Genomic DNA, 72089 nt, shown 5'->3' with positions numbered 1-72089 from the left:
GGCTCTCCACCTGCTCTCCATCCTCTTCTCTCGCTCTCTGCACACTCACTTACACAGTCACACCACCGTCTTGCTGTCCTTGAAAATGTCAAACATGCTTCTGCTTTAGACTCATTGTTACTGTTCTCTTGCTTTCAGCGTGTTTCCTTCAACATATTTGTGGCTTAGCTATCATTTCCTTCAGGTGTCTGTTCACTCTATCAGAAAAACTTCTGATCATCCATAAAAGAGCATGCCGCTATCTCAGTCATTCTTTAACAACCCCCTTACCCACCACACACACATTTTGTTTTCTTCATGGTACTTACCACCACCTGACATTTTAATGCATGCCTAGGTATTTGCACACACCCCCACACATACACATATGTATATACATGTTGGTTCCTGTCTCATCCCTTCAATGGAGTATGAGCTCCATGAGAACAGGGGCACGGTCATTTTGTTCACTATTGTATCTCTCGTCTCTCTAGAACAGTGATCGGCACATGGAAATAAGTGACTGAAAATGAAACCAGGACTTCAAACACTTATTAGGGCTCTCTGCTGATAATACGTTATCCATATTTTGGCTCCGCTTCCCTCTGTAGTTTGGTCCCATTCTTTCCTATTGAAGACAAGTTCTCAGCGGTTGGCTGCCAACTGTTTCATATTCACATTGTCCCATTTTAGGAACCCAAAGCCAAGGACCAGCGCTGATTTGAATAGAATCACTTGGAGAGATTTAATGATAGTTGCAAGAATGTGAAGGCAGTGTTTTGTCCCCCAGATGAATGTTCTCTCCTGTCTACAGCATGAAGGTATTTTTAGAATATTGACCACTTTTTTGCTTTTGTGTTCCCAGTTATCTTTAGGTTAGCCATAGTATGTGGTGTATGGATTCTTCAAGAAGACCTTAAGAAACTCTTTCTTGAAGAAACTCCTTCCTACATTTTTGTATTTTCAAAACAGCTTATCTCTTTTTTTATATATATATATTTGAAATACAGTTTGGCTATGTATGAAATCTTTGGATCATATTTTATTTTTTTTAATAATTTTGTAGTTATTGTTACATTATCTTCTGACATGTAATTTTGTTGTCAAGAAGTCTGACATCATCCTGATTTTCTTTTTCTTTATAAGTTCATGGATCTTTTTTTGCTTGGATGCCAAAAAGTTTATTTTTAAAGTCCAGTAAACAATATTCTTCAGGTTTGACCATTTTTTAATAACTTTTTTATAACTCATGATGTATCTTTGCAATATTTAGATCAAGCTTCTTTCGACATTAAAAATGTTTCCTTAAATATTTTTTCTGTTCCATACTTAGTTTTCATCTTTGATACTCATGATTATGTGTATCTAGATACTCTGTTGCCTATTTTCTAGATCTATTGTGGTCTCTATAATCCTTTTAAGCTTTTTTTTGGTTTTGCTTGGTTAAATTTGCCTCTTTTCTCATTTTTATCTTCTATGCCATTTATTGTGTTGTCTACAGTATCTCTTCTCTTTTAAGGTCCTTTCAATTTTGCATTTTTGTGTGTGATGATTTTATTTTTACTTTTGCTTTTTTTCTAAGCTTTGCCAGCTAATGTTTCATGTCCATAATCTCTCCTTCTCTTCCATGGATTTTTATATGTATGTTTTGTATCTCCATAAAGGCAATTACCTCATTACATATGTTTAAATTGATTATAAAATATTTGTTCACAATATTTATCTATTACATGGGAACTGTATTCTGATGAGTGTTCTTCATCTATTATTTTCGTTCCATTTCCATTTTGTAGATTCTCTGTATAGATTCTTTATTGAACCTTTTGAACTATTCATTATTAAAAGTTTTTGTTTGTTTGTTTGTTAGTTTTCTGAACCAACACTTTGAAGAAAGTTTATGAGAGAGGTAGAAGCAAATGCCTTATTCCATGCTATTTGGGATCTTTCTTATAATCTAGGGATTTATGAGAGAGTTTATGTAGCCATTACTATTTCCCCAAAAGTTAAAATAGTACTTTTTCCTTCACAATTCATATGTTATGTTCTTCCCTGCCTCCATAGAGAAACATTGGTTCCTGGAAACATGGCTTCTCTCTGTGACATTTCATTCAGCCATACTTGATCTGCTTCTCAAATCAAGTAAGGTTAGATGGAGTCTCCAGCTTCCATCTGTTGCTCACTCCTACATCCTTGCAAACAAGGGATATTGCTCTTGTACTATGTGTCCATAACAATTTTGCAAAAGTAATATATGCAGTTTCTCCTGATTTTTATAGTAACTGGATTCTATCATCAATTAGTTCTCACTTTGTTATCTCCCCCCAATTTCCTCCCTTGTGACATTGATTTTTCTTCACCTTGTTTCTTTTTGTTCTTTCTTTCTTTCTTTCTTTCTTAGAAGGCGGAAATGCTGATTTCATGTCAATACATTCAAATTTGAAATTCTTTGTACTTTAACTTTCTAGAAACTATATAAAATGGCTGTCTAATCAGGTGAGGATAAAAGCAGAGCATAGAGTTAATAGGCTTATTTGTCACATGGCAGTTTCTCTGCTAATACTGGAAATAAAACACTGAGCTAGACAGATACTGTTTTGTGGAGATTACATTCCAGTTATAGAAATTTTAAAAATTGATAGAACCTAAATAAAATAGTTGAAAGTTGTGGTAAGTGCACTGAAGAAAGGAGTATGCCAATTTGCCCCTTTGAATCTGACAGCCACTATCATCAAGCTCAGGTTAGATTCGTTTTGGTTTTTCTGCTTTGGAAATACTCCCACAGTGGTCTTTAAACTCCAGGCACTAGCTGTCTTTATTTGGCCAACTTGGAAATGTATGTTCCATCTATTTGCCAAGATTGACTTTGTGGCTGGCCAGAGATTCAAGACAGGGTTTGAGTAGCCCACAGTTTCTTTTCCATGGAGTACCACAAAGTTAATAAGTTATCTTTATCTTCATGGGAACTTATTTCTGACTTTAAAAAAATCAAAACATGTTTTTTTCTTATTGTGTGTATATATATATACATACATATATATACACACATATATATATACACACACACACACACACACACACACACACACATATTTGACTTGACCAAATAAAAGGAAAAGATAATAAACCTGAAAATCAAGAGCTAAACATGTCTATGATCTTAGCCAATATTAAATATATTCTCTTTTCCATGGTTGGACACTGATTTATTTTAGCTAGAGTTTATTTAATTTTAAGGCATTATGTCACTTCCTGATATAGATTAGAGCAATGATATTATATTGACCTATAGGTATGGTCAGTAGACTTATGTCAAAAGATATTTGGATATTAGGAAGAAATTTTAGAAAAATCAGTCAAAGACATTTGATGGATGGAAGTAATGTAAATGTACTAAAAATGCAAAGAGGCAAATTCTAAACTAGTTAAGAATCTGAGTATTTTCTTTTGTTCAATTAACTATTATGGAATTTTGTAAATTTATGTCTACCTGTATTAAGTTCTTTCACAAAAGCAAGTAGCAAAGGATATGTTACTTAGTATCTTTTACTATTTCTAGGAAAGAATTTATGGAATACTAGAATATCAATTCCCATCTACTTTCTATTAAAGTTTGTTTATTTTGGAAAGAAGAATATTATAGATAATAATACAAAACATCTTCCATACCTTGTGTGCCCTCTTTTAATAAAGCAAATATGTTTTCATTTCACTAGCACATGATGACATTGAAAGCCAGAGTTTTCCACCTAAGTTTAGCATCAGAGCATTGAATAGGAAACATTGTGGTATGTTAGCAAAACTAGTTAAGTTAAAGGATTACAAAGAAATTAGGCTATAATCAAATGCTTGTATTATTCTCTTTCCTTTTTTCCTGCAGACGTCTTCATTATGTACCCCTATGACTAACTAAAACACTTTTAACTTAGTTTCACATTGTTAACAGCCAATCATATCTTAACTTCTGATGTGTAACTTCACAAGGGATACCCCCTAAACTGAAAATATTAATGTGTTCTAACTAAACTCTGATGATCTTAAAACTTGATTTGTTTTTCTCTTATATACTTAAACAAATTTATTTTTCATTAGGTTAGGTAGCGTAAGGGATAAATCTTTCCTTTTCTAAATGATCTTACTTGTTTTCATTAATCTGTCTTAAATCTTTCTTGGCATTACGAAAATCCAATCTAGCATTTTTTCCCTAGAATATCTATTCTTCTTTCAACAACGTAACAAGCATGTGGTAATGCTTTTAATTCTGCTGTATTACATTCAAATCCTACCTCCCACATTAACACTGAAAACCAATAAATAGCTCTTGGAAAATGAAAAACAATGTGTTATAAAGTATTACTGGAACAGAGTCCTGTGGGCTTTGCTGGGCAAGGAAACAGAATGATTTTAATGTCATTAATTTTAGGGAATTTTGTAGTTTCAGTTGTTTTGCCTCTCAGGATTCTAATTAAATTGAATACAATGGGAAGTTCATATTATTTGAGATTTGTTTTAGTCAGCTCAGGCTGCCATAAAAAACTACTGTAGACTGGGTGGCTTACACAACGGGAATTTATTTCTAGAGTTATGGAAACTAGAAGTCCATGCTCCAGGTGCCAGCATCAGTGTCTAGTGAGAGCTCTCCTCTTGGGTTGAAGATGGCCACCTCCTTGTGACCTCACATGGCCTTTCCTCAGTGCATGCAAGTGGAGCGAAAGAGAAAGGAAGTAAGCTCTCCAGCGTTTCTTCTTATAAGGGCACTAATCCATTGTGAGGGCCCTACCTCCATGACCTCATCTAAACTAATTACCTCCCCATACCTGTATCTCTGAATACCATCACATCAGGATTAGGGCTTCAGCCTACGAATTTTAAGGGAACATAATTCAGCCCATAGCAAGATTTATGCAAATAATGGAGGAGTTGTAAGAATATGTAAATGCAATTTGTTTTTGGATATATGATAAATTATGTAACATTTTTCATTATAACCAATACAATTTAATCTGATTATAAAACCATCTAGAAGAGGTAAAAGGGAACTTTCACTCACGTGTGTCATGAAGATTTAAAAAATATATTCCTCGTCTCTTTCATATTTTCCATCTTTCAGTTCTGTTTGAGGAGCTAAGTTCTGAATTTGTTCCCTTGGAGAAAGGAACATGTGAGATAGAAAAAAAGTTTGGCTTTGCTTTGGTTTTCAAAAGCCAAAACCCTAACAAGAAAAAAAAGTAATTCTGGTATAGACAAAGGCAGAGAAATTGTAAAGGACGAAAGTATCATGCATTTAGGCCAGCTGGGTCCATCGTTTTCCCAGGGACTAACTCTGCATTCCAAAAGGTATTGTCAGGCCACAAAATGTTCTGTTACGATCTTTCCCTCAGAGCAATGGATCCCTGATTGCCTCATATTTACATAATTCTTTCCTGCACCGTGAACCCATATGCCCAAATGGACCACTGGACATTTTCAGTTGCATGTCTCAAAGGCAGCTAATATTCAATATATTCAAAATTGTACACCAGAGACTGGACATTAATGAATGCCAACTATAATTTTATGTGTATAATGTGATGGCTCGGTGTGAGGTCGGGATGGTGGTGGATGGGGGGAGGGGGGTTCACGGTGTGAGGGATGTAAAAATAAAATAAAATAAAACTATAAAAAAAAAAATTGTTTCACAATCTTCCCTCAAGCTCTTTTCAGTGTGCCCTGTCTCAGTGAGTGGAACCCTTTCTAACCACAGTATTAGCCAGTGCCCTGGTCCTTGACATTACCACCCACCTCCAATCTATCACTTCTCTCCATTGCAGCTGTGAACACTTGAGCCCATGCTACTGTCATCTCTCCCTCTACAGAAGTCTACTGCATTCACTCAGTGCCCCTTTTGTCATTCTCTCCACTGCACCTTAATGATTTTCAAAATGAAACTGATCATATTGTCTCCCAAAACTTACCTCCAACACCTCACACAGGTTCCATTGTGCCAATAATTAGTGACAAAGTTTGATGTGAGCTGGCTGATGTGTTTTTATACAACCTCATCTTAAACTATGCTCCTCTCATTTTTTGCAGCTCAGGCACACTGGTCCCCTTTCCCTCCTTTAAACCGTTCCCTACTGCCTCAGGGCCTTTGCATATCTGCTCTTTCAGCCTGGAATGCTGTTCTTTACATTTTCACTCACCAATTTCTGCTAATACCTCAGATCTTAGTTCCTTATCTCTAACCCTGCCAACCAGTTACATCTCCCATTCATGGTCTCAAAGTGCTAGATATCTCTCCTTCATAACAATAATCATAATTGAACTGTTTGTTTATTTTGTGGTTATTTATTACCCTCTGCTTTCCCCCTTAAGATGTCAGCTCAATGAGCAGTAAGAACAAATCTGTACCCTCATTTTATCCACAGTGACCCAGGCACATAGTAAACATTCAATAAATTATTGAATGACTTTAAAAGTCTCAGTGAGTCTTTACTACAATAACACTAGTTGGCACTCTTTAAATGCTTCCTCTATGCCAATGACCATTAGAAGCATTTGTTGTATTTGATGTAAATGCCACATAAACCTGAATTTCAATGAGATCCTGGGACAAAGTGTCAAGCTTTAACAAATCTCTGCTGAGCACTACAACCTGCCAATCTACCAGCCAATTGCACCGTAGTCACTTGGGAAGCTTTTTAAAGTAAACATTTCAAGCCCCTTGCTGTACTTTTGATTTAGGAAGTCTTTTCTGAAGCTCTGAACTCAGTGTTTTTAAAAGTTTTTCAAAGGTAACATTCCACCAGCTTTGGAAACTTCTTCATAACACCTTCACCCCTCACCACCTGAAGCTGTACACTTTTTTTTTTCTCATAGAAGAAAATAAGATTAGGTATAGCTCTTGAATTTGGAAGTGCATGGCTGAAGACAGAAAATATCTTCTGTTTTCCTAGTAGTCATGAGCTTTCATGACTAAGAGAAACATATAATTGCCAAGCTCAGAAACACCTGGAAGTAAAAGAGGTGGTTATTATAAAAATAAGCACCTGTAAGTAGTATTTATTTTATTGAAAAAATAATGGTTTAGAGGAAGAATCCAAACTATACTAAAATTAATTATTGTTCTGCGGGCCTTCTTAAAAGAGGGTTTCCAATGAAAGAAATCATTGTCACCATTCAGCTATGCACATGGCTTCCAGTGTGCTAACTGCTGCTCTTTTACCTGCATCACATGACAACCTGGATGATTCCTAATAGTTTACCCATCCAGGAATCCACAGAATGATGGTCTCCTTTAAGATGTTACTAGGTGGTCCAATAAGTCAATACGTATTTGTCACATAATTTTGAATACTGATATTTATTTTATCCCCTTTCGGAGTTTCACAATAAATGTTAGCATACGTAGTCAAGGCCCTGAATAATCCTGCAATTGAGCCCATTAATTTTGTTTATTCTATTTTCCCCCAAATTTATTTAACCACACTACTTTTTATATAAAATTCTTGGAAATGGTGCTCCAGGCTATACCGTGATAAGTTTTAATATTCTAGTGAGATCAAGAAAAAGAGTAAAATGCTGATCATGCATTGAACATGTAATGAGAAAGCCTTAGGATAATTTGGAACAACATTTGATGGTTAATCTTGATAATGCACAGTTTCTGGGTTAAGATAGAGTACCTAAGCCTATTTGTAATACAAATGACAATTCATCATAAATATTTTAGATATTTAAGTCAATCTACTAACTTCAAATATTCTAAAAATAGTCATCCCCTTAAAATTATCGGGCTAATTGAAAATATTCTTACCTATTCATTGAAGAAATTCCTAAGGACTTTTTCTTATTAATGTTGGTAGCATATATTCTCTTAAAATTATGAAAGTTAATGTCATTTAATGTCCAGCTTTCTTTTTTGGATGCATCTCTGCTGTTTCTGCCATGCTCTGGCTTACTACACGAGACTCCACAGCACTCTCAAATGTCTAACGAATTTTCAAAATTTCCACACATTGGCTCACACTGTCACCTTGGAATGTCCTCATCCCTCAAAGTTCCACTCAAATACACCTTTTCCACTGATGTTCCTCTCAAACCACTAACAGCCCTTATCACATGTAGTAAGCTTGTATAAATTCATGTTCTCCATTAAATTGTGAATTCCAAGAGAAAAATAACTAAGTCGTATTTACTTGAGTAACACATAACACATAGGGTCTTAATAAATTTTCTTTTGTAATTAAATACAGAGTATTCTATATTCATTCTTCTCCCTCATTAAAACTGACATCCTCCAGTGGTGTGAGTTAATGAGATTTGGTGGAAGGCATCTGACAAAAGTTTAATCCTCACAACAGTCCTTCACCTAAGGTTAGAGGTCATTTAGAAATCTAATTTATAATACTTTCTTGAAGGCTGGCCATAAAACCTTGAGGAGACTCAATATGTAAATCCTTTAGACACAATAGAATTGATTAGGGATGCAGAGGTTTCAGTCCAGAAACAGCACTTTTTGTCCTTGATGCACAAACTAAAATTTGACTGCAATTTAAATGACAGTGATAACACAGTAGCCAAGCACTGTTTTAAGGACTTCACGTGTATTTACTCAAATAATCCTCAAAACTCTTCCATGAGATTATCACTATTATTATCCTTCCCGTTTAAAGGAGAGGAAACTGAGGCACAGAGAAGTTTAGTAGGCTGTCCAATGTTACACATCTTATGAGTGGTGGAATCAGAATTCATCTTCTAGATTGATCTTGATGGTCAAAATGGAGCCAGTAAATGCCATGGTGTGGGGTTTTGGGAACTAGACTACCTGTGCCCAATTCTAATAGCTTCATATCTGAGTGAGATATTATCTTCTTTCTATCCACGTTCTCATCTCTAAAGATATCTTGTAGCTGTTCTAAAGTAAAACAAGTTGTTTGCTGAGTGGATCTGGCTGCCTGAGATTCTACCTGCTAGGATGAGTTCCTTTGTCTGGTCTTTCAGGGTCGTTTCTGAGACTAGAGAAGGATTTTTCTGTGGGAGGGCCATTCTACCATAACAGTCCATGTCCTATTGGTTCCTGGACGTTGAGAAATGCAAGGCTGGAGGTTTTTTGCAATATATCTACCTTAAAACTGCAGTCAGCTACTGCTTGCTTATCTTGTTTTCAGGACACATGCCAATGACAGAAAGGTTTACCATCCTTACTCTTTGAAGCTCTCATACTCAGGCTCTGTCTTTTCTTCTAGCTTTGAGCTTTATAGAATTCACCTCAGGATTCTGTGACAGGCGGGAAGGGTGGTGGTGAAATGGGGCTGATCTCTCTTGGAGTGATGTGCCCATCCTCCAGCTGTATTTCCGCCCACATGCTGGTCAATGAGAAGCAGAGTGTTTTGACTGGCAGTGGATTTGCAGGAGAGGGTTTTTTGAAGAAGGATTGGTGCTTCCTGATTCTTCTAGCTTCTTCCAAGTATCTCCATTTCAAATGCCAGAAAATCCCTCCTTTCTTCAACAAGCACTTACTTTTTTGTAGGTCTCAGAGAATTTGGCAGTTGCTATCCAGCAAGGCTCTGATCATCTCAAGCTTCACAGCCTCTGATAGCTCAGTGCAGAAGGAATGGCTTTGCACAAGACACTTATCTTGATGTCCTGCGTCTGATTTCCAATGGCACCTGAAGGGAGCTTTCTTTGTAGCCACTACTAAAGACTACATTTCCTAGTTTCAAAACACATGAGTATCCTGCTAAGCTGCCACCAGACCTCATTGCTCCAGCTTCAGTGGGCTCTCAGTCTGAGTCCCAAGAGATAGAAAGACATGGTTTAGCTGCCTGCGGTGCCTACAGTTTCCCTTCCTAGCATGAGGGATGCCGAATTCTCAGTTCTCACGCGAACTCATCAAGCTTCACATGTTCGTGTCTGTCTTTTGCAGCACCTGCTTGTATATCAGATTCTAATTAGTATTTTTTGGTTGGAAGTGAGTGAACCAGATCTAGCTAGCTTAAGCAGAAGATGAGAAATTCATTGGAAGGATATTAGGATAATGTAAGTGAAACTGAAGGAGAGAAATCCAACTGGACTTCAGGAACAAACCAAAACCAGAAACTCAAACTTGTTAAAATTTTCTCCATCTCTTTTTTCTGTCCATCTCTGTAGGTCAGCTTCATTTGTCTTTTTCTCTGCATCTCACTTTCTGTGTATCAATATACATTTAAAAAAAAATGTAGCCAGTGACAGTGTTGAATTTTATATTATAGGTCTAACTTATACTCTTGAAGTTGCTGATGAAGAGACAGCTAAGCCCAGCTGGGGTCATGTGACTCTCAATAAACCAATCAGCTATGACCAAGGGTTGTAGTGCAGGAATGGGACAGCACTCATGTGAATGGAGGGAGACATGTAAGGGATGATTCTTAGAAAAGAGATAAAGAGATGCTGAGTAGACAAAGTAACGTATACCTAATTATTAAGTTGTTGTAGGGATATTGTAGCCAGTGTTGTCAGAACAGGTAGAGGAATCTTTTACAGATTCACTCTCCATTTAACTGGTCGATTAGATAGTGGTGTAGCTGCTTATAATGTGTTTAGAATAGTGGTAGCTGACAGACATGATAATTCATAAATACCTATTTAATGAGTAAAAAGCCACATTCACAGAGGGCTTTACCAATTCAGCAGGGGAAATTAATTTTAAAGCATTCTAAGTATACTAAAAAAAATTACTTAATTGGCAAGAAGTTATCTTAAGGATTTACTCAGATTTTCATTCACAGATATGAATTTGTATTTTAACATTTAATTTATTTATGTTAATTTATTTATTAATTATTAAGTACTAAAGGATATTTATCATCATATTCGTGGAATACAATATACTACTTGTTGCTTTCTTGCTCTGACTCACACTTAACATAGCTATGCAAAAAAGGATCATGCAGGCACTGATATCACTATTGTTCCTATTCCGAAAATTAAGGAATTCCTTCCATATTGTTAGCTATATGTGTATTAAGAAACCCCTCACATACTAATGCCCTTAGTAGAAAGAGACAATTGCTATTTTTTAGAGAAGATGTTAGAAATTCTTGTACCTTTAAATTCAGAAACCTGCCAGTGTGTCCCTCACAATCTCTACTTTCCCTTCTTCCAACCTGTTTTAAGGCTGGACAGGAACTTTCTCTTCTTCCAACCTGTTTTAAGGCTGGACAGGAACTTTCTCACGTGTTATACACAGACACTTGGCAAGGGAGTGCATTCTCAGCATGGATAGTGACACCTGGAATTCTCCTGTAGCTATTCAAAGTGAAACTTCTGCTCAGTCAGACTAGAATTCAGCTGGAGGTCTGGTACCTTCTGCCCAATTTTGCTCAATAGTTCTTACCTAAAGATGCAATGATGCTGTATGGGACAATGCACCATTTAAAAAGAGGACTTTTTAAAAGGAAAAGGGAGTGGATAAATTGTAACTAATTGTGCCTTGATTCTTTAGTCATTTACTACTAAAAATCTATTTAATTTGAAACAATCTCAACTTGCAGAAACAATAGTGCAGGAAAGACTGTTTTATCCTGAACTATTTGAAAATGAGGGGCCAAAATGCCCCATCACCCCTGAATACTTTAATCTTACTAACAATGTACCACAATATACCATCCATATTAGGAAATTAACATCGACATCCAACCCCCAGATTCCACAAGTTTTCTAATTTTCCCAGTGATGGCCTTTATAGAAAAATATGTAGTACAGAATCGTATGTTACATTTAGTTGTCATATCTCTATAGACACATTCAATCTGGAGCAGTTCTTCAGTCTTTACTTTCATGACCTTGGCACTTTTAAAAGTTACAGAGCAGGTTACATATTGTAGAATGTCCTACAAGTTGAGTTTGTCTGATGCTCCTTCAGGATAAGAGTCAGGTCATCCTTCTTTGGCAGCAACATCATAGAAGTGGTGTATGTTCTCAGTGCATCAATAAGGTGACATAAGGTTTTGATTTGTCTCATGACAAGTCATATTAATTTTGATCTCTTGAGTCAGGTCGTTTGCCAGGCTTCTGCCCTATAAAGTAACTCTTTTGCCCTTTGTAATTAGTAAGTTTTTAGTAAGAAGGTATGTTGAAACCATGTAATGTAACAAAATTTCTATTTACTTGTTCCTTCATTTATATCAGTATATCCATTTGCTTTTTAAAATCTTTAGGTAAATAAGTTCTTATCATTCTGCAGCAGACACTATCATAACCCATAACTCCCCGATTCTCATACAAGCCAAAGGCAATGCAGCTGTCTTTCTAGAGCCGCAGAATACGTTCCATGTATGCTCAAGGAAAGCTGGAAGCACTGGGGAGTTACTGTCCCTGAGGGCAGTCCTCAACTGGTGAAGGGTGAAAGCTCGTTGGTAACACTCCCCCTTTCCCATCTTCCTCACTCCTCAGGTTGGATAACTCTGAGCGTGTTCTACGTTGTTTCCCAGAGTTTCTCAGAGGGACAGAACTGATTTACCTGCATCAGTACACACCCTTATTATTGGCTCCCTCCCCTGTCTAAATTTCCTGTTCTCCTGCCTCTGCTTCCTGGAATCACTTCCCAATAAGCTACCTACACTCAAATCCTTTTCTCAAGATCTCCTCTGGGGCACTCATCCTAAGACATATGTCATTCCCACTCTACAAAAACTTTAAAGAGATTTTCCCATGTTTGAAACAAAATCACAATCTTGTTATCAATCTCTGGTTCATGTGCCTAATACTTCACAAAGCCAAAATCCAAAAACATCAGAGTTTGGAGCAGAGAAAGGTTTATAGATTGGTAAGGTGCCAACTGAGACAATGGGAGACTTAGAAATGCCTCATATCTATCTTGCTTGTTGGACTGAATTTTTGAGCCACAAAAGGGAAATGGGAGGGGAAGTTAGGCTAAATTTCTGTGGTTTCCAGCTGCTTGATAATATCTCAACATGCAGACTTGGAGACACCATCAGATGGTCATATGAGTCTGAGGGTGGTCTTGGTTCTCATTCTTTTCTGCAAAGCAAACCTGTAAATCATTTCCTCATGATTTTTTTCTCCTTTTTTCTATGAGGAAGAACAAAGACATTATGTTAAGATGTTCTCTATAGTTTTCCTAAGGTTGTTGAGTGACAGGTCATACGTTATTGATTCAAAAACATGTTGCAAACTTATTGAGTCTTACGGTTAAGATCTTAAGCAACTTGTAAAAAGAAGCTAAGGTTCAACTAGTTCTAAAGGTGGGGGGGGGTGGCAGTTAAAGGAGGGAGCTGGCTATAGGGGCACAGTTAGAAGTTTACAATTTGGTTATTATTCAGTCATTCCTTCAAGACTGCTTTATTTCTATTTAAATGAAGGACTACCTCCCCATGATACCAATCTCCCCACCAAAGAATAGAGTCAAAACAAAACACAAGGACAGGATATATCAGTTATATTAAAATGTTTCCTGACTCCTTTTCGTGGGTAGGAAATCAGATCCACCTTGTGTTAGCAAAACATTGTTGAAACAAGGTGTGCACATGCCACCTGGTCAGTCAACTTATTAAAGACCGAGTGTTATAGCTGCTTTCCTGTTCTTTTGTGTTTCCGTATTGTCTTATAATCCGTCCCTGACCCTGACCAAAGCATCTGTTTCCCATCCTCCACAGTGTAGTTCTACCGGGAATTACCATTTTTACTTCATAAAATTAAATGCATACAGTGTGTGGCATTTTTTTGAAGAGAGGGCTGAAAATAATAATAATGTACTTGTATTGCTATTCTTAACCCCCCTCAAAAACCACTCAGTACAAACAACTTCTAGACCAACTCCGTCTGGGAAGAGCAGATTTAGAAAGAAGGAAGACACTATAGACAGTACCGCATACAAGACAGAAAGTATAATGTCTCGGGCCTGATCCATTGTGGGATGTTGCAGGATGTTGACTCACTTTGCAACTATAGTTCTTTCCGAGTGTTAAAAAAAACTAAATAGTCTTTTATGCAATGAGTTCAGCTCAAACAAATCTCTCCTGACCCTGCATTGCTACAGGACTAGATGTGGCCAATGTTAATATCTGTATTTGACACTGTGTAATTATTTTCCAAAAAGCAGACCAAACAATTTCTCAAGCAGAAAAACCTGTCTATATACACAGTACTCTCCTGTGCAAGCTACAAGGATAGGTTGACAAACAAAAGGAAGCAAGAAATATTGATGACATTTAAAAAATAAACACATAGTTCCTCCCTAAAAGGAATATATTTGCAAATAGCACAACCTGCTAAATCTTGCTGGCCAGTAGGGTAGATCCAAACTTCCCATCACCTCTCCTGAAGGAACTTGAGTTTTTATGAAGAAAACTCCCATACTTATAAATAAATGTTCTCAACATCTCTATAATTACTTGTACTTCTAAAGTATTATCTGGGTAGGGATTCATTATCTGCGTGGGAATGTATATTTTATAACTGACCAGTAGTCAGAAATTCAGTCCAAGGAAGGCATGTTTTTACTTCAGGTAGGAAAATTTATATCAGCCCTTCTACAGTGTGTGGAGCATTACCCTCAGAATTCTGCCTCTTCATCAAGAGCGATCAGAAGCTGACTCACAGGATCCCAGATCAAATAAATGACCTCTATACCCTTCACTTCTCCACAAAATTGGCAATTAAAGTACCCTTCCTACTCAAAAAAAAAAGAAAAAAAAAAGTGCCTTCCACAAAGAAACTTGTTTGAGGGAAGTAATACCTAAATCTTTTCTGTCTTTCAGCTTCTCATTCTTAGCCTTGGAAAGATGCACGTAGGTACAATGAGGGTATCCTTGGAGGAAATAGAAGAGGGCTTTTTTATTAGTTTGTTTTCATGCTCTGAATAGCCTGGATGCTTCTACAGTTATTTGTGCCAGGAGTTAAGAGTGTGAATCGTTGGTTTTCCTGGACTTTCTGGTCATGTCTAAACTGCCAGTTCTGATGATTTGGCTTTGTGAAAATATCCTCTCCCACTGATATATTTTTTCTATAACATTTAAAATGAGTGTGTAAAATGATTGAATCATACTTTTTAAAGAAAAGAAAAATAGAAAAATGACTTTTTAAGAAAAGATTTTTCAGGTGCCTGATAAGATTTGAGGAAAATATTTCTGTAAAAACAAAAATTTTATATCCATAAAGGAGGGAGAAGATATTCATCAATGATACATCTGATAAGTGGTTAACATCCAAAATTTATAAAGACCTCATAGAACACAACACCAAAAAAATAAAGAAGGAAGGAAGGAAGGAAGGAAGGAAGGAAGGAAGGAAGGAAGGAAGGAAGGAAGGAAGGAAGGAAGGAAGGAAGGAAGGAAGGAAAGGAAGGAAGGAAGGAAGGAAGGAAGGAAGGAAGGAAGGAAAGGGCAGAGGACCTGAATAGACATTTCTCCAAAAAGGACATACAGATGGCCGTAGACATATGAAAAGATGCTCAATGTCACTAATCACCAGGGAAATGAAAATTAAAACCACAATGAGATATCACCTCATACCTGTCAGGGTGGCTATCATCAATAAATCAACAAACAACAAGTGTTGGCAAGGATGTGGAAAAAGGGAACCCTTGTACACTCTTGGTGGGATTATAAATTGGTTCAGCCACTATGGAAAGTTGTTTGGAAGCTTGTCAAAAAATTAAAAATAGAACTACTTTATGACCCAGCAATTCCACTTCTGGGTATTTACCCAAAGAAATCCAAAACACTAATTCAAAAAGACATATGCACCCCTGTATTCATTGCAGCACTATTTACAATAGCCAAGTTATGGAAGCAACCCAAGTGGGTAAAGAAGATGTGGTACATATACACAATGGAATATTACTCAGCCATTAAAAAAGAATGAAATCTTACCATTTGTGACATATGAATGGACTTATTGGGTGTTATAAAAAGGGAAATAAGTCAGACTGAGAAAGATAAATATCATATGATCTCACTTATATGTGGAATCTAAAGAACAAAATAAACAAATAAAACAGAAACAGACTCCTAGATACAGAGAACAAACTGATAGTTGTCAGAGGGGAGAGGATTTGGGGAGCTGGGTAAAAAAGGTGAAGGGATTAAGAAACACAAATTGGTAGTTACAAAATAATCATGGGGATGTAAAGTACAGCATAGAGAATATAGTTAGTAATGTTATAACAACTATACATAGTGCCAGGTGGATTCTAGACTTATCAGAGGGATAACTATATAAATTATATAAATGTCTAATGACTATGCTATACATCTAAAACTAATATAAAATAATATTGAATGTCATCTGTAATTGAAAAGAAACAAATTATTAAAAATAAATACATATATAAATGATAAAAAATTCATAATGGAAAAAGTGAAGTTAATACAATAAATATCGAAGTCATATTTTTATATGTGGTTCATCTAGACCTTCTCTTGTTATAATAAATTTTTGAAGGTGAAGTTAACACCTGTTTATTATAGTTAGATCAGTACTATTCAAAGAAAAAGGACTATTTAAAAAAAAATTATGCCGTCTAATTAGACTATTTTGTAATTTAAAAAAAAATTTAATTCCAATAACATGAAAGTTGATAAATAGCAAAACATATAACAGAACTGTCATTATAATTTGCTTCGTATTCTCCATTTGGCTATTATTAAATACTTTCTGTGTGCAGGTTTGTGCTGAATTCTGAGGAAATATGAAAGAAGTATAAAAACATGGTTTACTCTTCAATGGACTTGCTGTGTAATTGAGGGGAAAGAATGCAAGACAGTTCTGATTATATCATTTGAAAAACCTCCTATGATCCCTCTCTGAACCACCCAACAATATCATTATCGTTCCCACAGTATTGAAGCGCCTCCATCAGGCACCTTAACCCCACAACTGTTTCCTGATATACAGCTTCTTGTTACTCCTTGACAGCGCCCTCAGCAAACTCTGTGCCTGTGTTCAGGCAGCACCTGCCATCACAATGCCCTTTCTCTCACTATCTCCTGTCAAAATCTTCTCCCTTAGTTTAACGGAACACTCTCTTCCTCATTCCCTTCCTCTAGGTAGAAATAATTCTTCCCTTGTCTGAATTCTCTTAGCTCTATTTCTTATGGTGCTTTTCTTACTCAACACAGTACTATACATACTTGTGTATGTTTCTTATTTGCCCTACTAAAATTACCTTACGTCATTTCAAATAGCTTATGTATATCCATATCTCCATATAAATTGCCTAACTCAGTGTCTGGTTTATAACATGTGTTCAAACATATAGTAGTTGAATAAATGAATGAGTACTTGAAACACTGAGGAAATAATTAAAAATATTAATGGTGTGGCAATGAATGCAGAGTAATAGGAGATTAAAAAGAATTTGGAGGAGGGAATAAAATAGCTTGAATGTGGGCTGGAATAGTCTAAGAAGGCTAAATGAAGGATTTAAACCTGATTTGGACCTTTGGGGATGATCATGTCAAATGATGGAAGCAGACTGGCTAAGAACAGCAAGAGCTAGGAGTCTGTAATTGAGGGGAAATAATTAGAACGGGATTAGAACAGGAGAAGGAAGAAGTGAAAGGTAAGGTTGTAAGAGGAAAATTTAAGGAATTGCCTAATGTAAGGCTGAGCAGGAAATACTATACAGGCCACTATACAGGATAAAACCAAATTAGTTTGAATCCCAGAACTTAAGCTCTACTTCCAGGACACAGGCTGTTTGTAAAGAACTAACGTGTTTGGAGGCAAAATAATCGGTTTTGAGTTAGGAAGGGCTGGGTTTGATTTAACTTGATTGAAAAACTTGACTGTTTTTGTTGGGTCTGGGATTCTCCAACCCTCTGTTTTCTCATCATAAAATGGGAGTTATAATTCCCACACAAATGGGTTAATGTGAGGGTTAAGTAAGATGATATGAGGAAAGTGCTTGACACATAGAAAGAGCTCAGTAAATGTCAGTTCTCAGTATTATTTGCTAGAGGCTCCAATATGAATACCTGTTAAGTATGATTGTCCCTAGGTCCACTCATGGCCAGAAGGTCTCTGAGACTTGAAGCCTATTCCTAATTGTTTTAGAAATCTTTCTGGAATTGAGATGGAGCTCCTAATAGAAGTGATGGTGATCATGATGATAACAGAAATTATAGCAGTTAATATTTATTGAGTGCTTACTATGTGCTAGGAACCCTGGTAAGTGCCTCATGAGACTGACTGCCTTTAATCCTAACAAAAATGCATACTGTAAATAAAACAACTGGGACTTGATCTTTGGGTGTTTTAGCAGGAATTCTCTTGGAGCAAAACGTGTCTGGATCTCCGGAATCCCAGTCACTGGGAATAGAGTAGAAACCAGATTATGAAGGCCAGGGGCAGCAAAAAGGCACTCAGACGCAGAGGCTTACCCTGACAATAGAATCCAGGATACGGTAGTTGAAAGGTGTGGTAATCTCAGATCTGATCCAGGCAGGCTTCTGTATTGGGGACTCCAATCTGGCAAGCAGGCCAAGGTATAGGGAAATACAGGCAGCAGGCACTACTGTAAGCCAGACAAGTGATGGCACTGTGATTCTTAACAGGACCCTCATCTGTAGCAGGAGAATACAGGAAGCAAGGTATAGCCTCCTTAGGGAAGGAGTTTGGCAAGAGCTAGCTAGGCAGGCTACAAGGATCCCATCTAATGAATTAGGGCAAGAATGGCAACATCTTTTTCTCTTGTACAATTTCTAATCAAGTAAATGGTTGCCTGAAGCCTTGTAGTTGACACCAAATCTAGGCTCAGCAATAACAAATATCATGATCAATTAGTGATGTCTGCCAGGAACACTAGGGGAAGAAGTGGCAACAGACTAGTTGTAACTGGTTTAATAGAAGAACCAGGGTAGACTTGAAAAAAAGCAGAGGGACCACATAAAGAGGGACTAGTACAAAGGGACCATGAATAACTTTTAGAGGATACAGGGAAAGAGAGAAGGTGATTTGTGGCCCATCATTCCTACTCTGAACTGAATAGAGGGTTTGCCTGTTACAATTGTATACATCTCCTTTACCCAGTCTGCTGCCTTGCTAGGAACTGACTGCAGCATGCTACTGCCCCAGCTGTCCATGTCTCCCAAAGCAAAGGCTTGGAGTTAGGTGGCCATGTTTTTAATTTTCTATTTATAAAGACCCATGCATGGACTTCTCAGAATGAAATTCAATATAAATTCTCAGGAGATAATAATATTAAAATATATACGTATATATGTGTATATATGTATATATTTACACATATATATGTATATATGTATATATATGTCCATGTGTATATATATACATATATACAAAAAGAAGCTAAACCCATTAATTTTTTTTATTTTCATAACAAAATGTGGTGGTGCTATTGTTTTGAAATACATGAAAAGAACAATTGTATTTTGCTTAGAGTCCTCTTTGAGACTATATTTAAATTTCAACATATTTATTTATTTAAATAAGAAAGGACACAAATGCCAGCAAAAAAGGAAGGAAACATCTCAAAAGTCCTTCAATATATATTATAGCTGAGGAACAAGGAGGTGGATATTTGAACATTTTTTTTCTCCTTGAAACCACATTCCTGTGGTATTACTCAAATTAAATCTTACAGTCATTGAAAGTGGAAAAAGAAAATGACTATATTAAAACCAAACAGAAAATAAATCTGGAACTTTTTATTATATTTTTGTAGGTCTGTAACATCCCAACCTCTTCTGTTTGTGAAAATATACAAATATAACTCTCCACAAGAAGAAGCAGCTCTCTTATGAGACCTGTTTCTTAAAGTAGGTTTTGTTGTGAAGGACCAAGAGTAAGGTAAACTATATGTAGAAATGCCTATTGGAAAACACTTGTTCTATTTGTGTGGTAAACTCTCAGTTTATGTCCTAACTCTAGGAAAGAGAAAGAAGGCCACATATGAAACAGATTTTAAAAACATACATTTTTGGGGGGAAAAAAGTCACGTCAGAAAAGAAAGAGGTACATTAGAATGATTGTATAGCTTTCCTAATTGTGTCTTTTGCTTTAACAATCTTCAAACAATTTTTTAAACCATTTTGGAACTGATTTATTATTTAACATAACAGAATTCTGTCAACATGCAAAGAGCAACAAGTGTGATGTATTATCTACAAAGTGAACTTACAATTTGAAGGTAACAGATAAAGATGTAAAAACAAAGCAACATTTCTTGTCTTCATCTTTTGTGCATGCAAACACATATATGCATAGAGTTCAATTGTTCCCTTTTCGTTCATTTACTAATTCACTTAAGAAGCTTATTTTGTGGGTTGGATCTTCCAAAAGATATGCACCCAGAACCTGTGAATGTGGCCTTATTTGGAAAAAGGGTCTTTGCAGATGTAGTTAAGGATCTTGAGCTGAGATCATCTTGGATTACTCAGGTGGGCCCCAAATTCCATGACAAGTGTCCTTGTAAGGGGTAGAAAAGAAGACACAGAAAGAGAAAACAGGAGAGGACATATGAAGTTGAAGGTGGAGATTGGAGTTATGCAGACACAAGACTAGGAACTCCAGGAGCCACCAGAAGCTGGAAATAGCAAGCAGGGAATCCTCCCTAGAGCTTTCAGAGGGAGAGCTTGATTTCAGACTTCTGGCCTCCAGAACTTTGACAGAAATTTTCTGTTTGTATCTGTTTCATGGTAAATTGTTGGCAGCCCTAAGAACATAACACAGCATCTCTGAGCACCTTTCTGGTGCCAAGTACATCGTTAGGCAAGTATACACCTGCCTATAAGATATCATTGTGCCTTGGAGGAAATCACAGGAAATATTTAATAATGTGTAATTTGAAGTAAAATTTAGACCGAAGGACAGTGGGGCTCGGGAACCGGGGTCTCGGTTACTGAAAGCCTTCTGTTGTGCATGGACACACTGTAGAGTCTCAGGTACCTAAGAAGTACCCCAGCACTCTTGAGGTTCTAGGGGAAGCTTCCCAGAGGAAACAGCATTTTAGCTAGTCTTGAAGAGTGGGTGGGAATTTTCATGATGGAAGGTTGGAAAGTAGGCTGTATAGGAGATATAAGCTGAAGGTATCGAAAATACAAAAGGCATAAAATGTGTTAAGGCAAAATAGAGAAGTTTCAACCTTGGCATGAATGAGTCTGTAAATGCATTTGTTGAATCCAAATTGCAAGAGGTATGTCCCCCTGCTGAAGAGTTATGGTACTGCGTAAAGGAGGATTAGAATGTTTGCTAAAAGGTTATGGGGGTAGGGAGATGGAGTGGGGAGACAATGGAGAATTATAATCAGTGAAAGGACATGATCCGAGTTGATTTTAGGAAAATAACTCTAGCAGGATTTTTATGTCAGTTATGAATCTATGTTTTCACCCATAATTTCCCATTTATCTTCCCCTATTCATGTACATAAAATGTTCACATCTTTCTTGTCCTGAGGAAGGTCTGGGATATGGTTCTTGTTTTCGAAATCTTAAATTGACTGAGAGGATTAGGTTTGGGGAGGGTGTTTCTTAGAAAATGAGATATGGAGAGAGAGAAAGAGAATGCTCTAGTTTGCTGTGAACCTAAAACTGCTCTTAAACATAAAGTATTAACCTAAAAAAAATACATATTAGTACTTTTTGACAAAAAATAAGCCGCACTGATCTATCTTCCTTCCTATTCTAGTTTAAGAAAATCAACTTATTTTCCCTTTAAATACAAAATCTAATACAAGTCTTAGAGTTTCCCTATTCTTGGGTATGTGGAAGTATAACAAAGATGTTGTTGGAACCATTATATATGTTAACCAGACTTTTCAAAGTTAGTAGGCCCATAGAGATTGCTCTATTTTCCATTATGAAAAGTAAATAAGCAACTTTCATTGGAAGAACAGCTTTAGTTATGTAAACAGTGTTTAGGAATAATCAAGCTAGCATGGTTTTTAAGAGTTTGCTCTGGAGTGACTATCTTGGGTTCAATTCCTGGCCCACCATTCATCAGATATGGATTCTTGGGCAGTTTTTGTTACGTTCTAAATTTTACTTTATGTCTAAAATGGAGTTAATAGGAACACACATACTTCATTGATTTATTGGCATGATGAAAGGAGAAAATGTGTCTAAAGCATATAGTATAAGGCATGGCATAATAAGAAACTGCCCAGTAAGTATGATCTTGTGATTGGAGGACATTGTGCAGTCACCAAATAACTGGTGTCTTGGAGGACATTCAATCACTTCCTGAGCAAGAAAGGAACTGAGTTTTGAAAATCCTGACTTCTGGTCTAGACATAATTGACGGAATAGGTATTAGACTTATTCTCCCACTATTAACAACAATGAAACTGAAAGAAAATACATGAAGCAGCTCTGTTGAGGCCTTTGCCAACAGACAGCTCAGGGCTGTGATACTCAAGAGACATGAATCACAGGTGAACACCATGTTCACTCTGGTTTGCTCCCTAAGAGCAATGTCTACTTGTGGCCAGGGAAATGAAGCCCAAACAGAAAGCAGTAGTCTTACCAACTGTATGAAGCAGAGATTGAAGTTTGGGACTATGAAAGCACTTGGAATTTTCATTTCTGGATGCCAGATATAAGAAGGTTTAGTAGAGAAGCCACAGAAATCTGTGTCAGCATCCTCTTGAGTCTTTGACTGGATATCTGTGCATGCATGTGGTAAATCTGAGAAGCTTAGCAGCTGCTTTGGGACTGTAAGCTGAATGGGAACACTGGAGAGTACCTAGTGCTAGGAAACGATAGAATGCCAACAACCAGGGCTGAAGCTCCAGAAGAGTGGTGATTTAGGAGTAGAACTACTCTAGCCTAACGTAAGGGATACTTAGGACCTAGTCTAACTAAGCTTAACCCAAGCCTCAGGAGAAATATGCTGAGCTGCCAGTAAATTAATTCTCTCTCAGAATAAAACCCAAATCTTTATAGGAAGACGAATCCAGAATCTCAACAATATAGCATCCCATTGTCCAGCATAAAAATAAAAAATTACCAGGCATATAAAGCATCAGAAAAATATGATCAACATAGGGAGGGGGAAAGGCAATTCAAACAGATCCAGAGATGACAGACATGTTGGAGTTAGCACACAAAGACTTCAGGCAGCAATTATAAATACAGTCAAAAATTTAAAGACAAAGATGAATAAATGAATAAATGAGGGATCTCAGCAAATAAATGGAAACAAAGAGAGAGAGGAAAGCATATAAAAATTTATAAAACTAAAAATATCTGAATGTTTCAAAAATTTGCTGCATTGGGCTTAATGGCGGTTTGGATACTGCAAAATTAAAGATCTTAAAGACAGGTATAGAAAATATGCAAACTGAAGCACAGAAAGCAGAAAGGATTGACAAAAAAAAAAAAAAATGAACAGAGCTTCAGGGACCTGTAGAGTATTATAAAGTTATCTAATACATGTAGAAGTCCCAGAAAGAGCAGAGAGATTTTGTCAGGAAGAAAGAAGATGAAAAGAAGTACTGTATTTTGCAGTGTATAATGCACACCCACATTTTTGGCCCAAGCTTTCAGGGAATAAACACTTTCGTTTTAATTTTTTAATTCAGATTTTTATTTGTTTACATTTAGGTATTTGTTTTTTGTATTATAAAGGAATTTGAGCATTTATTTTTTAACATATTATGGTACAAGAAATTTTATGTAACAAATAATTACAAAACACAAGAATAGATACAAAGTACAAGAAATTTTATGTGCCGGTAACAAATTTATGATATTTATGCATCATAGAAGGTCAAGAACTCTTCATCGTTGCAAATTCGTTGTAAGTTCAACAAAACCGATTATTGCATTCCAGGGTATTATTTTGCAGATGGATGGCATTATTGATTTCTAGAGTTACACTTTTAACTCATAAGCATAAATAAAATAATTAGAAATATTTATATAGATACAGAATTAGTACTAACCATGTCATATAATGTGCATCCTTATTTTTCCCTCACAAATTTGGGTCAAAACAAAGTGCACATTATACATGACAAAATACGGTAATAGTTAAAGAACTCCCCAAATTTAATGAAAAAATAAAAACCCACAGAGAGCATTGTCCATTACCAAATAATTAGTATCCCTGAGGACATCTGTTCATCTCAACAAGAAATAAAGATTTAAAAACTTTTAAATCTTTAAAATCCCAACTTTTCATTCTGGCTGTAATGGAAAAATGAACTACAGGATAAACACAAAGAAAAACGCATCTAGGCATATCACAGTACAATTGCTTTAAACCAAATTAAAAATAAAATTTTCAAAACAACCAGAAGAAAAAGACATATTATGTACAGGAAAGTAACATAGAATAACCACTGCATTCTCATCAGAAACAATACAAACCAGAAAACAATGAAATGATAGTTTCAAAATGCTAGATAAAAAAGAAACTATAAATTTAAAAATTAAATCAAGCAAGCAATTTACTCTAAACTTAAACCAAGAAAGATATTTTCGGATAACTAAAGTGATCACCTGCACTACAAGAAATGTTAAATAAATTTATTCAGGTTAAAAGGAAATTATACCAGGTGGAAACTAAAATCTATATTAACAAATAAAGAACACTAGATATGTTTCTACTTCTTTAATTTCTTTAAAAGCAATTGACTATTTGAAGCATAAATTATGATGTGTTGTGGAATTTATAATATATAGAAGTAACATTTATGACAAATAGCACAAAGGAGAGAAGGCAAATGAAAGTATATTTATATGGTTTTTACATTATATGTGATATTATCAATTCAAGGAATACTGTAATCAGTTAAGGATATATATTGTAACCTCTAAAGGAACCACCACAGAAACAAAACATTGAGATGAACCAAAAGAGAAGATAAAGGGGGTAGTCGGTTAGCTCATTTGGTTAGAGTGTGGTGCTAATAACACCAAGTTTGCCAGTTCGATCCACGCATGGGCCACTGTGACCTGCACCCTCCTAAAGAAAATAAATAAATAAAAAAAGAAGAAGAAGAAAATAAATATAATACTAAGAGATAATTTTTAAAAAGGCAGGAAAAAAAGAAAAAGGATAGATGGGGCAAATAAAAAACAGATAGTAATATTATAGACTTAAACCTAACCATATCAATAATTATGTTAAATGTAAAAGTACTAAACAACCAATTAACAGGCAGAGAAGCAAGATCCAAATATATACTGCTTTTAAGCGATTCTCTTCAAAGATGATGAGATAGGTAGGTTAAAAGTAAAAGGATGGAAAAAAGATATACTATGAAACAATCATAAGAAACCTGGAAAGCTATATTAATATCAGATAAAGTGTACCATTTAAAATAGCATCAAAATAATAAAATATTTGCGAATATATTTAACCAAGAATAGGAAAGATCTGTACACTGAAAAAACTATAAGATACTGAAAAGAATTTGAAGAAGAAAAAAACAAATGAAGATATTCATTGCTCGTGTATTGAAAGAATTAATATTGTAAAATATCCATACTACCCAAAGCAATCTACAGATTCAATCCAATCCCTATCAAAATTCCAATGGCATTTTTTTTCACAGAAATAGAACAAATAATCCTAAAATTTGTATTGAACCATGAAAGACTCTGAATAGCCAGTCTTTGAAAGAACAAAGCTGGAGGCATCACACTTCCTGATTTCAAATTATATTACAATGGTATAGTAATCAAAGCAGTATGATATTGGCATAAAAACAGATACATAGATCAATGGAACAAAATAGAGAACTCAGAAATAAACCCACACATATACGGTCAACCAATTTTTGACAAGGGCACAAAGAACACAAATGGGGAAAGGATAGTCTCTCTAATAAATGATATTGGGAAAACTGAATATCCACGTGAAATAGAATAAAACTGGACCCCTATTTTATACCACTTACAAAAATTAACTCAAAATGGATTGAAGACTTAAATCTAAGACCTAAAACCCTAAAACTCTTAGAAGAAAATACAGGGAGTAGACTCAACCCTATTTTATATATGTACCATTGTATTATCACAAGTTTATTATAAAATTTATATGTATTAAATGGTTATAAGAAACATTTTCTTAATAGATTAAAATTTAGAATCACATACCATTAAGGATCAGTGATCTTTTAAAAATTTTTTTCCAACACTAGTACATTGTAGGTACTTAATAAATAATTGTTAAATGAATAGCTCATGGAGTTCAGCCCTCCACACAAATTGAGAAGCTCTCCACTAATTACAATTGCAGCTTTATTATCGTTAAATAATTTATTGGCTAAAAAATTAACTTTGGTTGAACTGAAACTACTCTTTGAAAGTTTGGTGGTTCTGACTTGGGGAGAAAATTAAACTTAATCTAGTTCCATGTAACATCTATTAAAGTATTCTAATTCATGTGTTGCTGCACAATCTTTCCCTTTTTAGTGTAATATCATCTAGACCTCCAACCCATTCTCATGTAAGAGTTTTCAGATATTTTCCATCAACTTACTTATCATCAGAATACAGTTTTATTTTTCAATACCCCTCTTAAAAAGTAATTTTCATATTTTCACACAACATGCCAATGCAGAATCTACAAAGAATCCCCTCTCTTTTTATTGGAAATGTCTTCTAGTCATGTGGGCTAGATATCCATGAAATTTTTAAGTTGACACAGCACACTTATATATGGTCACCATGAACAAACTTCTAACAAAATTAATATACTTAGGTTTGCATTTATATAACAAAAATTTTGAACTTGAATGTAGAATTCTATATTTAGACCTGATAGATATCTCTTTTATTAGATTTAACTTCTTATTTTAATCTATTAAAATGTATGAGGTTTCTTGTCCTATTTCAAAAGTATTTATTATTTAATATATTAGCTGTATATGGCTTCATTTCTTGGAATCTTGTATTTCTTTATAATTTCTCTATTGAAACATATATTCAAGTCATTTTCATTCATCCTTATTTCATTCATTCAACAAGTGAATATTTTCTACTATTATCTCAGTTTTCAGATAACATTGATAAAAATAGAAAGAAAAAGTTATAACATAGTTGATTTGGCAAGTCTAAATATTACATGTTATTGAAATGATTAATTAAAAGAAGACTAAAGAAAAATAAACTGTATTTTCACTTGACTTATCACAAAATAACTTAAAACAAAATTTGGGATAATTTTTCTCCTAAAACTAGCAATACTAAAAATAATGTTTAGAACTTCAAAAAAAAGGAAAACTTCTTAGCTAAAAACTATGAAACACTGCTGAGAAAAATTAAAGGTCTTAAAAATCAAAGGGATATTCCATATTTATGGATTACAAAACACAGATGTCAAGCAGATGTGTAATGCTGGTGTCAAATCTCCACAAATTAACCTATAGACTCAGTGCAATTCCAACCAAAATCCCAGCTGATTCTAAACTATATGTGAAAATATAAATGATCAGAATAGTTCAAACAATCCTGTAATAAAAGTACAAAATTGAAAAACTTATACTACTGGATTTCAAGGCTTACTATCATCAATAGATAATATTAAAATCTGAAAAGATACGAAAATATTCACAATACATATATCAGATAAGGAATTGTATCCAGAATATATATCATATACAAAAATATATATGGTATCACAAGGAGATACCACTATACACACACTAGAAAGACATCACCAAGTGTTGGTGTGCATGTGGAACACTTGTAACTCTCATACATTGTTGGACAGAGTGCAAAATGGTACAACCACTTTGAAAAACTATCTACTTATAAAGGTGAGCATGTGACTTACCAATTCTCTGGGTAGACTTAGTTGTCTACCCTGAGAAAGAAAACATATATCCAGTAATATGCTGGTAAATGTTTAGTCAGCAACTCTAAAATAAATTAACTAATTAAGAATTTTTTTTAATTTGAAAAGTCCTGATTTGTAGCATTATCAGTTTCTGTGTTGTATATATCCCTTACCATGGCCAATTCTAAGCTTCCAACATAACATCTCTGAACACAGAGTTAGGAAGAGATGCACTTTATCAAACTCTAGTAAGCCAGTGCGAGCCAGCTCCAGCATACCTGTGTATGTGTCCAAAAACTATTTGTATTCATTGCTTCATTCATAACAAAAAAAAAAAAAAAGAAAGAAAGAAACAGCCCAAATATCCAACAACAGAAAAATGGATAAGCACTTAGTGGAATATTCATACAATTAAATATTACTCAGCAATGAAAAGAAATAAGTATATTTCTACCAATATATGCCAAAATATAGATGAATTTCAAAAAGATAATACTGAGTTAAAAAAAAAGATAAAAGCTTCATGAGTTCCTTGTATATTTTGGATATTAGCCCCTTATCAGAGTCACTGTTTGCAAAAATCTTCTCCCATTCAGTTGGTTGCCTCATTATTTTGTCAATAGTTTCTTTTGCTGTGCAGAAACTCAACAACAAAAAAACAAACAACCCAATTGAAAAATGGACAGAGGACCTGAAGAGACATTTCTCCAAAGAGGATATATAAATGGCAAATAGACATATGAAAAAATGCTCAACATCACTAATCATCAGAGAAATGCAAATGGAAACCACAATGAGATATCACCTCACCCCAGTCAGAATGGCTTTCATCAACAAGACAAATAGTGACAAGTGTTGGAGAGGCTGTGGAGAGAAAGGAACCCTCATACACTGTTGGTGGGAATGCAGACTGGTGCAGCCGCTATGGATGGCAGTGTGGAGGTTCCTCAAGAAATTACGAATAGAATTACCATATGACCCAGCAATCCGTCTCCTGGGTATCTACCCAAAAAATCTGAAAACATTTCTCTATAAAGACACATGTACTCCAATGTTCATTGCAGCTTTGTTTACGGTGGCCAAGACATGGAAACAACCAAAATGTCCTTCGATAGATGAATGGATAAAAAAGTTGTGGTATATATACACAATGGAATACTATTCGGCGTTAAGGAAAGATGATATAGGACCATTTGTGACAACATGGATGGATCTTGAGAGTATAATGCTAAGTGAAATAAGTCAGACAGAAAAAGCAGAGAACCCTATGATTTCACTGATATGTGGTATATAAACCAAAAACAAAAAAAGAACAAGACAAACAAATGAGAAACAAAAACTCATAGACACAGACAATAGTTTAGTGGTTACCAGAGGGTAAGGGGGTGGGGGGTGGGTGATGAGGGTAAGGGGGATCAAATATATGGTGATGAAGGAGAACTGACTCTGGGTGGTGAACACACAATGGGATTTATAGATGATGTAATACAGAATTGTACACCTGAAATCCATGTAAATTTACTAACAATTGTCACCCTAATAAATTTAATAAAAATAAAATAAAATAAAATAAATAAGTCCTGTGGGGGGGAGATAAAAGCATATATTGTATGATTCTATTCATATGAATTTCTAAAAGAGGCAAAACATGAAATCAGAGCAGCAACTGCCTCTGGGTGGGGGTTGGTGGTTGACAATTGACTGGGAAGGGGCATGAGAGAGATTTCTGGAGTAATGGAAATATGCTCTATCTTAATAGCAGCATGGGTTATATATTTCAACATATTTGTCATCAAACCATATTCTTAAGATATGTACATTTACTCCAGGTAAAGTACATTTAATAAAAACATTTTTACACTTTAGTTTTGCTTTTGTCATCCTTTCTCAACCAAGATTTTTATTAAAAGTTGTAAAAACTTGTCTGGACAGATAACAATATGTGAAAATGTTTGTAGATAAGCTAAAAACACAAAGGACTAGCCTTGGATACAATATTACAAGTGGTAAGGCAGTTGGGATATGTAAAAGTTCTTAACTGATTTACAAAGTTTTAAATCTTAGTTATCTTAAAAGGGGGGGGGAGAGTAAAAACAGGTTTGCCAGTTTCTAATAATATACATTTTTTATGATCAGTGTTTTTATTTTATGATTGGGTAGGATACTGTCAGTGTGGTTCAAGTTATGCCACAAACATTGAAGTGTTGGATGATAAAATGCAATTCATGAGTTTCCCAGCTGATCTGTCCTTTTTATAGACATTATTTGTTTATAGGTATAAAGTAATCTTTATATTTATAAAGTGGAAGTACAAAGTGGAAATATGAAAGAGAAATTCATGCTTTCTTCATGTATCTGAGACCCTTGGCTACCCCAGATATACATTTTCTTTTTAATCTTTTCCAAATTAATCTTTCTCTCCACCTCATCAAAATGTATCAGTCAAGGTTAAAGGAAAACAGCATGGTTCTATATTTAGATGAGAGACTTAAAGAGGTACTTGCAATAAACTATTCTAACTACTATTGTTTCAAGTGGTTTTGTTGGATTACAGAGGGAGACCTTCTTGAAGTGTTTTCCAACATGAATCAAATTCAAAACATGTTTTTCCCCCAAGTAGTATATCTTAATTCTCTTAAACACATGAGCATTTTAAGTGCAATGTGAAACCGTTCAAGTTGTTTTATATTCATTTATGCTTGTCAAAGCATTATTTTCAAGTAACTACTTAAATGCAAATGCCTCATGAGCTTTCCCCTTAAGGAAGTTAAAGAGGTCAAATTGAAGTCAGACTATTTAATTCAGAGTTGTAGCTTGCTCAAATCTCATTTTAAATACATATTGCTCTAGAGCTTTAGAATATACGAGTGTACTTCCTTTCTTTCAACTCTCCATTCTGTATCATCCTTCAGGATTGTATTAATCTAACAATATTTCTGATTTTTAACCATAAAGATTTAATAGATTTTGATGAAAAAATAAACAGGTTTAATAATGTGAGAAAGTGACTAAAATATGATTCAGATCATTTTAGGAAAGGTATAATATATATAATGAAGGTTTTGCTTCAGCAAAATATTTCAGGCATCCATATTCTCCATTTCCTTTTACCTAGATAAATTGCATCATCCTTGCTTCTTTCCCATCTGGTTTTGACCAATGAGGAACAGCCTATCAGGAGATCAGATGGTGGGAGAAGATTGAGGTTAGGATATCAATCTGCCTACTTCCTCTCTGTCTTGCTGTGTTTTGGGCAGTGGCTGCCAAAACCTATCAGGCAGCTGGTGTCAAACAGCCTTTCTTCCCACAGCTCAGCCTTTCCCCAGATTTGGCAACACTATCCCTCCTCTTGACCCATCAGGTCTATGAACGGTAACAATTTCCCACTGTTGCAAAAACTTAAGTCACCATCCTTCAGTAATATTTTACCCCTGCCCATTCCTCTGCAAACTGTCCTTTAATTAAGGTCTCTTCAGTTGCATCTTTTTAAGGGTGCCATCTGTTTCTAAACCCTTGAACACTGACATAGTAATCAGTACTAAGCATGACCCCAGGAAACCAACCCTCAAAGAAGATTCTGGATTAGTTGCCATGAGCTCCAGACAATCTTCTTAACAAGAGGAAATATGCCATAGGTAAGCTATGGCATGCGAAAGCATTAGTTAACTGAAATTATCACCAGACGTAGCATGGGGTAGAGTACTAGTAGAAAACAAGGCTTGGGAGAGCAAGGCGTTTATTTTTATTTCTTCAATGATGATGACAAATCTATGTGGGTGACATAGCTACGTCTGACTGCCTTGGAGAGCTTTAAAAAAAAAAAAAGATAAACTTACCGCCTTATCATCCAAACAAGGTTTAAGGAAAGAATCAGAAGGCCTCTATGATATCCATAGAAAAAAATCTTTGTCTCATGTAGCTGTAAGAAAGACATGTTATCTGTTCCACAAATCATGAAGTTGGACTCACATAGCATCAGTCTATTACTACATGGAAATGGCGCATGAGACCAGGTATAAGCAAGTCCATAAAGAACAAATAAATGACATAAGCAGGTTGCTCAGCATCTCACTAGGCTCTGGTAGCAAAATTCTCTCCCCTGGAGCCTTCAGACCTAAGAGTGACAGACCTAAGAGGGGCTATTGCTAGTCCCTGGATATGTCATCCTCCTTTTGGGATCCTTAGCCCGGCCAATACCTCCATAGGTAATTTCCTCACCTCATTCTTTTCAGTTAAACTCTTCGGAGTGAGTGAGGTATCTGCTACCTGCTGGAACCCTGACTACTTTACTGCGCAAGTAAAGCGCATGTATACCCACATGTAAGTATGCAAACACACACACACACACACACACACACACACACACACAATATTCCTGTCATCCAGGATTATGACAAAAGGAGCCTGAATGAGTTGAGAGAAATAATATGTTTTTGTAGAAAGGAGATGGACGATTTTGAAGTTACATGTGGTGTAGTTTGAAATGTAATACCCAAAGTCATTATCCTTTGGTTAATGGGTAAAAGGAAAGTAAATGCCTTTGCTCTTTGAACCTCAATTTCTTAATTCATAATAATAGATTGTGATGAATAAATTTAAAATTTTGTAATAACATGTAAAGCACCTAGAATACTGCATGTACAATAAATGTTATTTCATTTGTTGTAGAAGTACAGTAGAGGATCAGTTATCCAAGAATGTAATCACTAGGAGCATCTAAATTATGAAATTTTTGTCAAAGCACTTGCTTTATGAGCATTCATTTTTTAAAATCACAACAGTATAATAACAGAAAAACAAGTTGCTATGGTGCATCTTGAATGCTAATTGAATTTCTGCCAGACTGCAAAGGACTATCCAATGTTATAATCCATGTCTTCACAGCACAGTGGAAATCACACTGGATGTGTTCAGTGACATCTTGGTAATCTGACCAATACAGTATGACGAATGAGGGAGCTCGTAAAGAACATATTCTTTGCATGTTCTCCCAAGTCATTTTTATGAACATTCTTCTGAAAGGCAAAATATCAAAATTCTTGGAGTATATAATTAAGAAGAGATTGGGTCCTTGATGCTCCAGAGAAACAAATTTCTACCCCATGAGCTTTGCAATTCCTGGCTGCTGAGAAAAATCTATATTCACCTTGAAGTATGTAGGGGGTTATTTTTTCCCTAAAAACACAGCAAAGGCCAATGAGATAATTGTATTTTATTTACTTTCCTTTGTCATGTCTTGTTAGTATAAAAAGATTTGACTCAGTTTAGAAAAATACACACATTGGAAAAAGCTAAATAGGTGAGCACATCTGAAGGAAGGAGAAATAAGAATAAGAAAAGAAAATAAAGCCAATGGAAAAGTTAGTACATTTTTTAAAAATCCAAGTTGTAAATTATTATGCATTTATTAAATTTGGCCACAGTTATGCCTCTAAACTTTCTGGTAACTGAAAAGAGAGTGAAACATTATTGGTTACAAGATTCACAGAGTGGATGAGTTTAAAATAATCAGTTTCCCAAGAGATACAGCATTTGCTAGTACTAAAACTGAGAGCAGTTTTTCTATGGATCAGCCTAAGGGGGACTACAGAAAATTATATCTTTCACAACATTCCCTACAATAATTATAATAGTGTCATTTCATATAACTATTTCATGTAACATTCCTAAATGTATTCAGTGGAAGTTATTCTATGAAGGTTGAACTATGTAGTCAAAGTTCATAGGATATGTATGGTCTTATTTGAGTGGAGAGTAAAAGTAGAACACCTACAAAAAAATTAATGAACTTTATATCCGCTATTAAGAATCAGCAGAGAATTCAAGTTGATATTCTTATGATCTAATCGAATAATTAAGAGGATAGAGATTTGCTGTTGAACTAAAGACAGATACATATACTTGGATCATCAGTTAAATAGTGGAGGACAGGTTTACCTGCATTTAAGAAAGTTAAGAGCCCAGCTAACACATACGGCCGACCAAATGGCCATCCTGTCTTTATAAGAGGTAGACTGAGGACTTACAAGGAAGAGCCATGATTTAACATAAGAAATCTTGTAATGAAGTAATTGCTACAAATATTCTGTTGCTCTTTTCCATTAATGTCTAATTTAAACTCCTTAAGAAACTTTTTGAGTGGAGGCTTAACTGGCATGAGAGTTTTCCAAAGTATGTGGTGTTTTCTTCTTCTTTCTTTACTCTGCCACTAATCGATCACCTATTATAGGTCAAGCACTGTGTTGAGTAGTGGGCACAATGATCAGGGAGACATAACCATTGCCCTAAAAGCCTAGAAGAATAGCTAGCTACGTAAACAGCAATTTCCATATAGTCTACAATACTATAGGAGTAAACAAAGAGAGCACTTGGCTTTTCTTGAAAAAGAAATTCAGGAAACACTTCATAGAAGAAGAGATGACTAAGATGAATTTTGCTGAGTGAAGAAGAGGACGTGTGCCTCAACTACAGAAAACAGTCCATGGAAAAGCACAAAGTGAGAAACAGTGCTTCCAGCACAGAGTATAGGCTGTGGAAAGGCACAAAATTGGGAAACACATGGCAAATTTGGGCAACAGCAAGTAATTCAGCAAAGAGGATGTACAAGGACAGGTAAGGAAAGAAGGAGGACTGGAAGACGTGGTCTTTGTAGGCTACACAAATCAAGCCATTCGAAGATGTGAAGTAAGGGAAGAACACCATCAGACTTAGCTTTTAGAAAGACCTTGTAGGCAGCAGCTCAGAGGACAATGCCAAGAAAGAGTTTCACCACTGCATAGTTTGAACATCATTGCGATGGTGCTGTGACATACTACACACTAGAATGTAAAACTGCTGTGACTGTGTGATCAATGAGATTAGATAAGAAGTGGTAAAGAAAGAAAATGTAATTGAGAACGATCTCCAGTTTTCCAGCTTGGGCAACTGTGTGAATTATGATGCTATTCACAAAGATGAGAAAATGAGGAAGAGTGAATCTCAGTTAACAAGTCCAGATTGGGTTTATTGAGGATGAAATGCTTGTGGAAGATGCAAGAAATGGTGTCTTGTAGGACATTAGAGAGATAGCAAGGCTGAAGAGATCTAATGGTAGTTGAAACATAGGTGTGTGGGTAAGATTGTGAAGGGGACGTATATAGAATCAAGGACAACATCAGGACACACCTGTATTTAAGAGGAATAAGAGTCCATAAAAGAAACCAGTAAGGAACTGGTCCGGCAGGAAGAGAACCAGTTACTAGAGGGGAAAATATCATAAAAGAAGGAGAAGGCTATCATTTTAATGCCAAGTAGTAAAATTGAAAATGAAATGGGCCAATTGGCTTTGTAGATTAGATTTTTGATGACTGTGTTAAATAACGTGAATGCAAAATGCATTTAATGAATACCATACCTACTCACAGGCACTCTCATCGTGAAACTTACACTCTCAGCAATAAACAATAAATATGTTAACCAAGTAAAAAGTCAATTTGAAGCCCACTTGTATGTGGAATGTAAAGACCAGAATAAATGAGCAAACGAAACAGAAATAGATTAATAGATACAGAGAACAAACTGATGGTTGCTGGATGGGAGGGGGACTGAGGGATGGGTGAGAAAGGTGAAGGGATTAGAAAGTACAAATAGTAGTCACAAAATAGTTACAGGGATGTGAAATACAGTATGGGGAATATAATCAATAATGTAAAGACTACGTAGGGTGTCAGATATGTACTGGACTTATCAGGGGATCACTTCATAGATTATATAAACAGTTAACCGCTGTGCTGTACACCTGGAACTAATATAAAATAATATTGAATATCAACTATGATATATTATATAGGTGTATATATGTGTGTATATATATGTATACATATATATGTATATATAATATATATGTAATATAGTCACAGGATGTAAAGTACAGCATAGGGAATATAATCGATGGTATTATAATAGCTATGTACAATGTCAGATGTCAGACTTAGTGGGGGTATCACCTTGTGAGGGGTGTAAATGTCTAATCATTAGGTTGTTTTGCACACCTGAAACTAACTTAAAAAGTCCTAAAAGATGGTCAAATAGTAATGATACAATACATCTCAAAGTACTGTAACACCAAAAAAGAGATATAGTAAAGGCTGAAATTGTGTGCTGTGCAGGCTCCTTCAAGATTTTCTGGTGATTTTTTTGTTTTGACCTTAAACTTTAGTTTTTAATAGTGAATCCTGTGTTAATGGAAATACTATTTTAGCCATTATTTTGAAAACCAAATAGGATCTTCTTTCTGGGAAACAAAAAGCTTTATTAAATTTGAATTCCTCGTATGCATTTTGTGTTTTAGATATAAGTTCTATGATAAAGAACAACACAATTTTATACATTTAAGCTCACATGAAGAATTACCTGAACCATTAATAAAATGCAAATTCCAAGGCCAAAAAAAAAAGTAAATTTGATATATCCTAGAAGATAAGCATGTTATGGAAAAAAGAAATAGGTGGTAAAGTGGGGATGCTGAGAGGAGAGCATGGAGGAGGAAGGTCTGTGTAGTTCTCAATGACAAGGTGACGTTTAACCAAATGTCAAATACTTGAAAGAGATGAGGGGTGAGCCATGAGGATATCTGGGGTACAGCATTACAGAATGAGGAAATAGCTCATGGAAAGGCTCCAAACATGCCTGGCATCTTTAAGAAACAGGGAGGAAGCCAACATGGCTGGAGTAGTGCAAGCAAGGAGAAAGAAATAGGAGATGAGGTCAAAGAGTTCAGGTCATCTAAGACCTTGTCGGTTATTGTAAGGGCTCTGACTTTCACTTTACACAAAATGGTGAGCCACTGGGAGGTTTTGAGAATGGGAATGACATAACCTGATTCTTATTTTAAAGGTTTACTCTGGCTGCTGTGAGGAGAACAGACTTCGGGAGAACAGAAGACAGGCACAACGGTGGAAAGAAGGATGGCAGTTAGGAAGCTACTACCATCATCCAGGTAAGAGATGCTGGTGATCAGACCAGGTGGCAAAGGTGTTGAGGCGTGAGCAGCTTCTGGCTATTTTCCCAAGATGGCAGCATATTTTCTGATAGATCAGAAGAGGATGAGAGAGAAAGAGAAGAATCAATGTTTGGGGCTGGAGGAACTGGAAAAATGTACATGCCATCAATTGAATTGGGAAGAATGCAGGTAGAACAAGTTTGGGAGGGGCGGAAATAAAGAGTTAAGTTATAGTTTGATATGCTGTTATGTATCCTAATGGAAGAGGTGACTAGGCAGTTGGGAATACACATATAGCTCCAGAAGAGAGATTTGGACTATAGATATAATGCAAAAGTGGTGGTTACTTTCATGGTATTTAAAGCCTTAAGACAGGTTGCTCATCAAAGGAGTGAGTGCGGATGTGGAACAGAAGAGGATTGAGGACTGGGCCCTGAGGGCCCCCAATGGTAGGGATTAGGGAGAAGAGGAAGAACCAATGAAAGTGCTTAGAGAAGGTGGTCAATGAAGTAGGAAAAACCAAGTGAGTGTGGTATCCTTAAAATCAAATGAAGAAAATGTAGCATAAGGGACCTAGTGAATGGCCATTCCAATGCTGCCATTAAGTCTAGCAGGCTGAGGAATGAGAGCTGGTCACTGGATTTAACAATGTCATTGGAGACTGTGGCAATAGCATCTCAGTGAAGTGTGAGAGGCAACACTCTGTTTCAGGTGAGATTGAAAGAGACATTTGAAATTATGAGTTTGGTTGCAAAGAGGAGCAAAGAAATTGTTAATTGGCAGAATAAGTGGGGGCAGGAGAAGTAATTCTGTTATTGTTAAAGATGGGAGATGGGTACAGATCAGATTGCATGGGTTGCACAGTGAAAGTTTTTAAAAATGAAGACAAAGAAAATAAATGATTGTTTCAGAAAGTATCATTGTAAAGGGAGGAGGTGAAAGAAGGTGCTAGCCAAAGGATTACTCAGAGCAGAGGAAAAGTTAGCTTCTTCTCTTTTTAAGATGGTTTTAAAACTTTGAACATGCATCTATGGCTATAGAAAAGAGCCATAGAAGACAGGGACAGGAAAAAAATGTTGTAATGTGGTTCCTGAGAAGGTAGAAGAGTATAAGGCACAAGTAGATAGCTCAGCCTTGGACAAACTGTGTGTAGCCCTTGAATCAGAGGGATGACCATAAGAATAAAGATGGAGGTAATTGGAGATGTGGGAATTGAATGATGAAGGACATTTTGCTAGCTGGTTTCTATTTTCTTTGTGGGATAGAAGAAAGTCATCTCCTTCGAGTAAGGAGAGGGAGGGCAGAGATGTAGGAGAGAAAAAGAGCCAGAGAGGGTATCAAATTTGAAATGGTTGTTATATGCCCTCTGCTGCCTGCCAAGTGCAGCTTGCTTGCTTGCTTGCTTGCTTGCTTGCTTGCTTTTCTCTACATAAGCACACAAATGTATACACATACCAACACAAAATGTAAATATGCAAATAGGTAAAATACACCTAAACACAATTCCTCAAATATCCCACTAGAATTGCAGCCTTCTTAATGTTTAATTATTATGTAGTTTACTAGGGATAAGGAGAATTCTAAGATGGCCCTAAGTGATTTTTACCTTGATATTCATGGCCTTGAGTAATCCCCTCCTCTTGAGTGTGAGCTGGATCAAGTGGCTTGCATTCCACAAACAGAATATAGCAGAAGTGATGGGATATCACTTTTGAGATTAGGTTATACAAGCCTGTGACTTCCATCCTTCTTGCTCGCTCTCTCTGATGGAAGCCTGCCACCATGTTGTGAGCTGCCCTGGGGCCACATGGCGAGGGACTGAGGGTAGCCTCCAGCCAACAGGCAGCAAAGAACTGAGGCCTTCAGTGCAACAACTGTGAGGAACTGGCTCCTACCAACCCTCATGAGTGAGCTTGGAAGTAGATCCTTCCTCAGCTGAGACTTGAGATGACTGCAGCACACCTTTACCACAGCCTATGAGCATCCCTGAAGCAGAGGACCCAGCTAAGCCAAGCCCAAGTTCCTGACCCATAGAAACTGTTAGATAATAACTATTTTTGTTTTAAACCACTATGTTTTGGGGTGATTCGTCACTCAGCAATAGATAACTAACACACTTGGAGATTTTAAATTTCTGTTTCTAAGTTCGACAAATAATCAAAAATTACCCCTGACCCAAGTATTTACTGTAGCAAAAAATAAAATAAAATAGAATAAAATAAAAAATAATGAATAAATGAATAAATAAATAAATAAATAAATACACTGTATAGATAGGCAAGGACAGGGTAGAAAGCGGAAGAGAAGTTTAAAGGAAAAGATCAAGGTGTAAATCAGTAAGGTGATGAAAGATATAAGATAACCCATAGGAACAAAAGAGTGAAGGAAAAAAATAGAGGGTTTTAAACAAAAGGAATGTAGGCATGATGGGAACAAACCCTTCCCAGCTTGCTGATTAAAGGAAAGGCTGAATGAGAAATGCTTGCCGGATATCAGCCCAGATTCTGCAATACACGCTGTTTGATTTTACAAACTGTGACGTTGGATATTATGATGTAGAGGCAAGTCAGTTTCTCAAGATAGCTCAGTGCCTTTCTAGTGGAACCGAGCACTGGATTAAGTTCTTTAAGTTTAGTGTCTTTGCTCAAAAACAAGATATTTTAGTACAACAGTGATAATATTATACTTTTTTTGAACTTTAGGAGAATATATAAACCATCTAGTATATTCTCTATTTATGATCTTTCTATCTCTTATTGGTTGTCTATCCTGAGCAATACAGGTAACGTTTCTTAAAAAAATTAAAATTAATAGAGTCCAGAGAAGCTAAATAACTAGTTCAGTTGAGCCCAGTTAGACTTGAAGGAAGAACTCCTTGGTTTAGCCCTTTATACTGTCTATGTTTATGCAAGAAAAAAGCTAGAATATTTGCAGTAGAATCTTGATTTTATTATATTTTCAATATTTAAAGGGACCGTATTAGTCTCTCCTCTGAGGAATAAGTATCTTTATGATTTAGGTTATGGTTTGTGGGTGTTGGGTATAGGGAAACTTGCATGTCAGAAACAAAACTTCTGAGACAAAATGTCAGAAACAATGCTTCTGGAAAGAAAATTGCCTCTCTTAGGTTCTTTTTAAGATGCCAAGATTCACTATGGTGCTTCTGCCCGAAGAAGGAAGCCAGTTCAGATCTGGCGCTAATAAAATTAAGTTTCAAAATTAGAAGCAATTTACTGAATTATTCATCTGAAAATATAAAAACTAAATTAAACTCCTTCCTGACTTATATTTTGATCTGCCGTATAGATCCCAGTAGACTTTCCAAGCCAGTTCAAAATGAACTACATCATTAAGTCACTCAATTGTACTCATCACCTTCCCTCATATCTCTCACTTCTCTATTTTCTTGTTTTGATTTATTGTATTTGGGTGGGTTTTTTTTAATGCTTTCTTTCACTTTCTAGCTAATCATTCTCCATGGCAAGTTATTTTCCCCAAACCTCTCCTATCTATGCCTCCTTTTCATTATTTCCTCAACATGACTACAGCACTGTGCCTAGGCTTCACTGTGTACTAGATGCATTGTCAGGACTGTGCAGGCCCCCATGCCCATCTTCCAGAAACGGACTTGCTTCTCCTATCTATGCGGTAGGGCACATCCATTTTGTACAACTTGGTCCTATTCCACTAGGTACAGGTGATTGGTCTAAAGTAGACCCATCAAATCTTTCCCGAGGACTTACCCAAAAAAGCCAGTTTCTGTGGTGGCAGAAAATGTAGCGTAAGGCCATGCTTCTCCCATGTGTACCAAAGAAAGAGAAAGCACTATCTTCAAAGAGGAAGAGAGAATCAGATGCACTCTGATTTAGCAGAGACTAAAGTCAGAGGCAGAGGTCTGGGCAAGGTCACCTTCCTGATTTATATTGTTCCTTAGGCCTGCTGCACTCCAATCCTTTGGTTTCCTTATAACGAATTCATTTTTAAAGTTTTTCAGTATATAAATAGTCCTAATTAAAACACTGCAGGAGTCTCTTAATTGTTCTCCTTGCTTCTTGTCTCTTCCTAGTTTCATCCATACCCCATGACTGAGAGACAGGTACATCAGAATCAGTATATGGAAGCTCTTAATTTTTAGATTAAGCAATTAAGATTTTCTTTTTCAGTAACCAAAAGGAACCAATGTGCATTTGCCGGGGAGAGATGACATGAGGGGAAAGTTAAGTTTTTCATCAGTAAAGCTAAACTACAGTGTAAGAAATAGTTTGAAAAGTTATTGGTGGCAAACAAGTGACTGCATTTTTCTAATGCAAGAGCTGTCCATATTTTTGTTTGAGGTTGACCATCCACCTGTGTTCTGAATTCCAGACTCTTCCAGCCTCTCAGACCACAACAGCAAGCAACATTGCCACCTGCTGGTAGTTAGGGAAGTTACAGTGCTGGGTTATCTATTCAAAGATTCTCCAATTTCAGGGTTTGAAACTATCTTTAGAATCCTTTTTTTTTTTTTAAGTAAAGTAAAAAAATTCCAATTGTGTTTAATGATTATTCTTATCATTTAAGTCATAATGCTGTTGTTGAATTATAACTCTGGAAAGGCCGCAATTGTAGGAACTGCTATTCTATTTGAGTAATTTACATTTTTACTCTAGTCAGTGCCATTAAATCGCCAACATTAAATCAAGCAATTATAGCCTAGATAAATGCGTTTTACAATAGAGGGAGGTTAAAAAGACACGTGTGATTCTCCATTCAGACTGGGTAGAATACCTGTAGTTAAATTGAAAGGCATCTTGCCAGAAAGATTCTTCATTGCTGCTCTTGCTAATAGATGGTCTTTTCTTGAGTAAATTTTCAGTGGATAATCTAAGTTTGATAAGTAGTAGAACAAAATTTATATAAAGTTGTTCATTGCTTCATTTTAAATAATGAAAGAAAAAGAAAGAGATGTACAAGTAATTTAGGTAATTTATAATACCTTTAAAACCGTAAACATTAAAAATGTATAGGTTAAATGAGAAAGTTAAAACTATAATTGCAACTATGGAAAAAAGATTCATGCTTACAGAGTGGTGTCCAGGAGGTCAACCTATGTATCCACTGATGGAACTCTGCATGTTAAATTGTGTTGGGTGAACTTCTGGGGCATGGTGAGTACCCCTGCTCTGTAGCAGATTCTGAACTACATGAATCTAGTTTTGACCAAGGTCAGAAGAAGCATCCTGTCCCACTCTCTTAGGGAGGAACTTCCCTTGGCCTCTGACTTTATGTGGATCAGATTTCAATTTGCCGTAATCCTTCAGACTTGCTCTGACCCTCACCCCTCTTCTCTCTTTAATGTCTGAAAAGTCAGCAAGGTTGAATCCACTCCCAGAAGGAAAAATCTTAACATTACCCCTTCAAGCACACATACATAAAATTTCTAGAAAACAGTGAAAACAGTTCTTTTTTTTCCCCCTCAAGACAATTGCTAACTCATATGGAATGCAATTCCCATAGGAATTAGGAGGTCCCTTCTCTCTGGCCTCTTTTCTCTGTCTTCCAGTTTCTGTCTCTCCTTTTAGTCCCTCCATTATTTTATTCCTTTCTCATCCCTTGAGGTCATTTTATTCCATCCAGTGTTTCCCTTAGTAAAGTTGGAGCAGAAAAAAGGAGAGAGAGTAATTTTTGTTCTTTAAGTCCAGAATAGGGCAGGATGAATGACAATGGTACTTTGCAGTCCTTCCTCAAAGTGAAACATCTGAGGAAAAACAAAAATTTCTCTTACTGATAGTGTTGTGATTTTAAAGCAGAGTAAAGTTAGTCCTTTCTCCACCTCTGTAAACTCCCCATTTATTACCATAGCTTGGTAATAACTGGAGGAGAGATGGGGTAGGGAAACACTCACCCCAGGAAAGAGATGTGGGGGCTTTGAAGTTCTGTTTGGGGTGGGGGTGGATGTGGGCCCAACAACAATGCCCCAGTCAGACTTCCTGTGCCCTCCCTTCTGCTAGTTCCCTTTTTCCCTACGGGGGACTTCCAGACAATCTGCTAGACCTACAATTTACAAAGGGTGGCTTGTGTTACAGAAAAGGACGGTAAATGTCTCTTTCATATCAGTTACACAATAAGATCTGTGACCCAACTCTGTATTTATATTCAGTTGCTTAAAACAACAGTCATGATCAGTGCCAAAAAGGGAAAACCAGGCTTTCTGTTGTATGACTGACCATGAGACCTACAGTCTATAGCTATTTCTCCTGCTATAATTTCTTCCATCTGTTGCATCGTAGTGCAAGGGCAGAGGGAAACTATTCATGAGCTTAAGTAAGATCTATTTTGATGACAAGACAGATGCTGATAGAAAGCCAATAAGAGTGAAACTCAATGATGCTATATTCTGACTGACCTTGGGTTGGGCAGTTTACCAAAAAACAAAAATATCTTTACATTTTTTCTGAAGTCTTGTTATGTCTTAACTAATCATTGGGTAGTTGATAGGAACTACATGCTCCAGTTACTCAAATGTGGGGCTTATCTATGTGCTGGCAGAGGAAGCAGACAAGCCTGTGTAATTGACATAAAATTCAATTTGTCTTATAAAATGGGGTCAGAGTTTGTTTAGTGTTTTATCTTCAAAATTAGACTTACACCTGAGACCCAAGAGGGGCTAAAAGTTTCTATATCTAACATTATATTATAGCAGGAGTTCTCAATGCTGGCTACATTTTAGAATCACCTCAGCCTATTAAAAAACTACCAGTGCTGAAGCCCAAACCCCGATCAATTAAATCAGAATCTCTGGGGGAAAGCCTGGGCAAAGACTGTTTGTTTGTTTGTGTGTGTGTTTGTGTGTTTAAGCTCCTCGGGTGATACGCAGCCAGTGCTGAGAACTGGTACCATTAGACAGTTTAGAATGGAATGGAAGCAAGCTAACATCCTTACCTCATTTTCATTACATTCATTTATAACAGCCAGATTTGCAAATTGTACTTGAATAACCAACATGACAACAACTTGAAATTCTGACCAATAATTTTAGTCCCTGATGTAGAAATTTACCAAATGGTATCTAGCAGTTTCATAAAACAGTGTAATTGCAATTTATTCCCAAAGAATAATTTATATGCTGAGGGATTCCTTTCATTACCCATATTTGCAAAGGCAAAATACATCATTCATTTGTTTATATTTTTTTCTATACCACATTAGTAATTCACAGTCTAGAAATCAATTTCATCTAAATAATATTAAAGCCTACTGAATATACATAAAATATTGAGAGAGCACAATTAAAGAACACATTTTCTTCAAATATTAAATAAATGAAAGCTTACTCAGTCTTTCTTGTGAGCACTTTAAATAATATTTATATAGTCTCTGAACATATATATATATATATATATATATATATATATATATATATATACATGTATAAGTGAGGATGTAGATTAAGCTACTGTAATAAGGACACCCCAAAATATAGTGGGTTAGATAATATTGAAGTTTATTTTTTTCTCATGAAACAACAAAAAGGAAGGTACCTTTTGGTACAAAGAGGCTATTTCAATAGTTAATTTCCAGCCAATGGGAAGAGAGGAAAGGAAAACGGTGGAGCACATCACTTCTGCTCACATTCCGTGGGCTGGCACTTAGCCATGCACATGCCTAGTTGCAAGGAAGCCTGGGCAGCCATGTGCCCAGCTGAAAATCGAAAATTCCTATTACTAATACAAAGAAGGAGAGAATGGATATTGGGGACAATTCTCAATCTCTACAACATCTACATACATCCCAGAATCTAAATATACTTGAAATACAAAGGAACTATGTGTTTTAAAATTTTATTTTGAGAATATTTGTTTTTATTATGTATCCTTAATATTTAAGAAGTTTAAATTTGTATTCATTTAATCAAAAAGATATTTTATGATATACCATCTTTCCTTATTTATAGCTTTAGCTATGATATGCAAATGATATATATAATATGAATCATGCTATATACTCCCAACTCTATTCCAACTCTATTCCTCAACATTGACTTGGGTTTTCCCAGAATGCAGTAGTTCCACAGAACAAGGTCCAGACAGATCTAATGACAAGGTCTAGGCAGATCTGATGATTGTCAATGTTATATCTTTTATTTAAATGAATAGATTCCAACAGCTTAGTCATGTACTCTTTTGAGAATCTCATGAAAATCATAGTTCCTCTACCCAAATATATCAACAATTTAGCAAATAATTTCCCCCATGAAGCTTAGTTTTAGATTACCTTGATGATATATATAACATAAAAGATTATCCCCCTTCCTTCCATAGCAGCCTAGGGAAGTATAGACAAAATTTCTAATCTCAATCCCTGGGACCCACCAATGGAATTCCTAGATCCAAGATGAGACACCTAGCACAGGGTCTGGAGCATACTGACTGCTCAATAAATGTTAGTTTTCTTGTATTTCAAGGCCCCTCTGCTCCCTGTGAGAATTCCCGGGCGTTCCATGCATTCCCATTGGTATCAGTGTTACTCCTTCTATCTTCACCAACATGGATCACGCCCATAGTCATGGAAGTTGACTTGGTCATTTCCCTGTCATTAATGACACTCATTCTTTTGGCATGGACATGGATCTTCTCCCCATCAGTGAGATACTTTTCAATCCTTTTTCTCATGCATCATCTGAAACTTCTTCCTACATATGGTATATATATTATTACCTCCTTACAATTTTGGGTAAGAGACAAAATTTATCTTGTGATATAGGAGCTGAAAATGCAAGATACTTTCTAGAGTCCCTTGTAACTAAGGGGACTTAGCATAGGCTCTGTTGACTTTATGAATCTACCAGGGACTTTGAATTGAGAGCTAGTGATATAATGCAGCAGGGTCCATAGACAGTGGTCTCTGGCAGCAGTGACAGCTGGTACCAGTAGTACCAATGTTATTGGCAGCATGTAGAGTCATTACCAGTGGGATCAGGAGTACAAGCCACAGTGTCCAGTGCTTTGTGGCAATATCAGTGGCTTCCAGGTTGAAAGAGTTCTCCTGAACATTAAGTCATGTTTGCTAAAGCTTCCTTTTTAAGTTTCCTTTTTTGGACAATAATATTGCTGGTTTCTCCAAAATCACCATGGCATCTTTTTTCTTCTTTTTTTACAAAATCTTCAATTTTCACTCTGATATATAGCTTCATGGGAAACTTTGGGGGAAGTAATAAGGAATTTATCCACTAAATGTTGCTCTTTCAAAATAACAGATCTGAGAAAACATGCCATTAGAAAGTGACTGAGAGACTCTTTAGATGATGAGAGCAAGCAGAGAATATAACATTTCCTTTGCTTATATTTCAAGCAGAGAAGGCCATATCCATATATTCATAAATGTTTTTCCACTGCTTGAAACTTTCAGTGGCTCATCATTGAAATGAAATGGAATTGGGCTCTGCCATGTCTTGGATTTTAAACTAGAATAATTAACTTAGCTTTTCTGTGCTTTATTTGCTCTTCAATTTATATATTATTTAAAAAGTACAAAGTATATAATATCTATCTCAAAGACATTTATGATATGTATGATACAACATATACGAAAACCTGGCACCAGGAAGGCACTCAATAAAAATGAAGACTGCTCTCATGAATCTGGCAATAAGAGGCTTTCAGTTGGGATCCCAACCCACCTTTCCAACCTCTTCTATCACTTCTTTTCCCTCTCCCTCTCTTCCCAAGGCTTTGGTGACATGGGATTTTAAAAATCATACCTCAACATGCCATAAACAATTCTAGTAAGTATACAGTTACTTCCATGTTCCCTCTGCTTGGAATGTGTTTCTCCTCTGTTTGCTTATTCACTCTCTAAGGTCCACCTCAGTAGTCCCAGTACTTCCTCCACTCCCTAAACAGATTAATTACTCTTTTCCATGTATACCCATAGAACTTTAATTAGAGCCCTATCACTGCTCTAATCATTTATCACAGTGAATACACTTTTGATTCTGCTATAGATGATGAGCTTCTTAAGGGTAGAAATCATATCTCATTCATCCTTGTATATCCCTAATGTCTGGATCATAAGATGTGCACCACAAATGTTTGAATGAATCAATGAGTAAATGGTAAGAGTTGGAAACCACCAATTTGTGTTTGTGTGGGAGCCACAGAGAGTGCCCACCTCTCCCAAGAACTAGGAGGAATAAAGTAAGATTGTCATTTAGGAACTAAATTTTAATATCTACATATATTGGCAGAACCATCTGGAAAGGACAGAATGGTTTCCAGGCCAGCAGGACTCCACAGAAACTTGACCATGCTGTTTATTCTATGTAAAAAAAGTCTGAGCCATTTAAAGAATAATGGATTCTTCCTAATAAGCATAGAAAAATAAGGGTCACTGAGGCAAGACTTGATGATGGCCCTTTTGAGCACTTTCCAGGAAAAAAGGAGTCAGGTTTCTAACATTTGCGTCCTAACTGTAAGGTTTCCCATGGAGCATCACAGATTTATTATCTTATTTTATCCCAGTGCTACTAGGCATTCATATCACATAGTTCCCTGTGTTCTCATTTATGCTCACCTTATAGACTTTTCTTATTCTTTCTCATTATAAATTAAAAATTGATTTCTGATTATGGTTTGGCTTCTGTGGGCCCATCCACAATAAACTTCATTGAGGACCTCAATGAGAAAAATTCTACACCTTCAAAGCTAAAAACCAAGGCCCAACCAAATTTCCTTTAGATACTATTTCCATACCACTACCAATTAATTGCAAGATGGACCAATATCTATACCTAATACATAAAATGAGTTGATAGAAACTTGAAAGAAAACTCTCCTACACCTACTTAATATGACTTCTGTCACGAGAGTAGCTGAAATTCTTATTGTTATCCTTCCTTCTAAAAGTCCTGGGAGTTAACTTGGTTAAATACCTCAGAACACTGGCCAAGTTTATGAGTCTGAGTTCATTAGGCTTTTTGGTTGCAAGGAACAAAGACTGACTCAAGAATTGCCTCAAGGAAGGTGGGTGTACTGTAAGGATACAGGTGGTTCTTAAGAGCAAGGAATGTCATAGGAATTCAGGAAGGTCTGGGGCAATAGGAGAGTCAAGAACCAAGCACGACAACAAGAGGATTATGATTTTGCCCCTCAGCATCAGAAGCTCAATCATTTTCAGTTTTGTGCACCACCATTAATGAACTTAAGATATTCTTAATTCTGCCTCTCTGTGTTTTCCCTTCCGTTTTTGTTTAGATCACTTTCTGACTTCTTTCTTCCTAAATATCCATATCCAGACAGGGAAAATCAGACATGTTCATTCATGATCAGGCAGGGCCTTTGCAACGTGCCTCCTCTGTGCTGCTGGCCAGCCTATAGGCCAACTCTCCTTAGGTCAGGTGCTCACCTCATACAATCACCTGGCTAAGGCAGGGCTTTTGAATGGTTAGAACCTGGTCACCTATGCCTCAGGCACCCAGAAGGTCTGAGCATGAAGCAGTTCTCATCAGAAGAAGCTGTGGGTTGGCTAGAACTTGTTGGTTAATAGAACCGATAATTAATTCATACAGCCAGAGAACCCAGATATAGGTATGTGAATGGGTTAAATCAGAATCTCCCAGGATCCATTTCAAAATACAGAATTCTGGGTTTCACACTAGATCTACTGAATTAAAATCTCAAGGTGGAGGATTAGAGAAACAAATTATATGTATATAAAATCTCTGCAAGTAACCATTGCTTTGGCATGTGAGGGAATAGAGCTATGGGAAGGATGAGAAGTGTCAGTCTCAAGGTTAGGAAGTCTTCTTGATTCTTCTAATAAATTTGTAGAGGAATTTTCTTGTACTCTAAGTGAAAATGTGGGTGAAATCACACTTAAAAAGTAGAAGAGCTAAGGTGAAGTAGGTTCCTCTAAAAGAAATAAAATATATAAGAATTGTTTTCCTGTAGTTCCCAGCGTTTACACAAATGATAAATCTGGGAAACCAGCAAGAACTAATGTTAAATTCAACACTGTGACCTTTTGGTGTGACCTCATAAAACAGTTGAGAATTGGCTGCATTTTTTTCCCTTATCTATAACAGGTATAAGTGAAATATCATAAGCAACATGTAAACTAATTTTATCAAAATGCTACCTGAATTATAAATAAAATTAAATTTTCAAAAAATAATTCAGGAAAACCTTTTGCTTTAATGAGAGAAAGCCAATAAACTGTTTTGTGATGTTTTAAAGGCAGAGTTGTTTAATATAAACATATTCTAGTAATGTCAATATAAAAATAAGCACATACTTCTGGGTATTATTATCTTTATTACAAAACAAATATTTTATGTTGAGGTAACATTTCAAAGGGTATTTGGCAAAAATCAATGGAAATCTATATACACAATTTTATGTGCAATATATGTAAAGAACTCAGAGGACAGTTTTTCTAGTATTGCACATGGACTGATTTTAGAGAAAAAATAAAGCTAAAAGTTATCTCTTTAAAGAGGAATTTCCTGCTCCCACTCTCCCAATCTAATCCATATTATCACCAGCAGTCAATAAGCATGTTCATGGGAGTTCCACAAAAAAAGGTCAAAAATGATAAATTAGTTGAAAAAAAGTTTTGTTTTTCTAAAACACCTTTCTGGTTCATAGCATGAAAGTGCTCTCACAGACTAAATATTCAATAATGTAAGATTTACTACTGTTTATCCCAAGAATAAATAGAATTCTCTTGTCTTCATTGGAGAAATCCTATACAATGCTCTGACTCCAGTGTCTTCTCGAAGGCAAACTTGGTTGCCCTCTTCTATGCTGTCACATATTTTGTTCATCCCTTTGTTATAGAACTCACCACATGGGATTGTAGTAATTCTTGTTTCCCTTATATGTATTCCCCGTTAGCGCTTTAGCTTTATTTTCCCTCTGTAAGCTCCTCAGGAGCAAGAAACAAATCTTAAGCTTCTTTATATCCCCAGCACCTAGCACAGAGCCTGGTACATAACAGAACCTCCATAACTATTTGTTAGGTTCATGAGTTAGGAACTATTTCAGTTGTGAAGCTATGATGCATGTCTTTCCTGGCTTCCAGTCTCATTGAGTGTGTTCTGGTGTCATTCCACATTATTTAAATCTCTATGATTGGTGACACCCTAGAAACATGTATAATGTCCAGCATTTCCTTTCAGAAAGAAATGGCCTCCAGTTATCCTTCTGATAAAAAACATCAATAAATTATAGTTATAATTTTTTCCCTACTCTTCAACCCCCAAGACTCCTTTACATGAGAGCCACTTCTTAGGAAAGCTGATGTTAATAGCCATCTTGGCAATCATTGTCATCTTGATCCCCAATGGGTTTGTTGTGATAAGCATCAACTGTTAATTTTCTGCTTTCTATCTCAGTGTTTTTTAACTGGCCATCTTCCTCACTGCTTGACTTACTCTCAGTAGAGTTGCTATCTTCTTGTGATTTGCTACTGTCCTGAGAATCACTGCTATCATCTTCCTCAGACTGGCTGTCCTGCTCAGACTGGCTTTCCTCGCTCTGGCTCTCTGTGGAGTCACTATGAGATTGGAGTCCCTCCTGGCTAGAACTGTTCTCCTCCTCAGTGGACTCCGGGCTTTCCTCTGAATATTTGAGGCTCTCATTGGATTCACTGTCAGCTTGCTCCTCTCTGGATTTGCTTTCTGAACTGGACTGTTTACTCAAGCTGTCCTCTTCACTGGAGTCACTGTCTTCCTGACCTTCTTCTGAGTGGCTGGAGGTATTATCTGGATTGTCACCCCTGGACTTACTCGCTGCCTCTTCCTCAGATTCACTACTGGTTTCTTGAGATGGCGGGTCAAGCTCTTGACTAGACTCACTGCTGGGGTCTTCTACAGATGGACTGTCTTCCTGAGATGGACTGTCCTCACTGTCTTCTTGAGATTCACTCTTGCTGTTTTCCCTAGATTGGCTGACGTCTGCTTCATTGGAGTTGGTGTTTTCTGTGGATTTACTCTTGACTTCTTCCATTGTGTTGCTATCGTCAAGGTCACCTTTGTCATCTTCCACAGAAATGCGGGACTTCCTGAAAAATTTCCCACGGGGATACTCCACTGATTGGCTCTCACCTGAATCCTGAGGGCTTGCTTGCTCATCACTGTTCCCTCTTGATTCTTTTGAGTTGACACTGGCACTATACATTCTGGAGTGGCTTCTCTCACTCCTGATGGTGTCTGGATCATCGCTCTGCATTCCTTCATCATCAAACTCAGAGCCATCCCCATGGCTACTATCCCCCTCACTGACGCCTCCTACCCAGTGCTCCTCACTCTCACTATCTTGAGTGAGGCCATCTCCCTGAGGCCTGCTGTTCATCTCATCCTCATTGTCAAGATCTCTGCTCTCGCTGGTGGTATCTTGGGCACTGTCTTCCTCACTAGAAGCACTATCTTCACTGGATTGTGTGGTGTCAGCTGAGTCCTCATCATTGCTGAGTCTGGAGTTTCCTCCTTGACTCTCTTCAGGTCCTGGGCCATTGTCATCATCACCAAAGGTGTCATCTCCACTGTCATCTTCATCATCATCTTTATCAATTCCTTCTTTTCCTCCATCCCTAGAGAGGCCACCAGTTGGTCTATGAACATACTGATGATCATCAAGAACTAGGCCTTCTTCTGATTCGGTGCTATCACTGGGGTCTTCATTTACCTAGAATTTGGGGTTAACAGACATAGTAAGTACTTCAGGAGATGACATAGAGGGTGTTATCTAATATACATTGAGGTCCTTTCTGCTTTCTTCTTCCTATGTCCCTCATCTAACCCATGGTCAATTTTACTGCTCAATAACATCTCTACCAGAGATTAAAAGGGAAAGAAGAGGAGTTGAAACTCAAGTCATTCCAAATAAATGGGCAAACAAAACAGAAACAAACTCATAAATGAAGGGAATAAGCTGATGGTTGCCAGATGAGAGGGAGTTGGAGGACAGGGGGGAGAAAGATGAAGAAATTAAGAAATACAAATTGGTAGTTACAAAATAGTCATGAGGATGTAAAGTAAAGCACAGGGAATATAGTCAATAATATGGTAATAACTATATATAGTGTCAGCTGGGTACTAGGCTAGTCAGCGGCATCACTTCTTAAATTATATAAATGTCTAACTACTATGCTGTACACCTGAAACTAATATAAAATGATATTGAATGTCAACTGTAATTGAAAAAATTTTTAAAGAGAGGAAAGGTAAAGGGGAATAAGATATTCAAATTTCCAGATTTAAAACAAATTAGTCATGGGGATGTAATGTACAGCATAGGGAATATAGTCAATAATATTGTGATAGCATGGTACAGTGTCAGATGGCTGCTGGACTTATTATGGTGATCACTTCTTTAGGTATATAAATGTTGAATAACTATGGTGTACACCTGAAACTAATATAATATTGTATGTTAGCTATATTTTAATAAAAATCTTTTAAAAGAAAGAAGAAAGGATGGCCCTGAGAAAGCTCCTTCATTTTCAGACTCTCTGGATTATGATAGAGTGATCACAACTTCTTTCCTTCTCTACCCCAGCTTACCTCCAGCATGTTACCTCAGCTGGGAGATTAAATCATATATAATAAAAAATGACACAGTACTGTGGTTTCACTTCTATTTTCACTGCTGACATTCTGCAGTGTCCAAATAGCTGTCTACAGAAATATTCCTTATCTTTTTCCAGAACCTGAAGTCTTATTACTTGAATCATAGAATCATTGAAAATTTTTAGAAAAATCTTCATTCAACTCAATTCATAAGATGTATCTGATCTATATCATGCCTCACTTTAATGTATATTTCACAGTTTTTGGCATGTTTGCTTCATAGTTTTTAGTTTGGAGTTATGATTATTTTCTTTTGTCTCCTTGGAATTGAGCCTTCTACTCTTGTCATTTATTTACTTATTTTTTTGGGATTAGAAGCAAGAGCATGTAGAATAAGCATGTAGAAGTGCTTATGCTTTGCCAGTTTTAAATATAAGTGTGCTCATAATTCATGCTTAAACTCTGTTATTGCACCTAGAGAATTCTTAATACAGACAAAAAAATGAACAAATCCTGTGTTTCTGTAAGTTTTCTTTACAGAAGTAAGTTATAAGTAACCAAGTCATGGAAAAGTTGTAAGGCAATTTCCTTCTTATTTACCTTTCTTGATTCCTATTGGCATTCGAATCACCTATAGAGGTGGGACTGTTAATTGCACAGTGCAAGTATGCTTTATTATTATCCCATCCCTAAGGGTTATTTTCATCTCACCCACCAGGTACCAACAGAGCATAATTGCTGCATTCCCAGTGGCCCATTAAGATTGTTATATAGAATTAAATTAAAAATATGATACTCAAGAGTTGATTTCCTTGTTCGAGAGTATGGTGTGTTAGTCTTAAAGGTCTTAGACATTATATATTCAGTTTATCCACTGGTTCTGCAAAAAGTACTCCATGCAGTTATAACAAAAACTGCTCGTATCTTGCAAATTTATTTTTTTTAATTTGAGGAATATTCATAGCTGCATTGATGTAATAGGTAGAAATATTTAGGAATCTAATTAAAGAATTGAAAGATACATTGTGAATGTTAAATCATGACAAATAAAGGTCACACACAAAAAAGAAACTCAAGTCATTCCATTTTATATAAACTCAAGTCATTCATGCTGCAAATATTTCTCAAAAATCTTTATTGAAATCACATTTATGAAACTCAAATCATATTGTAAATGTGATTTGTTAAAGAAAACTCTCAGAATTTTTTGTAAATTAAAAGTTGGTTTATAATGCTCATCCATCAAATTGTTTGGTTTAAAACAAAGTTTTTAAAAATATTGGGTGATTTTAAAATAACCCAAAGTTTTTTCTAATCAACTCTGGGGGGCGTGAGGGAAATGTATTAGGGAAGAGGATGAAATCTTTTCTAAAATGAACATAAAATATTGTAGTAAAGTATGTATCTCACCTAAACCATGTTTATACCTCATTTACCCTGACAGAGTTGCCCATAGAAGGCTCAGCTAGAAGACTGCAACTAGTGTGACTACCAAGGCAGCTTAGTCCTAATTGTGAGTTCAGACAGATTATCTCCACAAATAAAGCAATGAGATGCTCTACACAGATAAGGAAGGATAGTGAGTCATCATCATTGTGCTTTGGAAAAATCGGCTCTCTTTCTCATACCCTATAACAGAGCATTCTTGCTAACTTTTTTTCTTTTCATTTTTCCACATGTTCCTATTGATCAATGTCTGAGTTTCCAATCTGGAGTACAGGGTGATGAGATCTCTCCATCACTAGAGTTTACACTGGTGTGCTGGAACTCAGCATCTATTTAGCTTCCCATACCTCAGTAGGCAGCCTTTTCAAACAGAGACTGTTATTCTCATTTGAGCTTAGAGAACACGGAGGTAATAAATCATGGCATCTCCAGAAAAGAGCATTTCCCCAGTTCTACGCCTATAAATTTCTATAATGTTCCTCTGACAGACCTTTGGTAAATAGTGGTTAAAAGCCTAATAATTCATCTTCCAATTGTGGTTGAGTATAGAATGCAGTATGGGTCAAAGCTTCAGAGAGAAACCTGGTTCCTGGAATCTCTAGAGCCCCCACATGGTTCAGTTTGAACAAAATGATAGGACAACTAAGAAAGTAATGACATTTAGTCTTAGAGAAATGAAGAAAGGGAAGGAGGAGGAGGGGGATGAAAAAGAAAGGCAACTTTTTATTAAAGGGATGTAAGCTAAGCCAGCTGTTCTTATTCCCAGGACCACAGATGAGACTATTTTAAAGAGAAAGTCATGACTGAAGATTTTTCATTAAATTCCCTCAGGGTTCTCTTATTCTCTCCTCCAACAGGATCCTTGACATGGAGGAGGTCTCCCGGCCTAGCAGGCACTTCAAGCCATGTTAGCCAGACCACCTTTCTCTGCCTGATATGAATTGCTCTAATTGAAAAAACATTTGAGATTGATGAATGAGCTATTACCTGCTAACATGGTCTGTGACCGTGTGTGTGTGTGTGTGTGTGAGTGTGTGTGTGTGTGTGTTTGTGTGTGTTATTTTTAATTAGAGGGAATTTAGGGACTGTCGTGCAGGGCGGCCTGCAGGGCCTCAGTTCCCGCTCCCCACATAAGAACGCAGGACATGGTGAGGCCAAAAAGGAACACCCATGGAGCCATAGGTAGGGAAGTCATACCACTATGGTCTCACTGGAGGCTGGATTCACACGACGTGCGACCTGCTGTCCGCTTTTCTGCCTGCCAACCGACCGACTCCCCTTGCTAGCTGCAAGCCATTGTGTTAACTGCAATCCGTGCTTGCTAGCTGAGCCCCCATCTTCTTGCTAGGCCCCATTTTTCTGCTAGCGTAGCCACAGCAGTTATATTAGTGGCCAATGGCTCACTGGTTACAGCTGACGGCCAACTAGCCACAGCTGATGGCCATCCAATCACAGTTGACGGCCATTTACTACCTGAGCCAGCACCTTTCCTCGTGAGGCTGAGAACCTGGAAACTGCACTCTGGGACTCTGTCCCCACAGGGACACAATGTCTATAATCTGGCCCCAGAGATAAATATGTCCACATCTGAATTCTCTCAGTCATATTTACCTTCTTATTTTATGGAACTATTTAGTCAGCATAACCAATGGTTAGAAAATATTATATTTAGAATGGTTGCCAGGTAATTTAATCTAACATCATTTCCTTCAGCTGCTAAGTAACCTGAAAAGTTTAAAAAGGTCTGTTTAATTACCTGTTCCTCTGAGCTAACTTTACTTTCTTCTGATGACTCACTGCTCTCCTAAAAGGAAAAAATATATACATGTTACTTGGTAATTCCTGAAGAAAGGAAAAAAATATAATACACATCAAGTGCTTGTGGTTTGGATTTACTACTTTCCAAATGGCCTAAGGTGATGAGAAGAGTGTTCGAGTTACTTTATGAGATGTTTATGACAAAAAATAAATGAGATAGTTACCAAGGGTGGTGTTGGTGTCTGAGCCAAATGACCCTGTAAAAAAGGAAGGAAAACAGGTTACTCCTTCACAGATGAATCATGGCATCACAAACACTTAGTATAATTTTAGGAGATTTTTAAAAGTTTCTTGATATGTATTTTATATTTACATGAGTAATAATAATGACGATATGACTTAAAAAATGAATGTGGGATGAAAAATGGCCTGAAAAAAATCTTTTTTTGTTATAAAAGACCTAGAAAATCATTGTATTTCTGATACGTCACTTAGAGAAAAATATACTTTCTTTGAAACTGGTTGTTCATACAACTTAGAAGAAACGTAACGTAGGAAAACCAGAATGGGAACTCAGAACCCAGATTTAAGTCTCAATTAGCTCCTTGGTTTTGGTTTTAGCCCTGAAAACCAACCATCTTGGTGCTAGTGCTGAAATTCATATATTCCAGGAAACCCCTAAGTCTCGAGTAAACTGCAATAATTGGTCAGTCTACGTGAATTTGGACCATTCACATCACCTGTCTCATATCAGTTGTCTTTAGAAATTGAGAATATTAACAACCACTGTGCTTACCCCACAGGGTTGCTCTAAGGATGAAACCATCTAATGACTATAGAAGCATCTTGAGAACTATTCAATATGATATAAACTAAAGAAATGATCCATTTTGAGAACATCCACTTTTAAAAATTCCTTAGGAGAAACAACTGAACAAAGAAAGCCATTAAACCTTTCTTGAGACACATAGCCACCAAAATAAAAAACAAATGCTAAATCTGAAACTTAACTAATCATAGTTCTGATTTCTTTCTTTTTTTTTTTTTTAAGTCTTGTAAGAATTCTAAGAATGCCTGAGCCACCTCTGGTTCCCTTTCCCCATCTCCTCCTTCCCCTTGAGCAAGGCAAAATCCCAAAGTCCAGTGTGGCTCAAAGCTGCTGACATATGGGTGTGAGGACCCAAGGGACAGAGTAGAGCAGGGAGAAGCTGCTATCAATAGGTTTTCAAAGAGCCTCTCAGCAGTGATACGCTGGGGATGTGTCCTCAGAGGAAGGAGCTATAATCACTTGCAGTCTTTGTCCTGTGACACTGCATGCAGGCACAGTGGCAGACTCTAGTCAGTTTTATTTGAAATTAAGGGGTGGAAGGGAGCAAGACATTGGTATTTTTCTCATGCCAAGGCTAGGCTTGAGAGAATGAGGGAAAGGATCTACAGTGGCTGCTTTTAAAATTAACCAACCTAATGACTAGATGCAAGTTCATGCAATGTCTTTTCCAGCCTGAGGCCGGGGCAGGACCTGGTCTCAGGCCTCTGACATTATCTTCCCACCACTCTTAGGATTTTGTGCCCAAGCTGTATCATACGCAAACGGCAGCAGAATACAACGTAATGAATAAAACACTGACTTAGCATAAGATTTTAACCCTTACGTGTAGTTCCAATCTTGAGAACCTACTGGCTTTCTAGACCTGGTCAATTCCTGAGAGGGATGGAACACGCTGGTAAATAATGTGGATTCTGGAGCCACGGTGACCTGTGTTCAAAGTCTGGCTCTAACATTTATCAACTGTATAACCCAGACAGACTAAGTGACTCTCTCTGTCTCAGGGTTCCCATTTGTAAAATGAGAATAAAATATAATACCTAATTATTTGGGACATTGTGAAGACTGAGAAAACTAATGCATGTAAAGCACACAGAACCATGCCTGGAGATGGTTCTTGGGTTATTGAGAGTTAGTAACTTTTGGGTTATTCAGAGTTAATACTCAATTAACATTAGCTGTTTTTCTGAACACACTAGTATCCTCTTATTCTTCTTTCTTTTCTCACTTTCCAGGACTTGATGTCCTGCCTAATTAGACTTCTCTTGGCAAAGCATATTTATAGTCCTAATCCTCCAAGGGCGGCCTTGGATCACTGTCATACATCCCCTTGCACTATTGTAAACATGCGTTAGGAAAGTAGAGCTCAAGAAGAAAATGCTTCCTCAGCAAATTATCCTATTAAAGTGGAGTGGAAGCATTATATAAACTAAATTTTCTTACATGAACTAGAAATTATAGTTCTTACTACCTATGTTATAGGTTATTAATGTGCTCATTAAATCAACAGTTTCAACAATTGCGATGGAGCTACTTTGTTTTACTAATAATACATTACAATAAACATAATTCAAAAAGTTTTACTTCAACTCACCTTCCATTCTTCAGAACTCTTGAATTCAGTATGTTGATACCTGGCTACCTAGAAAATCGAGTACATATGGTCAGCCCACAGAGGAATGGCCAAGGCGGCAGCTAGCTATTAACATGCTACCAGCTAGGAGCAGTGGTAGTCTAATTTTAGCAAGCCTGAGAATCACCTGGAGACCTGTTAAAACACAGATGGCTGTGCCCCACCCCTACAGAGTCTGTTTCAGTGGCTCTGAGGTCTGACCGAAGAATTTACATTTCTAACAAAGTTCTAGTGGATGCTGCTGGTCTGTGGATGTCACTTTGAGAACCACGGCTTAGGAGGAAGAAAAATGAGAATCATAACTGCATCAATGGCAACTGAAAAGAATAAGGAATAACTGGAAGGCTATCGTTAAGAAAATAGCTTCCCAAGAAACTACTATATTTATCTGACTGGTACATACACAGCCACCTTTGTTGATATCCAGGGAAACTCATAAAATTTTAGGTATAAAAGATAATTTTCATCCAGCCCTATCCTGGTACTTACTGGAAGCGCACAGGACAACCCCCAAAGGAGCATGAGCAGGATGCCGGTCTTCATCGCCGGGAGTGACACCTCCACCTGTGATGAAGAACAGATGTTTTTCTCCATGCTTAAAACCGTACAGGAGCTTCAACTTTTTCTATTTAAAAAACAACTCCTCCAAATGTCCATCAACTGATGAATGGATAAATACAAGGTACTATATCTAGACAATAAAATATTATTCAGCCATATAAAGGGATGAAGTACTGATACATGCTAAAAAGTAGAAGAACCTTGAAAACATTACACAAAGTGAAAGAAGGTAGACACAACAGACCCATAGTGTATAATTCCATACAAATGAAATGTTTGAAATAGGCAAATCTGTAGAAACAGAAAGTAGAAAAGTGCGCAGGACAAGGAGATGGGGAGTTGCGGATTGACAGCTAAGGGTAAATTTTGGAGGGGATGAAAATGTTCTAAAATTGAGTTTGATGAAGGTTGCACAACTTGGTGAATAGATTAAAAACCATGAACTCTACACTTCAAATAGGTAAAGTATATCTGTGAATTACAACTCAATAAAGTTGTTTTAAAAAAAGAAAAAAACCTTACTCCTGAGAGATAAATTGAAAACTTTTCCATGAGGAGCTCAAAAACACTTCTTCATTAACACATAAAATATAATAAATGGAGGGAAAAGTAAAGAGAAATTTGTGACCATTCACATTCATAATCATGCAGCTCGGTGTGGAAGAGCAACCGGGCAAATATATTCCCCCAGAAAACTAACATTGATACCACTGATAGGTGGTGAGCATTTGCCTACACACACACACACACACACACACACACACACACACACACACACACACACACACACAGCTTTTCAGTCACATCTATAACCTTGTAATAATGTCTAGACAAAATAAATTGGTTTTGCATTTTTTTTTCTTGATCTGTAAGAGATGCACTATGGCAGGCTTCATATTGCAGCTCCAGAAAGCTCTTAATATCTACTGTGCTATGTTTAGTCATACATTATATATGATTATGCTAAATTCTTTTAAGTGTCATTCCCAGTATTGAAGGCTCTCGGGCAGATTAGATGTTTGCGATGCACTTGTGAATCATGCTGAGAGAAATAGGCCAAATCAAACTGCGTTTTCCTGGAGGGTGGTTTCATTTCACACCTTAAGAACTGGTGATTTGGAAACAATTTGTTCTCTATCTAAAAGTGGGTGTACTAGGTGCTAATGTAAAAAGTTATTGAAATGATTTTGAAGGAAAATATTAGGAAAATTATTATAATTGCTGCACTGGTAAGCCCTGCGGCTGCCTTAACAACTAGTCAGATAGACTTCCATACATTTTGTGAAGAATTCTGCAAGTTTATTGCAGACTTACTTTTGTCGATTTGTTTCTTTCAATGTTAAATATATACTATAACAAGATCTGAGTGAGAGATTCTCAACCTGGCTGTTATATTAGTATCACCTGGGGAGATTTAAAGACGCTCCAATGCACAAATCCCACTGCAGAGTAACAAATCAGTTCACTGGGAGTGGGAAGAGGCATAGGTTTGTTTTTAAGGTGCTCAGTAATTTTAACCCTTGATCTAAGAAATAAGCATACATTGCTCAATAATGTCTGAATATGCTGAATAATGTCTGAAACACTGGGCTCGAGAAGTCATCTAATCTAATTTTTTAAGTTTATTCAAGAAAACAATAGAATCCTAAGAAAAGGAGGCTAGAAATGTTCCTGATGTCTGCTCAAATGGTCCAACAGAACCTCTCATTTTATGTCATGAGCATCATGCCTCTTCAATATTGTCATTCTTTGTTTGTTTTGTTTTCTTTATTCTAATTCAGCATAGTTCATATCAATCCTGTGTTTCGATATTATTTAAATTCCTTTTTCAAATCCTTTGCCTAATATCAACACACAAAACATGAAAATGCTGAACTGAACCTAAAACAAACCTAATTTAACATGATGTTACTTCTGAAGGAAACCAGAATATCTCATCCCAAAATATTTGGCATAAAAATTATTTTGAGCTGAGTCTCTTGAGAAACAGCAGGTTCAACAACCAAAGTGCCCTTCGATAGACGAATGGATAAAGAAGCTGTGGTATATATACACAATGGAATACTACTCTGCCATAAGATGAAATTAGTGCTATCTGTGACAACATGGATGGATTTTGAGATTATAATGCTAAACGAAATAAGTCAGAAAAAATCGAGAACCACATGATTTCACTGATATGTGAAATATAAAACGGAAAACAACAAAGGAACAGACAACCAAATGAAGAAACAAAAACTCATAGACACAGACAATAGTTTAAAGGATAAGGGAGGAAGGGGGTGATAGATGAGGGTAAATGGGATCCAATATATGGTGATGGAAGGAGAACTGACTCTGGGTGGTGAACACACAATGAGATTTATAGATGATGTAATACAGAATTGTACACCTGAAGCCTATGTAACTTTACTAACAGTTGTCACCCCAATAAACTTCAATTAAAAAAAAAGAAGAAGAAGAAGGGCTTTTTGATCCTCCTTTTCCTACCTGAAAGCAGGAGATAAAACTTGCTGTACCAGGAGGAAGGAAGGCATTCTTATCACCAGAGATGGAGAATCAAGGCTGAGAGAAATCTGTACAACTTTGATAAACTAACCCTTACCTTCCTAGTCACTTCTCCACAATTTATTACTCCAAGCCCAAACCCCGTTTTCTTGTCAATTCTTCACAAATGTACTGTTTCTTTGTCTACATGGTATAAAAGCTTTCTGCTTCGATCACTTCTTTAGGTCTTCATGCTCTTGTGAAAGCTCCCACATGCATGAAAAAGTTTTAACAAAACTTGTATTCTCTTCTCCTGTTAATCTGTCTTAGGTCGGTTTAATTCTTAAGCCCAGCAGGCGACCCTAAGAAGGTGGAGAAGATATTTTCCTCTTCTATACTTCCCTTTAGTTCCCACAATCAAAACTTTCTGTTAAATTCTTAGGTTCACTTTTTAAGGAAAAGAAAGTTTCCCCTGTGTATGATACTCTCAAAATAACTGCATGCCAATGGTTTTGGCTTCTTGATCAAATAAAAATTAGGCTGCTCACTATTTTAATTTTCAAAGTGAAATTTGAATAGGGTAGTAATCTCATGCTGCTCTGAAAAGTAGCAAATATTACAGCCTTGATAAAATGCCAATGAATACTGAGTTCTCGTCTGTATTTTCTTTTGCTTCTCTTATCTAAATAGCAACACCACCAACAATAACAACAAAAAAGGAGATGCACTACACCAATGAATGTTGTGTTTTTTATAAAGGAAGTATGAACTTCCAGTTTTCAAGTTTCTTCGGGATAGAATATTATGAAACCTAAGGAAGATACATTAACTTGCTCATGCTTCTAGAAATAGCATTTAGCATCCTGACCTAAAATAATAATTTCCCAAATGGAGATCTGATTAACTAAAACAAAATGTACCCTGGGGTCCTGAGAGTGCTATCATTGCCTCCCAAAAAAATATAATCTGCCATAAAGCATTAAAGAAAGTCAGATCTTCAACTCTATGTTAGAGTTTTAATTAGTCATTTTGATAAAAATAATTAAATTTTTGTGAAGCATATTTCCAAATGAGAGCTCCAAACTTTTATAAACTTTTTAGGTGCCACCCTAAGAATAGAAGCAGATATGCAGTAGCCCTGTTCTGAGTAATAAGTTAGCAAAATATCTACAAGCCTGAAAGATATGAGCCCAGAACCTCAAGTTCTTCTTCAGTGATTGTTAAATATAATTTCTACACGGTACATGCTGTCATTCTATGATAAGAGCATGTAACAAAAGGAAATCAACAACCTCAGTTTGAGTTCCATCTATTTGTAAGGCAGTGTATGTATTAAAAACTTTCAACCTTTATCAATTGTTTTCCCAGAGCTGAAAATATCCAAAATGTTTTAGATCTGGAGAAGGAAATTGCTGTTCCTTCTCTCTCTGACTACTCTCAAGTGTAGCCAGAACATCTCTGTGCTCTTAAGTAAGAAAACTTGTTCTGAAATTTCCTCAATGTTAATATTCACTTGTAAAGTACATATCTTCTTTTACTGAAATGAAAGAGTTGGGCCAAAAGAAGGAAATAAGAGCTTGAAAAATCATAGGCTCAATTTATCATGATTAATTTGTTTATTTTTGACTTAGTGTTGTGTTCCTTAATAATACTAATGAACAATTTATCCATTCATTAGCATCAACAATGTTAATGGAGAACATCCCATGTGACAGATACTGTTGTAGGTTCTGAGTGTATAGCAGTGTGTTACAATGATAATAAGCTGGTCTTACAAAAGTAAAATTACCCAGAACCCAATTAACTAGAACATCCATTAGCTAGAATTTCCTTCATTTTTTAAATTAATTTTTATTAAATTTATTGGGGTGACATTGGTTAGTAAATTTATATAGGTTTGTATAATACATCATCTGTATATTGTGTTGTGTTCACCACCCAGAGTCAGTTCTCCTTCCATCACCATATATTTGAACCCCCTTCCCCTCTTCTACTATCCTCCCTCTCCCCTTACCCTCTGATAACGACTAAACTGTCGTCTGTATCTATGGGTTTTTTTGTTTTTTTGTTTATTTGCCTTGTTCACTTGATGCTTTCAGTTAAAATTTGTTTCATTATTACTCTTTGAAAATAGGGTGGAATTTGGCCAGGACATGAATTCTATCAGGAATTCAGAGAACCGAACAAATACATCAATACAAATGTCTAATCTTTCCAATTGTAATTTTCTTGAGATCAATTACAACCAACCCCATGTTATATACAATCAACTAGAGTAAAAATAACTCCTAGGTGTCCCAAAAATTAAGTATAGATTTGGAAGGCCTCTAAGCATCTGAGGCACATTGGTCCATGTCACCATTTTGTGGTAGGTAAGTGGACTAATGCCCTTTAGAATACTGTTTGTTCCCGTGTTTTAATCAATCAGATCGAAGTAGGTTAGTCTACTTGGCCCTCAGTTAAACAGAAAGTATGGTTCACCAGAGGTTATTGCTCCTGAAAAAGACAGGTTGCTAGAAGTATTGCTTTTACACATGCATCTTCTAGATGGCATGCAGAATATGTTACCTGACCACAGCTCCCACCTCTGTTATGGAAGACACACACTTCTGACATAGATGAAGAAGTGGATAAATATAGCAAATAAAAAGACATATAACAGGGGTATATATATATATATATATATATATATATATATATATATATAATCCTAAGTTTCCTACACTAGAAAATATTTTTAAAAGACAATTGTATTCAACAGTTAATTGAATTCTGGCTGTGTGCAAAGCATCACGCCCCGCTAAATAATACAAAAGCATTATAATGATCACACCCTTGGTTTATTTCGGGGGACTTAGCATAGTCTTTCAGTTACTTAGTACATAACAAATATTATTGAATGTTGTCTAGATGAATAGCATTAAGTGGTTTTCAGTTTAAAAGACCATGTTTTAGAAGTCCTACCAGTCCAGTTTAGATTCTTTCGTAATGTCCTATAGGCCATGAACATCACTATATCCATAAAACCTAAATATAAAAGTTTCTGTTTTGCCAACTAAAGCTGAACTTCAAAAGGACTTTCTATCTGCCCCCTGTTCTGTAAACTTTCCCTTTCAGAACTATTATGCAGAGATCTAATTAAAGTACTTCCGAGTAAAACACCTGGCTCTATTGACTTAACATGTCATTTTAATGTCGTTATTTACTGTGGCATAAACAACAGGCACAAAAATGGGAATCATTTTTATCCAAGGCACAGCTCTCCCCATCTTCCTCTGCATGGCGTAATTCCTCTCAGCATGTATACATATTTAGTATTTTCCAAACAACACAACAGAAGTCATTTAAAACAAATTAAACCATTAGAATGCCTTACCCTCCTCAGCTCACAAAGACTTTTCCCAAAAAGTCTCAGCAATCAGGCTGAAGTTCTCACAGAGCAAATCTATGCCCAATAAAGCCACACTTCTGTTGATGTTCTGAACACTTCTCTGGTGGTGCAGGAATTTAAACTCTGCTTCAGCTCTTCCTAGCCAATCAGCCTTGGGCTGGGGGGTGACTGACATCACAAGGTGTCACCGGGACTCCAGTACACCCACACTTCCTCCAGCTTGCAGAGGCAGAGTTTCCCTAAAAAGCTCTTGTGGTTCCCAAATGACTAGACTAGTTTCCATTAAATTGAAGATCTTCCTAAAGCTTTATTTTGATTTCTAAATATATGTCATTCACATCCATGCAGCCTTGTGAGCATTATAAACAATGACAATATCTTCCACCCACTGGTAGATCCCAGCAGACACAAGGATGGGAAAAGGAGAGTCAAAGAGTGGGTAGAAAGTTTCCTGTTAATGTACATTTCCGGGTTGTACGTGAAGAACCTACTAAAATACTAGATTTGCCTAAACTGTTGGTGTTGAGAATTGGGCTTTTATTCATTCCTTTTTGTTTTCTTTTAACAACCTCTATTACTCATCTCCTTTTCCTCTCATCTCCCGACCCCCACATGCACACAGAAGTCCAACATTTTTACTAATCTGGTGAAGTATCCACTTACCGAATCTGTGGTGACTGGAAATGTTAAAGCACCACCCTAAGTTACTTTTGTTTTTAATCAAAAATAATCTAAATCTAATACTTCCTTATTCCCACCCTCCACCCCCCACCCTGAACTGCTTGCCACAGTTTTGTTTTAACTCTGGCAACTCTTTGAAATCAGAATTGGATTAAGGAGAGGACTGGTTGTGTGGCATCCAGAGAAAGAAATTTCAGGACTCTCTGCCATCACTGAAAATGTAATGAAATGGATAAAATGGTATTGATCAGGACTCTTCAGGGGGTGTATTTGGTGTAGGAAGCTGCAGTGGAGTTGGCACTACCCAAGGAGCCTGCTCAAGTAACAATAGAATCACTGAACAAGTATTTAAAACTATGTGTCCTTGGAATTTAAATTCTTCAAGAGTGAGGATGTTTGTTTTGTTTCCTGGTGTACCCAGTGTCCTAATACCTAGAACAGTTTCTGAGTCATAATAAGCACTCAGTAAGTACTTTTATGAATGACTGAATGGATTGGTTTTAAAATGGGCCAAATTATTAGCTTGCCTGCAATACCCACATGATTCACTCTGACTTTTTTGCAAGTTTTATAATTGTTGGAAATTTTATTTGATCTCCTAAGAACCTGGTTCTAGAGAACTCGGGTGCCTAACTTTGTCTAGGAAACTCATATCAAATATATGGATTCTTATTCAATGTGAACTGCAGGCAATTAGGGGGCACAAAATGAGGGAGGGTATATTTTCATGTAGGACTTAGAAAACCAAAGATTATATGGGTAAGCTATAAATTGCCTATGTTCTGTTCTGCTTCTGAATTACACTTCCTGGTGGTTTCTATCACAAAAGAACCTTATAATTTTTTAAAGGTTTTTTTTTTTTTCTTTTTTTATTGGGGAAGGGGAACAGGACTTTATTGGTGGACAGTGTGTACTTCCAGTCCTTTTTTCCAAGGCAAGTTGTTGTCCTTTCAATCTTAGTTGTGGAGGGTGCCGTTCAGCTTCAAGTTGTTGTCCTTTCAGTCTTAGTTGTGGAGGGCGCAGCTCAGCTCCAGGTCCAGTTGCAGTTGCTAGTTGCAGGGGGCGCAGCCAACCATCCCTTGCAGGAGTTGAACTGGCAACCTTGTGGTTGAGAGGATGCGCTCCAACCAACTGAGCCATCCGGGAACTCAGCGGCAGCTCAGCTCAAGGTGCCGTGTTCAATCTTAGTTGCAGGGGGCGCTGCCCACCATCCCTTGCAGGACTCAAGGAATTGAACTGGCAGCCTTGTGACTGGGAGCCCACTGGCCCATGTACATGGGAATGGAACCGGCAGCCTTCGGAGTTAGGAGCATGGACTCTAACTGCCTGAGCCACCAGGCCAGCCCCCAAGAACCTTATAATCTTATATTAGAGCACATTCTGGGAAGATTTTGGCAGATGGTGTTACATGCAAGTCACTGTTTGAAAATCTCTCCAACTCCCCACATAAAAACAGATAAAGCAACTTGGTAACAAAACTATACACCATGGACAACATTTATAACAAAGTAAATGTTTTAGTTACCTATTGCTGTATTAAAAGCCACTCCAATACTTTGTATCTTAAAACAATGACCATTTTATTATCTCTTATAACTGAAGCTACAGTTATCTGGGGATTCAACTGGAATAGAATATTCAAAATCATTCTTTTGTACGGTTGTTACCTGGGAGCTGAGATAGTGTCATTATTATGAGCATTTCAATTCTCCTTCGCGTGGCCTCCTTGTAGTTTGGCCTTCTTACATGGTGGCTGGCTGGGATCCCAGGGCGTCACAAAATGTCGCTTCCTCCACATTGTACTGGTCAAATCAGTATCAGGGCCATTCCATATTCAGAAATAGCCCCTGTCTTTGGATGTGAGGAGCAGAATGAATATACAGGGAGCAGAGGAAAGCATTTGGGAGACTGGTTACCACACTACATGACAGGTTACACCCTCAAACTCCAAACAAAGTGACTGAGGACAAACCACCGATTGTCACAAGATCTACATCATCATCTCTGTGGGAGTGAAGAGAGGGGAGCCGCCGGACATCTGATGGACCTGAGAACAAAAGGACTCCAAAGCAGTCAATAATTATTGCTGGTAGGTGCCAGTGGCACATTATAAAATCTGAAGGATCTAGAGCAATACAGCCCCTAAGAATTCTCCAAACAGCTACCACAGCTGCCTTCCAGGAGAGACTCATACAAAGGAGAAACTTCTGGGAGTGGAATACAAATTGTACAGAATAGGTGTAATAGAGGAGGAAAATGTAAGTGTGAAAGAGGAGAATAGATCCCAGAAATTTTAGACAGCAAGCTGCTTTTTTTTTTTAACATAACATGAAAATAGCAGAAGAGGGAACTGTATAAAAGCTATCCTGAGCCTTGTCTCCTTCCAAAAGTTCAGAAAATCCAATTTTATATTAAACAAAGAGCAAAAAACCTACAAAGTTTAAATCCCATAAAAGCAGAAAAACATCCAACCTTATAGACAATGAGAGCATGCTGAGAATACATTAAAACCGTACCTTCTATTTTTAAAAGAGCAGAAAGGCATTAACAAAATGGCACAATAGATGAAAAACAACATAAATAAAAATTAGCATAACTCAGAAATGAAGTATCAGAAATTGGGGGGAAAACATGAAATAAAAGAAAATGTTACTTTGGAAATGAAGGCTAACCTACAAGGAACAGGAGAGGGAATAAACACAAATGCAAAAAATTCCTCAAGAGCTAGAAGGCACAAAAAAAGTAAAATAAAGGGAAAATGTTTTAAATTTAAAAGTAATGAAGGACAAGAGAAAAAGTATTTAGTAGCAAGTGACTTATACTGAAGATGAGCAAAAGAGATCCAAATTACAGATAATCGGAGCTCTGAAGAAGCTAGCAAAAGTGAGGGAAGAGCAGAAATGCTAATAAAATAAAATAAATAAAATAATCAAACATTTATAATTTGAGAAAATATCTCTGAATTGAAAAAAGGATTTAAAACTCATATTGGAACAACACACCATGTATCTAAGAATATCAGCCCAGAATGACCAGCACTCAGACATTCTCATAAAATTACTGGACTTTAAAGAGAAAGAAAAAAGTGCTTTGGGCTTCTAGGCAAAACCAGAAAGTGACTTATAAGGGAAAGGAAAGTAGATTATCATAAGATTCTTTGATGGCTATGCTTTATCCCACAAGAAAATGGAATAACATATTTAAGACATTCAGGGTAAGAAAATGTGAACCAAGACTATTATAGTTTGCAAAACTGACTTTCAAGTATAAAGTCCTCAAACAAACTATTATCAACATGAAATAACTCAGGGAATATTGTTTCCTTGAAACCATTCTGTAGAATCTACTAGAAAATAAGCTCAGATACCAAAATGACTAGAGAGACATTATCCTAAGAACAGGTGGTAAGCATTAAACATATAGTTACTTATAGAAATAAAATTAAATGAGCCTAAAAGAAAGTTAATATATAATGGTTATGTATTAGCATAGATATATCATAACTTTTTAAAAGGTGGGGAGATTAAAGAACACATATGCTAAAAGAATTTCAAATGTTCTCAATAATTATATTAGTGATGATAATATTACTGTCATTCTGAAAATGTTGTTTGTGTAATGTGGGATAAAGTAAATTAGTAATAATAAATTATTCAATTTCTTTCTACCAATGTGTCCTTGATAGTCAGGATTCTCAGTGTGGAAGAAAGGAGAGACAGATTTGATACAGAAGAAGATAAGGAAGAAATCCTGTAATCCTGAATTTAAGTCAAAAAATTAGAATATACACAGTAATTATCTATGAACACACACATGTACATGCACACACATGTATGTCTTAGCTCTGTCCCTATAGACACCTAAAAACAAAGACAGCACATTAGTAATTAGTGGCTCTAGAATCCAAATTGCAGCCTAGCATCTAGGGCCTCTTGGGGATTTAGTTGATTCCAGGTCTGGCAAGAAAGATGAGCCTGGAATATCTTGTCATACCAGATTGCAAGAAAGCTATCAAAGTCTGTTAGAATTCTGTCAAAGGGACTCAGGAACCAACTTGGATAGGCCTCCACTAGCCAAAGATGTAACCATATAATCTTTAAAATAGGGCATAATTGTGACAGACTGAAACCTGTCAAATAACTTTAAATCCATGGATTAATTTAATATTAACAAAAATAAAATAAGACACTAACTGGTCATCCTGGGATAATGACAGGGAGCCAATTCATTATGTAAAAAACTTGTAAGTAAATTGAAAGAATAAGGCATTTTTCCAGCCCTATACGAACTGAACCAAATTGGAGATGAAGGGAATCATACCTTTATAAAAGTATTCCAGTTGATGAATGAAAAGGAAATGAGGGAGAATAAACTGATGGTTACTAAATGAGAGAGGGATACAGGGCTCGGTGACAAAAGTGAAGGGATCAAGAAGTACAAATTGGTAGTCACAAAAGAGTCATGGGGATGTAAAATACAGTATGGGGAATATAGTCATTAATATTGTAAAAACTATCGTGTCAGATGGGTACTAGACTTATTGGGGAAATCACTTCATAGATTATATAAATGTCTAACCACTATGCTATACACCTGAAACCAATATAAAATAATATTGAATGTCAACTATAACTTAAAAAATATTCATGGGGATGTATAGTACAATATCGGAAATTAGTCAATAATATTCTAATAACTGTGTACAGTGTCAGATGGGTAATAGACTTATTGGGATTATCACTTTGTGACTTACATAAATGTCTAATCACTATGTTGTTTGATTGTTCTGTACACCTGAAACTAATAAAAATAAGTAAATAAATAAAAAATAAAAGGAAACAATGGACTTTCCATTTTGTAACCCCTAATGAATTAATCAATCTGGGCATTACATATCAATGGCTCACAAAAAGAGAAACAACCAAACCATGTGCTTCCTGACAAAAGAATACAATATCGCCTATAGTTGGCCCAACAGATCAAACCCAAGGCAATCAAACTTCTGGATCCAGCTACCAAGTTGCAGGAAATACAGACAGCAGAGAAGTATTTGGAACTGCACCATGTGTGTAATCAGTAAAATTTAGACTACGGGAAACTCTACAATTCAAATACCTCAAGTCCTTCAACAGACAAACTACAGTATTAGGAAAGAAAGAAAAGAAATGGACATGTAATTTAAATGCTTTTGAGACTTAAAATACATAGCGATCTTTTTTAAATGGACAAGACTGGGTTATAGTTTTAGGCTTGCACAACAAGGTGATACATTATAAGGAAAATCAAGGAAGTGATATCTGTAGAATTCAGTATTACTTTTTGGGGTGAAGAAGAGTATTTAGTTGGAATGGAGCACCTGAGGGGCTTCTGGAATGACTGGCAATGTTCTATTTCTTGACCTAGATGGTGGTTACAAGAGCATTCACTTTATAATAATTCTTTAAGCTATAGATTCATTTTGTGGAGTTTTCTTTTTTGATTTAAGTATAGTTGGTATATAATATTAGTTTCAGGTGTACAGTATAGTGACTTGACATTTATACACCTTAAAATATGACCACCACCTAAGTCTAGTAATCGTCTGTCACTGTGCAAAGTTATCACAATATTGACTATATTCCCCTTCACCTTTTCCTCCCATCCTGCAAACTCCCTCCTCTCTGGCAGCCATCAGTTTGATCTCTGTTTCTATAAGTCTGTTTTTGTTTTGTTTTGCTTCTTCATTTGTTTTTTTAGATTCCACATATAATTGAAACCATATGGTATTTGCTTTCTGTGTCTATTTCACTTAGCATAATATCTTCTAAGTCTATCCATGTTGTTGCAAATGGCAAGATTTCATTCTTTTTTGTTTATTTATAAATTATTTGTTTTTTATGCCACATCTTCTTTATCCATTCATCTATTGATGGACACCTAGGTTGCTTCCAGATCTTCGCTCTTGTAAGTAATGCTGCAATAAACATAGGGCTGTATAAATCTTTTCAAATTAGTGTTTTCATTTCCTACGGATAAATACCCAGAAGTGGAATTTCTGGGCTGTATGGTAGATCTATTTTTAGTTTTTTAAGGAAAATCCATACTGTTTTACACAGTGGTTGCACCAATTTACATTCCCCCAACAGTGCACAAGGGTTCCCTTTTCTCCCCATCCTCACCGACACATATTATTTGTTGATTTATTTGATGATATTCATTCTGACAGGTGAGAGGGGGTATCTCATTTGTGGTTTTGATTTGCATTCCCCTGATGATTGGTGATGTTGAGTAGATTTTCATATGTCTGTTGGTTATTTGTATATCTTCTTTAAAGAAATCTCTCTTCATGTCCTCTGCTCATTTTTTGATCGGATTGTTTATTTTTTTTTGTTGTTATTGAGTTGCGTGAGTTCCTTATATAGTTTGGATATCAACCCCTTATTGAATATATCATTTGCAAATATATTCTCCCATTCAGTAGGTTGCCTTTTTGTTTTGTAGATGGTTTCCTTTCCTTCACTGCAGAGATTTTTAATTTGATGAAATCTCATTTGTTATTTTTGCTTTTGTTTCCCTTGCTCAAGGGGACATAGCTAAAAAGATATTACTAAAACTGATGCCAGATAGTTTGCTACCTATATTTTCTTGTAAAAGTTTTATGGCTTCAGGTCTTACATTTCAGTCTTTAATGCATTTTGAGGGTTTTTTTGTACACTTTATGAGAGAGTGCTCCAATTTCTTTTTTCTTTCTTTTTTTTTTCATGTATCCATCCAGTTTTCCCAACACCACTTATTGAAGACACAGTCATTCCTCCATTGTATATTCTTGCCTCCTTTGTCATAGGTTAATTGATCATATAGGTGTGAGTTTAGTTCTGGGCTTTCTATTCTGTTCCACTGTTCTGTGTCTGTTTTTGTGCCAGTACCATGTTGTTTTAATTATTATAGTTTTGTAATATAGTTTGAAATCAGGGAGCATGATACCTTCAACTTTGTTCTTTCTCAAGATTGCTTTGGCTAGATTGCTTTGTAGTCTTTTGTGATTCCATGTAAATTTTAGGATTATTTGTTCTAGTTTTGAGAAGAATGCCA

At 36.4% G+C, this 72089-nt stretch overlaps 1 protein-coding gene across 1 annotated transcript; it reads right to left on the bottom strand.

Moving 5' to 3' along the window:
• Positions 1–48888: 48888 nt before the first annotated feature.
• On the bottom strand, positions 48889–64427 carry DMP1 (dentin matrix acidic phosphoprotein 1). Its single transcript, XM_081044760.1, has 6 exons — positions 64323–64427; positions 58388–58462; positions 57860–57907; positions 55664–55696; positions 55438–55485; positions 48889–51351 (listed from the first exon to the last, which is right to left on the bottom strand). The coding sequence occupies exons 2-6, from the start codon at positions 58439–58441 to the stop codon at positions 49969–49971; spliced, it is 1566 nt and encodes a 521-aa protein (XP_080900886.1). The 5' UTR covers positions 58442–58462; positions 64323–64427; the 3' UTR covers positions 48889–49968.
• Between the last annotated feature and the right edge of the window lie 7662 nt (positions 64428–72089).

Source organism: Rhinolophus hipposideros (genome assembly GCF_964194185.1).
Source record: "Rhinolophus hipposideros genome assembly, chromosome: 1".
Classification (NCBI taxonomy): Eukaryota; Metazoa; Chordata; class Mammalia; order Chiroptera; family Rhinolophidae; genus Rhinolophus; species Rhinolophus hipposideros.
The sequence above is the reverse complement of the archived record's forward strand: the minus strand, read 5'-3'. Positions and strand labels throughout refer to the sequence as shown.

Bases quoted from the DNA above. Each gene is read 5' to 3' on its own strand.
- DMP1 (XM_081044760.1), bottom strand. From the start codon at position 58,441: ATGAAGACCGGCATCCTGCTCATGCTCCTTTGGGGGTTGTCCTGTGCG. The intron at 57,908-58,387 runs GTAAGTACCAGG...TCGATTTTCTAG, and splicing joins GGTTGTCCTGTGCGCTTCCA to GTAGCCAGGTATCAACATAC. The intron at 51,352-55,437 runs GTAATTAAACAG...CCCAAATTCTAG, and splicing joins AAGTTAGCTCAGAGGAACAG to GTAAATGAAGACCCCAGTGA.